Source organism: Prunus avium, chromosome 2 (assembly GCF_965620075.1).
Source record: "Prunus avium chromosome 2, drPruAviu1.hap1.1, whole genome shotgun sequence".
NCBI classification, from domain to species: Eukaryota; Viridiplantae; Streptophyta; class Magnoliopsida; order Rosales; family Rosaceae; genus Prunus; species Prunus avium.
The window spans coordinates 9500723-9561670 of NC_142285.1; the positions used below are offsets into that span (position 1 = coordinate 9500723).

Here is a 60948-nt window from a genome sequence, read left to right on the forward strand (position 1 = left end):
GTTCATCATACGTACGCCAATTGCTGCTGTGTACCAGATACCGAAAGTGTGAGGACCGTAGGCCACTCTTGAAGGCGCCGTAGGCTGCCCTGTCGTCGGTATCCGGATATCTCGAGTACTCGTGGCTGAATCGTGCGGCATACTCGCGCAATGGTTCGTCATCCCTCTGCCGGATGGTATACAGATCATCGGCAGAGTACAGTCTGTCTGTCTGAATCATGAAGTGGTTCAGGAAGATTTGCTTCAGCTCGTCGAAGGAGTCGACCGTCCCTGGTTCCAGACGGTAGAACCAATTCAGAGCTGCTTCTGTGAGTGAGGAAGGGAACAGAAGGCAAAGGCCTTCGTCGCTTAGCCCTCGGCACCCTACTGCCGATTGAAAAGAATGAAGGTGCGTCAGTGGATCCTCCACCCCCGTGTAGGGGGTGATGCGGAGGGGCTGCACATCCCTATCCTGCCGTGAGTGCCTTATGCGCTCGGTGAAGGGTCCTGGCCGAAGCCTTCCCCAGTCTGGCTCCTGTGAACGAGTCCGATCGTCCTCCATCTTCTGTACCCTTTGAAGGAGGAGGCGGATGACTGGGTCTCTGTCCGGTATCTCCTCCGCCGTTTGATGCTCCGATCGCGGCTGGGACCTGGCAGGGTTAACCTCCGAGAACTTCGTCGGGGTTGCCGAACGGTAGGGAGATGACCGGTTGGTGGAAGGAGTGTACTCATGGTCAGACTCTGCCGTGGATTCTAGGACTTGTATCCTCCGTATCGGAGACTTCCTTCCCATGTTCTTCAGTCGGGGGTCGTCCAAGCGGGCGTTGATCCTGATCGGCGATTGCTGCCGTTCGGTCTGCCGTTCGACTTCTCGCTCCAGCAGCCTGTGTCGGCAATCGGAATAGACCTTCTTCGGTACATGGGGCTTGTTTTTGGGTGCCGGGACCACCAATTGTTTAGACGGCGCAGGCGTTGCCTTTGCCACCTTCTTGCCCTTCTTCTGCCGACGAGGAGTCTGTAGGCTTTCGGACGATCGGTCTGTCGGCATGTTCTGCGTTTGCTGCTGGTTTAACAGCAGTTGCGTTTCTTCCACTCTTGTCGAGAGAAGATTATTGTGTTCTTGCATCCTAGCCATGTCCTGCCGAAGGGACACGACTTGGGCTAAAAGCTCCGCGTTTTCGGCCGATTGGATCACAAGGGGATTAGTTGCCGGTGTGTATGGGGCTGGCGCAGGGCTCACCCCGCTTGGCATGCCGAACGGCATCCCCTCTCGTGGTACGAACGTAGTTTTTTCAGTGGTCCCCATATGTTCGGGATAAAGGGTCGATTTTATCGAGTTCCCACAGACGGCGCCAAACTGTTGACGCCAAAAAGTGGTCCTTTGACTTAGAGGGTCAACTTAGTAAATTTGTGTCTTCGGTAGACTTGATGCTTCGGTAGACTGTGCAATCTGCAATAAAAGCCAGCGCACGGTAAGACCTAGGGCACCGGTGTGGTACCGGCCGAAGGCTCTCCGATGCTTAAGTAAGTTCGGGAATAGAAAGTTCAACTGACAGATCAATAGGCTTGTATGCCGTAAGTTCTGATTACCTCTATTTTGGGATAGTTGGCCTCCTTTTATAGCTCTTGGGAGGTGTGCATTTTGTTGATTATTTCGATGTGGGACTCTGGGCGTCGCTTGGGAGCGCGCCACGTGTCCCAGGAGAGGGCGTTGCCCTAATGGAGAGATCGGTAGGTAGGGTGCCGAGGGTGCCTCTGAACAAGCCCAGTTTCCTCCACGTGTCTTGTCCTTATTGGCTGTTTAATTTGGGTGTAAACAGTTTATTCTTTCAAGGTTGTTCTTTTCCTGACTCTTGTTGGAAATCCTTGTGGAGTTTAAATGTTCCTCCTAAGCTACAATACTTTATGTGGCTGGCTTCTCAAGGCAAAATTTTATCTAATGATCAGCGGGTTCAAAGGCAGTTAACTTCTGACCCTTCATGTGGCCTTTGTTCTTGGCCTACTGAAACTGTTCTTCACATTCTTCGTGATTGTGAGCGAGCTCGATCTACGTGGAATGCTATCCTCCCTGCCTATGCTCATAATTTTTTCCTTTTAGATGCTCAGCCTTGGATGAAGGTCAATGTGCTTTCTACGGAGAAATGGAATGGTGATGTTCCTTGGAGTACTATTTTCGGGTTTACTTGCTGGCATTTATGGTGTTGGAGAAATAAGTATATTTTCCAGAATGAGGATACAGTCCTCTCTAGTCCTAGACAAGTTATTTGGGGGGCAGCCCAAGAGTGGATTAAGTCAGCTTCTAATCGCACTAAAGGGGTAAATAAAGTTCAAATTCATGTTGCCTGGGAGCCTTCTAGGCTTGGACAGTTCAAACTGAATGTGGATGGCTCAAGGAGAAGTGTTACTGGTTGCATTGGTGCTGGGGGAGTCATTCGTGACTCTTCTGGTGACTGGGTAAGTGGTTTTGCTGTTAATCTGGGAAAAGGTCAAGTTCTTGAGGCTGAGATATGGGGTCTTTTCTTTGGTTTGAAGTTAGCAATTGAGGAAGGCATCAATTGTCTCATCATTGAAATGGACTCAGCTACTGCAATCAATCTCTGTCAGAATTCTTCTATGCTTACTGTGCATCCTTTAGCTACTCTAGTTAGGAGCTGTTGTGACCTTATGCAGCAGGTTCCCAGTTGTGCTCTTCAGCATGTTTTTCGTGAGAAGAATGGTGTTGCTGACCAATTGGCTAATTGGAGTTATCAAGTGGATCTTGGGCTGTGCGTGTTTGAGCATGCCCCTAGTTGGTTAAGTGCTTATCTTGTTGATGATTTGCTTGGAATTGTTCATTCTAGATTGGTCTGTTTAGACCTGTGTGTGTAGTCTGTTTCCTGGGGCTTTGCCCCCCTTCTTAATAAAAAAAAAAGCTCATTATTTCAATTCCTCTATCATGCCAAAAACTTCCCACATTAATAAAGGGCGCCGGCAACTGAAGGTAATCGTGGGTCTTTGGCAACCTGCGCTCGGCGACCTGTTGGAGAATGCTGACAAAGCTGACCACCAAATCCTTATAAGACTTCACATCGACGGTAATGAGATCGAACAAGGGGCAGAGCGTGGCACCCATGACTCCCGGATCGTTACCACAAAGCCGCTTCCGGAATTCAAGACCAGATGCGAAACCGATGACGGACTGGAGATTCTGACAAAAGCGGTGAAGCGCCATGATGGCCTTCTTTCTGGGGCAAAAAGGCGGGCACAGTCTCGTCGTTGATGAGCTTCTAAACGACAAGGTAATTGTCCGACTTGAGATCCTTCTGGATGGTGTTGACGATCAAGATGATCAAATCGTGATCGTCGCTGAGGAAGGGCGGAACGCGAGGTAACCGGTGCGTTTGAGAGCAAGAGATTGTCGTCATGGGTCATCTTGACGGCGTGGATGTAGGCGAAGGAGCCGTCATGGCCGAGCATTTCGACGTAGACGAGGCGTATGATGTACTCCTTCATCTTGCGCATGGGGATTTCGGGGCTCGGAGAGACGTGGTTTTAGGGTTTCGATCGCGAGGAGGACGATGCGCTCTTCTTCAGCCTTGGATTGAGCTTCGCCGATGGACTTGACGAGGTCCATGAACTCCTTGGATTGGCCGAAGCCGCCTTGAGAGCCCATCGCAAGCTCTCGCCCTATGGTCTTCAGCTGCTCCATTGCTCCTGATGATTAGTGGAGTTAGGATTTTGCAGTTGCCAATGCGATGGAGATTAGGGTTCTGAATTTGGGGCATTAATTGGTGAGTAATTGGACTGAGTTCAGTTGCATGAAACAGCAGAAGATAGGAGAGCAGAGAGAAGAAGGGGCTATTAGTTTTGGGTTTTTTATTTATTTTTATTTTATCAAAATGAGAACTTTAATTCATATAGAAGCAACATCAAATACAACTGAGGTCCTCACTTTTCTAGGAGCTACAAAGTGGCTTCATTAAAACATTACCATAAAAACCCCCAATGGAGGAAATCTAGTTAAAGAAAAAGAGTACCACATCACTATCTTTTCCTAGTAAAGGTTGAATCCATATCGGACACACCTCAAATTGATTGCCTTCTCTTCCCCTACGTCACATAAATTGCACAACCGCAAAGCAATCCGATAGTCTGTTTTCACAAAATACGTACTATTCTTCTCAAAAAATAAAAACTATCTATCACTTCTCTGAACCATGGAAGAAAGGGGTATATTCAAGATAGCCTCCTTATCCTTGTCACAAAAAACTTGATCAATTAGAGACGTATCCCATCCCCCAGTAGGTGTTATCAAATTCGATATAGTTGCATGTTGAGGAAGCCCTTTGTTGAGAACAGGTTTGAAGGTAAAAGGTTTAGGGATCCATTGATCTAGGAACACCCAAATAGACTGCCCACTACTAACTCGCCACACCTAGGCCTCATCATTTGGCCTGCGAGCTCATGGGCCAATGGGGGCCGGGCCCATCGAAAAAAAGCCCGGCCCGGCCCGGCCTGTTATGGGCTTTGAGATGACCCGGCCTGCCTTGGGCTGGGCTAGGCTTGGGCTTGGGTGTTTGAAGCCCAGCCCGGTTAAGCCCAAGAAAGCCTGGCCCGGCCCTCCCACAAAAGCCTAGCCCGTTAGGCCCGTATACATATATAATTATGTAATAACCTCAAAAATAATACTTGATTTTATTATTTTTGTGGAAAATCTTATTAAGTTGTGTGACTTTATTGGGTGTTTTATGAATTTGGTTTGATGTGAAAATATTGGAATTAAGTGAGTTTAATCTCAAATTTGGACTAAAATGCCCTTATGATTAAGTTTATGATTTTTTTCGATTGAAGTAGGCCCGTTTCGCCCCGACCCATTGGGCTTAACTCAGCCCGGCCCAATCTATCATGAAAACCCAATCTGTGACCTGAAGATACAACCCATGTCAAGCAATAATAATGATAATTGAGAATATCACAATTGGGACCTGAAGATTATTATCTTCACATTGATCCATGCATGCATACACACATGAGAATGATAAAACAAGGGAAAGCAATAATTTAAAACCTGTGCAGTTGATAACTGTAGCACATTTTCAAATTTACTAAATAAAATATTGAAAGGTCAATAACAGCATTAACCAAACAGTACATGACATCTTTCTACTTAAACAGAGTAAGGTATCTAGTCAGATTATTTTTCAGTCAACATTTACAATGGCCTTTTTCTTTTGGACCAAAAAAAGTCCCTCATTTAATGATTTGCTTGTGTGCCAGGTAGCCAAAGCCAGTGCTAGGAAGTAACCAGAGCCAGTGCTTTCGTGCCAGGTAGCATTCACGGTTAGGATACATATTCTGGATCTATACATATTTAAAAATATTTGATGTTGCGTCATGATTCATAATAACGTCATGATTCATAATAATTCATAATAACGTATCTGTGTGTTGAGAATGAGAACAAGAAAGCAAAGAACTCACACGCAAGAACTGGATTGAATGACTTATTATTGAACAGCAACCTTTGGCTATTATATAGCCTTACAAGAACTAACAAAAAGCTGAAATACAGCCCACGATTCACACTAACAGAAACGTGGTAACGTGCATAAGGAAAGAGTCAAAACAGTAAACAAGTCTCCCTACATAGTAGGGACTTATTCAAAACAGAAAACAAACCTAAATATCTAAGAATCCTATAGTGATAAGGACTCCCAAACCCGTCATTCCCTCTCTTCAACTAACTGCCATCAAGCATTTAGTTGACGTCAGCAGTCTCACAAACTCCCAACAGACTCCAAAGCTTCTGGAAAGCATCAACCTTTAGTGGTTTGGTCATTACATCTGCCACTTGATCATCACTCCCACAATGAACCAAAGCAATCGAACCCTCCTTTGAAAGATTCCTCAAGAAGTGGTACCTTACATCGATATGTTTGCTGCGACCATGCATCACAGGATTCTTTGAAAGCTTAATGGTTGAGCTATTATCACACTTGATAATAGTACAGACCTCATCAATGTGCCTGAGCTCCTTCAATATCCTTTTCATCCAAATTGCTTGACACACACACACACTGCAGCTGCTACAAACTCGGCTTCCGTAGTAGATAGTGTAACAATTGGCTGTTTTTTTGAACTCCATGACACAGCACCCGAACTTAGCAAGAACACATAGCCACTTGTACTCTTACTATCTTCCATATCTCCTGCATAATCGCTATCCGTGAAAGCAAGCAATTTACCATCTCCACCTCTCTTGTAATGAATGCCGTAATTCACAGTCCCCTTTAGATATCGAAGAGCTCTCTTCGCAGCTTGTAGATGAAGCTCAGTTGGTTTCGCCATATACCTGCTTATGAGGCTGGTGACAAACATCATGTCTGGTCTCGTGGCGGTAAGATACATCAAGCTTCCCACCAATTGCTTGAAGTACGTCTCATCCACAGTGATCCCATCTTCATCTTTACTGATCTTGAAACCTGGAACAATCGGACTATTGACCTCATTGCTGTCCAACATCCCAAATCTTTTCAGAACTTCCAGTGCATACCTTTTTTGACATATAAAGATACCATCTGCTCTTTGAAGTACTTCGATGCCAAGGAAAAATCTCATGCTTCTGTTGCTTCGATTCAGCTGCACCAAAATGGTTTGAACTGCATCCTCAACTTGTGATACTCGCAAGTGCACGAGCCGTTTGGTAGTATAGCATATGTAAGTGCGAGGTCGATCCCACGAGGATTGGTGATTGAATGATCCAATTTGTTTCCCCTACACAAAATAGAAATGAAAAAAGAAAATAAATAAAACAAGAAAGGAAGAAAAGAAAATAACTCAAGCAGATAAGTTCCCAAGTTCAATTAGATTAACGGATTGATTCTAGCTAAAGTATGATTAAGCCATGGTGTTTGGTCATAACCTTGTGTTCCTAATTCCCTAATTTGATCATTTGTTGTCTAACCTAAAATTAAGCATTAGGAACCCATTAAGCATAGAAGAACAATTTAAACAACCAAGCATGTATCTAATCCCTGTTGTCGAATGTCCATACATACTCTTCCTATTCATAGTTCAATTCGAATTAAAGCATGGTGTCTACTCTTAATTCAAACCAAGATAGCTAACATGCAAGCCTAAATGGTGATCAATCATTCAAACTAGCATATTAACTTATAAGCATAATGAATAAGAACAAAAACCATAATTGAAACTTGGAAACTAATCAAACTTGAAACTAAAGAAAAGAATTTACATAACAATGAAAAGTAAAGTGGAACAAAGAAAAACTTAAGTAGAATTTCAGCACAAATATATCATTACAACAATTGAAAACTAGAAAGAGAAACTAAGAGAATTTGAGGGAGAGAAGGGAGGGGAGCTCTAGAGAAGTGTTTGAGAGCTCCCCCCTTGGGGTCTATTTTGAAGCTTGAAGGCTTCTCTATTTATAGGGCTAAGAGGGAGGAACAACATGATGAAATCCAACACCACCATTCCTCTTTTAATACAACCCATAACTCACACTTCATCTTGTCTACGTTAGTGTGGTTGGAATCAATCTCATCCCATACTTCTTTTGTTGCACCTCAAGCTTTCTTCACATGGGTTCAAAGGTGTTCAATTGTGGCTGCCTTTTGCTGCCAACCCATGTGGTCTTCTTTTGGTTGTTGAACAAAAACGAGTTTTCTGAACCAGTCTTGGTGTAGAACGGCCAGAGGTTTCAAAATGTATCCAATGGGGCTCAAATTTGGATATGTTATACTAGACACCCATTGGAACAAATTCTATGAAGAAAGTATTCCCCTCGGAGCAGTAGAAGTATGCGTTTTGGGCCTTGCAAGTTGGCTGCCGAACAGAGACTGGAATTGACTTCATTTCATTTCATTTCTGTCTTTTGCTTCACATGCATGTACATGCTTTCTCTTTAATAGCTCCATCATGTACCAACTTGCTCCTTTAGAATTTCATAGCTGGAATGCCTCCCTACTTCACTCATTATGTTGGGTACAAAGTCAGTTATAGCTAGGGTAAGGCACATGGCAAAAAAGCTGGCAGCTGCAAATCCTGCTGAGCAAGGTTGAGTGTTGGACGGGCTAAGCACTCCACATATGTCCAATTGGGCTGCAATTTGGATATGTTGTACTAGACACCCATTGGAACAAGTTTCATGAAAAGCGTCACCTCATTCGAGCCCCATAGCATGCTCATCCAAGGCCAAGAAGTTGACCTACGAAACTGGGCTGGCAAGGAGTTGTAGCCAAATTGAGTTTGTCTTTAAGCTCTTCTTCCATTCACCCAAATAAGGCCTTAACATGCATGGATTGCATCATTTCCTATCCAAAGTCATCATTGTTACCTAAAGCTCAATGAACTGAAACATAAACACAAAAAGGATTAAAAGCACAAGTTTAACTAAAAAACATAACCAAATCATAAGCTAGAAGGGTACGAAATGATATACAATTATGAACCGATCAGCTTCCCAAATCAGACATATCAAATTCTCTTAACATAGAACTCTTGAATTCAGACATCATATCCTCATCATCACCAGTAAAAATTAAATCATCAACATAGATACTTACAATGATAATCTTTCCTTCTCTGTTCCTCTTTGTAAACAAAGTTTGCTCACTGTCACACCTCTGGAAGCCTTCATTGATGAAATGTGCTTCGATTCGACTAAACCAAGCTCGTGGAGCTTGTTTTAATCCGTACAACGCCTTGTGTAGCTTGTAGACCAAATGCTCCTTGCCTTTCTTCTCGTAACCCCTTGGTTGCTCAACGTAAACATTTTCACTTAGCTCTCCATGAAGGAATGCTGACTTGACATCCAACTGAAAAATCTTCCAACCATTTTGTGCTGCCAAAGCAATGATTGTTCTCACCGTATCCATTCTTGCCACTAGTGCAAAGACCTCTGTGTGGTCTATGCCATGCTTCTGTGAGTAGCCTTTGGCTACCAAGCGTGCCTTATGCTTGTCAATCTCCCCATGCTCATTGTACTTGGTCTTGTAAACCCACTTGACACCGATCTTTTTAGCTCCAGCAGGCAGCTCAGTTAATGTCCATGTCTTGTTCTTTTCAATGGAGTTGATCTCACTGTCCATAGCTTGTCTCCACTTCACATTCCTCACTGCTTCTTCAAAATGAAAAGGATCTTCAGTTGCCACAACTTGTGCCATGTGTGCTTCATCTTCACTCAAGCCTTCTCCACTAACATAATCGTTCAAATAAGGAGGAGGACGTCTCACTCTCCCTTCATTCTCACCAGGCCCATTAGAATTCCCTGCTTCTCTACCCCGTGCGTCTTCACTGCCCTCACTCTCACTTCTTTCCCCTCCATCACCATTACCATCTTCACCTCTATTTTCACTCACCCTTTCTTCACCCTCATTGTTTTCTTCATTCTCTCCCCACTCCATATTTAACAAGATTTGCGCCTCAAAATTCACTCCCCAATCCCACTGTTTTTCTTCCTCAAAAATAACATCTCTACTCACAACAATTCTTCTAGCTATAGGATCAAACAATCTATACCCCTTGGACTCCTCACTAACTCCCAGTAAAACACAAGGAAAACTTTTATTATCTAATTTACCTCTTCTTACATCTGGAATGTGAACATGAGCTAGGCATCCAAAAACACGAAAATGCTCAACTGAGGGCTTTACTCCACTCCACGCTTCTTGTGGTGTGACATTCTTCACGGCCAATGTCGGGCACCTATTCAGAACATAGAAGGTCCAATTCACAGCTTCCGACCAAAATGTTTTTGGAATCTTCTTATCAAATAGCATGGAACGGACCATATTCATCACGGTTCGATTTTTCCTCTCCGCTACGCCATTTTGTTGTGGTGTATATGCTGTGGTTAATTGTCTCTTGATTCCACTTCGTTTGCAAAAATCATCGAAGTCATGTGAAGTGAATTCGCCCCCTCTATCTGTCCGCAGGCATTTGACAAACAGTCCTATCTCTTTCTCCACCATCTTTTTGAAAAGCTTGAAGCAATCCAGTGCCTCACACTTTGCTGTCAACAGATACACCCATGATTTACGACTATAATCATCAATAAAACATAATGTGTACCTTTTGCCACTATTGGATATAGGAGAAATAGGTCCACAAATGTCTGCATGAATGAGCTCCAGCGGCTGATTTGCTCTCCATGTACTTATCTTCGGTATGTCGTCTCAGTGCTGTTTACCATAAATGCAATCCGTGCATGTTGTGTTCGAAGCTTGAAACTGAGGAAGCCCACGAACCATCTTCTTGTATTGCAAGGTTCTTAAACCTCTGTAACTCAAGTGCCCATATCGTCGATGCCAAAGGTAAGAGAGATCTTGAGCGCTTGTATAAAGACACCTTTCTGACTGAGCATTTGTATGGACTGGAGTCTGAGCTAGCAGTATAAACATTCTGTTTACACTCATCACAGTCTGAATAATCTAGCCCTTCGTCAGATGAAAGATTTTACAGACTCCCCCTTTAATCAATATTGCCAAGCCTCTTTCTTGAAGTTGTCCTATGCTCAAGAGATTATTTTTGAGTTCTGGAACATAATACACTTAATGTACAACATGATTAACTCCATTCAATAGCAGCTTCACATTTCCCTTTCCAACCACATGCATCCTACTATTATTTCCCAATTTAACTGAATGTAGAAAGCTCTCATCTAAATCTGTGAACTTACCTCGATTTCCACACATATGATTGGAACACCCCGAGTCAAGGAACCATGCATCAGTCCATTTTACCTCATGTGATTCAACATATGGCATCAAAAGCATCTCATCCTCTTCATTCACTTCTGTGTAATTGGCCTCTTTATCCCACTTTGGACACTCATACTGGAAGTGTCCAAGATTGTGACACTTGTAGCATTCCACCTCAGCTTTGTTGAACGCCTGACCTCCTCTTCCACGACCTCTTCCTCTGTAATTGCTTCTTCCACGACCTCTGCCTCCAACTCTTTCATCAGTTGTCACCTTCAGAGCTTGCTCAACCTTCAAAGCTTGCTCAACGCCACTGCTCCTGTGAAACTTTTGCTCATGCACAATGAGCGAGCTTTGAAGCTCATCAATGGTGAGTGCATCCATATCCCTAGACTCCTCAATCGAACAAACTATATAATTAAATTTGTCGGTGAGGGATCTAAGAATCTTCTCACAAATCGTAACATCAGTCATAGCCTCCCCATACACTCTCATCTTGTTTGCTACAGACATGACTCTAGCAAAATAATCAGTAATTGTTTCACCAACCTTCATTTCAAGAGTCTCAAAGTCTCTTCTCAAGGCTTGAAGAGTTGAACGCTTCACTCTAGCATTGCCTTCATATTTCTTTTTCATGGATTCCCAAATCTTCTTTGATGTATCCTTCTCCAAGATCGTCTCCAAAATAGTTCTATCTATCACTTGGAAAAGATAGTTCTTGGCCTTGAGGTCCTTGAGCTTCAATGCTTCTAACTCTTTCTGCTGCCCTTCTGATAGAGGTCGTGTTCCTGTTGCCGGCTCTTCGTAACCGGTTTCAATCAGACTCCAATACTCTTTGCTCCGAAGAAAATTTTCCATGAGCATGCTCCAATGGTCATAATGACCATCAAAACGTGGAATGGCTGGTTGCACATAATTTCCTTCGGTGGTCATCTTTCTCTCTATGTGTTTTGAAATCACTCAAAAGCTGCGGCTTCCTTTTCTCAGGCCCAGTGGGAGCTCTGATACCAGTTTGTTGAGAATGAGAACAAGAAAGCAAAGAACTCACACGCAAGAACTGGATTGAATGACTTATTATTGAACAGCAACCTTTGGCTATTATATAGCCTTACAAGAACTAACAAAAAGCTGAAATACAGCCCACGATTCACACTAACAGAAACGTGGTAACGTGCATAAGGAAAGAGTCAAAATAGTAAACAAGTCTCCCTACATAGTAGGGACTTATTCAAAACAGAAAACAAACCTAAATATCTAAGAATCCTATAGTGATAAGGACTCCCAAACCCGTCACTGTGAAACATACACAATCACTATCTGAAAAAGTAAATTATGTTGCATCAAGATAATGTATCCATATGAGAAAGGTACATTATCACGATGTCGCATTAGAACAATCTACAGGGCAACTACATTTTTTAATTTTTTAATGAGACATACATTAGTTCACTTTCCTTAAACCTATAATTTATATTCTTCAAGGATTCTATTTGATATATCTCAACAAATGCTTTTCAAAATATACTTTTTTGTAAAAAAAAACCAAAGAAAATGAAAATTACAGTATATTTCAAATTTGCCTTAGAAAGCATAAGTCCATCACATGGAAATATATATATCGTTTGGCATATAACAAAGTTAAACAACCATTAGACTTTACCATTAGAAAAAAGGAGATTCAGACAATAAGCCGACAACCACCAAATATAGCAAGGAAAAGAGAAATGCAGAACTACTAGTTGTTAATACTTTAAAGGAGAAGTAAAAGAATGATATTAGAAAATGCAATTAAATATGACCTCAATGTCTTCACAACTTGCGTCCGACGACATAATACTATCAACTGCAGGAGCATCTAAGCTAATGATTGCAATTCATATGCACGCTGCTGCAGTATGTTATTTCTAGCAACAAGTCCTTTTTCCCCAAACTACTAGGGATTTCAACATAAATTATGCACTACCACTCATCTATCAAAATCCATGTTAATCATTACATCTTTTTATTAAACATCTTATTCAAATTTAGCTATGGTCTTTAGGGAAATTGAACCCACTACTAAAAGCATATATACATAAAATGCAATTTCCATCATTTGGGAAGAATAAATTCATATAAGTAATGACACATGATAATCTATAAAGAGATGCCTCTTCAATCCAGTGTGCGAACTGTGTGATGAAATTTTAACTTTCAATCTTTCAACTTAATTTTCGGTTAAAGTGTTTGGGCTTAAATTTGGCACGCCCAGTTCAAAAGCAAAGGCCCACATCATTTCTTCTAAAGTCGCCTATTTTGGCCCAAAATTGGCACCCTCAATCCATCAAAAGCGCCCAGCCCGTTAAACGAATAAACAGGCCAAAACAAAGAACTCGGCCCAAAACGTCGAAGGCCCAGAAACAGTGGAAATCAGAAAAAAGACTTGGGCCTCGGAAGAACTAGAATTGGGCTCAGAGCAAACTAAACCCAACTGGTCTTTTTAAAACAATCCCACGTGATCCCTGACTTAGAGAAGTCAACAAAATCGGCTGAAATAAAAGATTGAACAGGGGCAGGTGTAAAAGAAGAACGTCTCTGAAAAAACTCAGCTGCCTGGAGATCAAATCCCGTTTTAATTATTCAAAAGATATTTCATGTTCCGGAGAAAACACCATTTTCAAGGAATAAGCAGACTCTGCCTCTGTGAAAAGGGGATAAGCGGGAAACAGGGATCAAAAAATTGAGAACTTACTATCTCAAAAGACTCTCAGACTCTCATAAAGAAGTTGAAATGAAAGAGGGGCATGGCACCCCATCAAAAGAAAACAGAGAAGTAGTCATTTCAGGAACTGATCGTTGAGTGTTTACTTGCCAGAAAATGGATGGAACCCCTGTTTATTTCAATTAAAAATTAAAAAAGATCTTTTTACTTGCCGCCCACTCTCAAAGAACATTTCTTATATATACAAGAGAGGGTGAACAGAGACAATGACAATCAATCAACACAACCAAAAAACTCAGTCAAAGGAAAAACATTCAAATGATCACTTAATCACAAAAACTTCAAACTAAGTCCAGCAGACTTAGAGTCTGAAGCACTTCAATTCCAAAGCTTCTCAACAAGCTTGCAGAATCATCCTTTTTTCTCCCAGCAAAGACAGTTAGAATACTGTTTCGGATTTGAATCTCAGTTCACAAGTCAACAATAACGAGATTTCTCTCGTTACAAATTTGGTTCAGCAAAAGCCAGGACAAGCAGAATTTGAGTTTTCTCAAAACGAAAAACTCAACAAATTTATGGAGAGCCCTGACTAAGCAGCACAGGTACCACAGTACGCCTCCAGCTCAAGTCCAGCCACTTCTGTCCCTTTCAGACTGGAGAAGTCCCAGTTCTGCCCATCCAAAAGCCTTCCAGGGTTTGAAATGAATTAAAGCTCTACCAAAATCAAGCTTTGGTATCGATTTGCAGCCGGAGTCCAGCACCTGAAGTTGTTTAACATCCAGTCCAGTCCAGAACAGAGGCAACTACCAGCCAGAAATGGAAGTACAGCCCTCTTTTTGTCTTTGTATAGTCAGTTTTCCCTTTTTGAGTCTTGAAAAGGGGAGTTTTGCCTGGAATTAGTTCAGTCTGTTATCAGTTATTCTGGCCAAAACTACCGGTTTTATATTGAGGAAAATTATAAAGTCCTTACCAGTCTAAGGCATAGAAAAGAACTTACTTGGGAGATATTCCTCACCCAAATTCACAATCGTTTGTTCAAAGTCAATAGCTTGGGGCGCAAGTTATTTTTACTCTCGAGTCTGTTAGAATTGAAAAAGTTGCTAACAGTGGCACGCTCAACACATAAAGAAAGTTAATTTATTGACCAAACAATGGTCTTTGAATTAATGGGGAACTTTACCCTATTATTACCGGAAACAAATCAAAACGGGTAAACATAAAGATCTGCAAGTTAATAAATCTTATATTTTCTCATGGAAAGCAAAATAAAGTGGCATAATTACTAGTAATAATGCATTATTTTTAGCAGGAAACTAAAAGAAAAAAGGGGAATTGGCTCGTATAGTCACTTTGGCAAAGCCCTATTCTCATATAATTAAGGGAAATATACAGATATAATCACTTTTTACAAATTGTATTAAAAAATGATCACGTTACAAATTCTATTCAGATATAATCACTTGGGGACGTGAAATTACCTAAATGCCCTCCCTATAAAAACATATCTATTATGGAGTTATTGGCCGTTGATTGCCGACCTAACACTTCTCTGTCTCAGCTCTCTCTCACGGTTCTCGCTTCCTCTCTCAGCGCTTTCTCTCTCCATCGACCACCACCACTCTCTTTCTCCCTCTGTCGCGAAAACCTAAGCAGCACTCTCTCGTTCTCTCTCTGCAGTCAATGTTAGGGTTTGTTGAGGGGGTTCTTGAAGGTGGAAGAGTGGGTTTCTTCGTTAAATGCTCTCTCCCTTTAACAATCTCTCAGTTCCCTCTCTTTTCATGTCTTCAATCGACGTCTTTCTCTTCTCCTCTGCTCCTTTGCGGGATTGTTCCTCCTTTTCCGGCTAGCGGGAGGTGGTCCCGGAGGACCTGGTGGGCTTGGTGGGCCTATGGACTTCGGAAGGTCCAAATCCAAATTCCAAGAAGTTCCAGAGACGGGGGTGAGTTCTCTGATTTAGCTGGATGCAAATTGGTATGTCTTAAGGTTTTCGTAAGAGTTGGCAGAACGTCGTTACTAAGTTTTATGCTGAAAAGAATTAAGAAGATTGAGAATCATGTAATTGGAAGATTTTTTAAAATTCCATGCCAATAAATACATAATTGAAACTACTATTATGATATTTATTTATTTATGTGGCGTTAACATATTAGTGTACTCATCAATAACTGAGTTTGATGTTTCTGTAGTATGTAAGGTTTTTGATTGTGTTAGCAGACATAAGGCTGTTTTTAAATAAAAATAGTAATGTGAGATACCTTGAGATGGTAAACTGAACACATAGTGAGGCAATGAGTAAGACTATTGGAAGCAGGTAAGCCTTGGTCTTTGTTTTGAAAGTTTTGTGAAATGCCCTTGCTAGTTTGTGTAAGAATTATTTTTCTCCATAACATGATATAATGTGATAATTTTCACCGCATGGAGATTATGTTTTATGAAGAGTCCTTCTTGGCTTTATGAATTACTTTGACTTCCCTACCAACTATATGTGTATGCTGCAGGAAGGGTGACTCCGGAAAGTGTTATCTTCAGCTTTGGGACTATCCTTTTGGATCTTCTCAGTGGGAAACACATCCCTCCTACTAATGTGAGTATTTTAACATGTCATGCCCTTGTTCTCCACTCAGTCAGTTTGGAATGGACCCATGGTCTGTAAAAATTAAAGTGCAGTGCTTCTGCCAATGAGTTATGCGGAAGTCCATACACTGTATGGTAAATTGGTAATAGAGGAGTTGTTTGTTCAAATGCCTCTTACTCGGAAGTCTTTAGTACTCGGCAATAAGGGGCCCTTTGGATGCATGATCTTTTAGTTTTTAATAAATAATTATGTAGGCTGATTTTGGATTACAGAATCTCCTTTATAATTTATGTTTGTGTTGCAGGCTCTTGATATGATTCGTGGAAAAAAAACATTATTCTCTTAATGGATTCACACCCGGAGGGAAATTTTTCCACTGAACAAGCGACTGTGGTTTTTGATCTTGCCTCACGATGTTTGCAATATGAACCCAGGGAGCGGCCAAATACCAAAGACCTTGTTGCAACAGTTGCCCCACGCAAAATAAATCTGATGTAAGTCTTCCATGCCTTTTCTCCTCATGGATGCAATTACATGTTGTTTTCGTTCTGTTCGTTTCTTAAACATTGCCTTTTTTTAAATATTATCACCACCAACATTCTGAACCAAAAGTAGTGCAACTATGCTCCCTAAATAAATGCAGTTTATTTTCTTTATACTTTTAACGACCTTGTATGTTTCCTGTTCTATCATTCTCTGTCATGCATAATCTCACTCCTTCCCAGTCTGATTTTGTTCCCTCAAAGCAATTTTAACTACCTCTACATTTTCTGAAACATGCTTAGTCAGAAATTTTTAATGATGACGATGCTTTGTAGGTTCCATCTTTTGCACCGTTCTAGTCTTAATGGTTAATTATGTGATTTTGAAATACTAATGTTAATTGGCGTGGGATTTTTCTCTTCGCTGTGCTATAAAACCTGCTAAATTTTGTTGTTATTCCTTGTTTGCAGCTTATCGTTTTTGGGTCATTCTCTGAAGACAAGACCAGGTCATTGCTGCAAAAGCAATCACCTGGGAAGACTGAAAAGCCTGTGGAAAAGAATGTATTGCAGTTTGGGTCTATATATTTTGGTACTAAAATATCTTCAGGTGAATGTAATGGTGAATCAAGCAGACCACAAAATTCTGTGAAGGGGCTCAGCAAAGTTCAGCCTTTAAGTTCACGTAATAAACAGAATGAAGTGGAGGCTGTAAAAGCAGCAAATGATAGTTTACCAGCATCTTTAACTACTCCTACAGAGAATGGATGTACTGATAATTATAAAAATGGTTATGCCCATAGTAATGGCGTGAAAGAGGCGACAACGGATAATATTGATGCAGCTTCATTACCTTTATTCAATAACGAAGGTGGTCTCTCCAATCAATTTCCAAGTCTGGAATTGCAGAACAGAGAGCAGAATGGTCGTGTTGATGATTTATCAGCTTCTAAGGTAAAGGGGGAACTACAGAAGTGTTTGAATGGGCCTGTTACAGTTTCTACGGTCTTGTTGCCTCGTGGTTTAATCAATTCAGGGAATCTGTGCTTTCTCAATGCAACGCTACAGGCTCTTCTATCCTATTCTCCTTTTGTTCAGCTTCTGCAGGAATTGAGAACTCGCAAAGTGCCTAAGGTTTCGTTTGTTTACTCGATTACTTTGCATTTACGTGGTTTTAGTAGAATTGCTATTTGCAAATAACAAAATTTAAGGTGCTGAGATAGAGTTAGGCCTAATCTACGAAGGACAATTATGTTGGTGATTTATCTGAGTTCTCTGGCATTCATAATGTACTCAAGTGTCACTGGTTATGCCTATGTATCTCTGACTCTGTTTTTTCCCTCAGGCTGGATTAGCTCTTGGAGAGTTGCGAAAGGAAAATAATTTCCTAAGAAGCCTTTGGCCAGTAACTAATCCACCTTCAAGTCAAGAACATCTTTTACATCCTCAATTTTTACAGAAGCCTCTCCACCCATTCCTTGCTCGAGGGTATTTTGATGATGTAGGAGTGTAAAACATGATTCCATTAAGGACGTCGTGTCCTTTTTGTAATATGTTGTAGATTATGAATATATAGTGGGAATGTGGAATGAAATTATAGTGGGAATGTGGAGTTTTTGTATTGCCATTGTATTGCTCCCCTATTGCATTTGTATTGTCATCGTATTGCCATTTTAGTGTTGTGGTATTGCCTGGTTATTGCACTTATATTTGTTTCTTATCACCTGTTTTTTCAAGTCTGTCTTGTGAAGGAACACTAGCGTAAGGATATTTTGTAAAAGAAAACACTAGCGTAAGTTTATTTTGTAAAGGAAAATGCCAGATCATTATTCATTATCATATAAATAAGGTACAATAAGCACCGTATATGTATCTCTTCAACATGATTGATTTGTGTTCAGCTATTGGTGTAAGAATGTGATTCCATTATTGCTTTTTTATTGATTATTGATTATTGTAAGAATGTGATTCCATTAAGGACGTTACGTCCTTTTTATAAATCAAACTTAAAGTTGCTTTCCCTGCAACAAATTATATTAATTAAGAAAACCAACCAAAAAGCAATACAAAAGCAATATGAAAGTAATGGAACATAGATTATGAAGTGGTAGTAGACATGCAATACAAAAACAATACAATAGCAATAAACAAGCAATAAAGTGACAATAGACAAGCAATAAAAATACAATTATGAAGTGGTAGCAAACATGCAATACAAAAACAATACAATAGCAATAAACAAGCAATAAAGTGACAATAGACAAGCAAGAAAAAAGCAATAAAAATACAATAAACAAGTTGAGCGCGACTTTTCTTTTTCTTGTGCAATTTGAAAAAAAAGGGAAAGAAACAGAAATTGTCAAGACAAAACTGCAGAAAGAAACAGAAAGTGATTATATCAGACATTTCCCCTTACATTTTTCTTGCCAATGATATACATACCCTACGAAATTGGAGACATTGTTGACACTGAAAGTAGATGAGGCATGCATCATTTTGCAAACACAATGATGAGATTAAGATATGATGCACATTTCACATTTTCCACCTTATTATAATGGAATTTTAAATTATAAATACAAAATTCTATACTGATAATGATAACCCAAGCTAAGGACGGCTCGGCATAAATTAATACAACTTCAGTCAGACTATGGCATTATATATATCCCTTGAAATACAATATACAAATTGCTGGCTCAAAGAAGAGTAATAAAATTTTGATTTCAAATCCAGCATTTCAGTACAATGCTGGAGGAAGTTGCAACAAATTGATGACTATAAGTCTGCGTCCATCTTGAAGATGAAATTCTTTCCACCATCTTGGAGGCCTGACATAATGCTCTTTGATAGTCACCCACCCTTCTCTAAAAAAAGTTCGTCTTTCCTCTGCAAGAAAAAAGAAAGAAAAACCAAGATCAAGATCAATTGTCCTCCAAAAATATCGCTTAATTCTGAAGGAACAAAACTCTGTGTCCTGGTTACTACAGATGTATTCTTAGGGCCAACCGTCTCCCATTCATCTTCTTCTGCAGAAGATACTAGAGATGATTTGAGCCCATTAATACTCGAGGGCTGTCCTTCAAGCTTAAGTAATTCATCATGCATCTGATCCATAATGAAGCTAAGGAACTCCTGAGCATCTTCTTGTTTGAAAAACAAAAATAGTTTCACTAGGCAACTTAAAATAGAAAGTAGAATATAGACATGCTGACATAAATATTTACATTAGACAGAGAAGAAACTAAACAATGCAAATTTAACCCTTTGGTAATTACTCCTGAGGTGTTCTAGGTTTCTTCTTTCCTTGGTCCATGAAAATATTGGCGAACTCAGAATAATACAGAAGATTGTTAACCTATTTGTTACAACATTTTACCGATCAGAAGTTAACTTCTAAAATATCTCAGTCTAACTTATTTCACATTAAATGGGTTGCAACAGGTGTAATAAACCACAAACATATAAATAAACTGGAAAAAAGTGTAACGTGTTTTCAGAAAATAAGATCAGACCTTAGAAAATAACTCCACATCCTTGTAGACACTTCCCAAATGTGATTGACACAAATTAAACTCCAAGGATTGAACTTCAAAAAGATTATTTTGCAAAACCCGCAGAACACATTCTGCCCGAACTGTCTGTACTAAAACGGCCACAACTCTCTCCACACACGTCCGAATCACGAACCGTAAAATTCTACAGAAAGCTAACATCCGTATCTTTCCAAAGATATAAGGTTCAACATCTGGTTCGCTCTGAGGAAGTACAGTATATTCTGTCAAGTTGACTGTTCTGCACAGCACATTCTGCTCCCAGGATTGCACATCATATTTCAATCAAGTTTAAGTATTGCCTTCTTATTGCCCTTATATTGCTTTCCTATTGTACCTCTATTGTTGTCTTAACTCTTTTTTCACCTCTGTCTTGACAATTATAAAGCTGAAGTTGGACTTCCAGGTTTACGTATTGCCTTCTTATTGCCCTTTTATTGTGTTCCTATCGCTGCTCTATTGCAGTCTTAGCACTTCTTCTTTTTTTCTTCATGTCTGTCTTGACAAACAAATTGTAGCTAAGACTATGAATTCTTAGTATTGCCTCTTTATTCCACTGCCCTTGTATAGCACCACAATTCAATTTAAGTTTCTAGCCACCTACTTTACGTTTCTACACCAATCATGCACATAACATCATAAATGCACATTCAATAAATGTTACAAATAGCTGCATCATGATCTATACAATTGGGTACCTATAAGGATACCTATTTCCAAAAACAAAAACAGCGACATGTTAGGATCACAAATTGTACATAAAGTTAGGTAGCAAAGATCCCTACTTAATGGAATGAGACATACAAACTAAACAATTGTAACATCTAAATGATCTTCTTCTTGTTAGTGACGGGGATAGCTTCTTTGCATGTACTTCGATAGTGGCCCTTCACACCGCACCTTGAGCATTTTCTTTCTCGTGAGTCCTCTCCTTTAGAAGATATTTTTTGTGTCTTACGACGACCCGGCATAACCTTTGAAATAGGAGGGAGGAGATTTACATTTTGGACATTTTCGGGAATAACCCATGTCCCTTGAGGTGGTACAGGATAAATGGATTCAGCATATGCAGCTGCCCATGTAGCTCGAGTGTAATACGAAGAGGCAAATGAGTATGGGTTCAATTTCAAGTGTCGACATACCGCAATAGCATGCTTGCACGGGAGTTGCTCTAAGTCAAACTTTCTACACGTACAACTATGGTTTTGCAAGTGCACGAGACCGTTCATATCACCATCAAGCACATTATACTCCACATCATTGATTTTAACCACATTCATCCTTGAAGCAGCGTCTAATCTCTTCCTCAACTTCTTTTCCCCTAAATCGGGGCACAACATAGATTTACATTTCATTGATAAATCTCGACGTTGATAAAACCAATTCTGAAGCATATTCCTAATTTCTTCGATCAAATGTACCACCGGAAGCATCCTTGAAAAACGAAGAACTGAATTAATGGACTCTGCAATATTAGTTGTCATGACATTATATCGTCGTCCGTCACAATGGGCTCGAGACCACTTATGGAGCCCTGCACGTACTAGATAAGTTTGCACTCGCTCATTGTTTATCATGGAGAAATACCGATTGAACTCTGCTAGACGGTAAGACTTGGCTGCCCGCACAAAAAACCCCAATATCGGATCCCGCTTCTTCAACTTAAATGAGGCTTTCATATTGCCTTTCAAGTGATAAAAGCAAATACCATGTGCTGCCTCAGGAAAAACTCTTTTCAACCCATTTTCTATGCTAAAATTTCGATCAGATATGACAACGAGATTCGAGCAATCACCAATTGCACAATGTAGTTTTGTGAAAAACCACTCCCAAGCTGCATCCGTCTCCAAATCTCCAATTCCAAAGGCAAGAGGATATATATTACGATTTCCGTCAAATGCAGTGGCAACAAACAAAACACCTTTGTACTTGCACTTCAAATGGGTAGCATCAACAGCAATCACAGGACGCATTGAGGACTTAAATCCTCTTATGCATGCACCAATTGACATAAAAAAATATAAAAAGTGGTTGGCTGCATCAGTCTCAATGTATGTCAAAGTTCCAGGATTTGTACGCTCCAATTCATAACAATAGGAAGGGAGAATAGCATATGACTCTTCTGCAGACCCTCTAATTATCTTTAAAGCTAACTCTCGGCTTCTCCAAGCTTTGGAGTAGCTTATGGTCACACCAAAATTTTCTCGCACATCTTTGATGATATCACCTGCAGTATAAATGGTGCGGGAATCCTTAAATCTGCGTTTCACAGAGTCGGACAACAATCCAGTACTAGCTTGACGATGGTGACTACTAAGATACCTTAGATCACATTCATGAAATGGATCGTATTTAACAACCCTAAACTCATGTAATCCAACTTTATATGCCCGAAGTTGCCAAGGGCAAGGAAGTTGCCAACAACGAACACACAATCTACGTTTCCCAGATTGGACTATTCTAAATCGAAAGTGGCCTCTGACTGCTGCTAAACATAAGGTTTTTATAAGGGCAAGCTTATTTGGAAAAACTCGTCCAACCTTAAAATTTGCTTCCCAATTTATGCAAGAAAGACCTCCACCATAATCAATATCTTCCACACTCTTACCATGTACCAAATGAACCCGACTTGTATGCATTTCAGTCCAACTTGATCGTTGCGGAGTTTTAGATTGCACTTGTGTAACCTGCACTGTGGAGGCTTGGAAATTGCTTTCTCGATGTGGATGCACGTTTGGCGTAGAGTACGCTTCCTCTTCATTGCTAGGTACACAAAAATCTGCGACTATGTTTTCAGCACATTCAAAATTAACATCTTCAACCCAATCTTTCCAATTAAAACCAGTTACACCATTTTCAGTTCCGCTATCCCCAATTACCTCATTCCTATCTCTCACAACAACTGCGGGGGGAGCATTGCTACTCCCAATGCTTACAATGCCATTGCAGCCTTGAATACCATGTCCTTCTATAATTTTGAGGGTTGCTAATAAAGGGGTTACTTTAGAGCTCATAACATCCGTGTTGTACCTCAGAAAATATTGAACGTCATCATTGTCTTCAACCTTTAGGTGCTTATAGGCAGATGATGATAGAGGAACAGAAAACTTCAGTGTGACAATGTATTTATTGTGATCTGCATTCGTGATCTTATAAATGCGGTCAACAAGCTCAGAAAAGGTTATGTTTCGTGATACTATTATGCCTTTAGCCTCGCCACCTTCATAACTTTCAATGTTATCATTGTGAACCCAGCTTCCGTTGTAGAATACCAATATTCCAACAGTATCCATTTCTGCAAATAACATCAATAAATCAATCTATTTGCATCCTCATCATAAAGTATACTCATTTCTTTACATTTCCAAATTGGAAATCAAAACAGAAAACTAAAGTTCTTAGAAAAACTAACCTAACCCAGAATGTCAATCAAATCCAATTCAAAGACTTAAAATTTCACACTTAAGCATCTAAATTGAGGGGAAAACTGACCTAACTAACCAATTTATAGGCTAGACAAAATTAAGATATGATTTTTATGTTTCGTGTTATTTTGGGCACAATGCTTTATGGGTATTGAAGAATGAGACAAATAGCTTAAAACTCAAAATTACAAACAAGGGTTGCATACCATCAAATTTATTGGCATATATATTGGCAATTACAAAACAAAGCCACGCACTAGTCTTGAAGCAACCTATAAAATTCTTCATCACCCTTACTAGTGCACTCTCAGGAGTGTTCAAAAAGCCAAAAGCAATGAAACTGATACAGAACTAGTGAACTTGTATGGTGTATAACATGAGATATGAAACCTATTTCAAAATTCAAAACAAAATGAACTACATAAAAAACTGTCCTTTTACTCTCATATTGCAAATTATTTGTTCGTGAAATTTTTTCCAGAAACTTATCTCCTTTCCTTTCAAACAAACAGGATTAGAAGCCAAACCCCTACAATTCAAAATTGAAGCAAAAACTTACATAACTAACCTATTTCTATCTAGAGAATCAAGATTTGATTTTTATTTTTTGTGTTATTTTGCAAAATGATTCCTGAGTATTGAAGAAGGGGAAAAATATCTTAGAACTCAAAATTACAAAAACAAAGTGACAATGGATCAGAAGAGAGCACCTGGTGGCAATGGGTCTGGCGGGTTGCTGTTGTTGATGCGCCCTTTTCTATTCCTTTTGTTTCTCCTTTGTGTAGGCTTTTGAGAGGTGGGCGTGGTCTCCTCTTGAATTAAGGTGCTGGTCTCAGATGCTCTACGTGCGACAGAGGAGAGAAGAGCTAGAGAGTTGGGTTTAGATCAGAAATGAATTTTTGAGAGGAGATAAAAGGTAAATATTAAGTATTTATATGGAGGGTAACTTGGTACTTTCAAGTTAGAAAGTGAGTATATGTGGTTAAGTTTTATAAAGTGATTATTTTTTATTAAGGTTTATCTTTAGTGACTATCTATGTCAATTTCCCTATAATTAATTACTTTACAAACTTTAATCTTATATAATCACTTTGAAACTTGAAAGTACCAAGCTACCCTTCATATAAATAGATATTTATTGCCGACTTATTGCCCACTGATTGCCCTCACTCTTCTCTCTCTCGCGCAGCTCTCTCTTCACGCTTTCTTCCTTTCTCAGCGCTTTCTCTCTCCATCGTCCACCACCACTCTCTTTCTCCCTCTGTCGAGAAAACCTAAGCATCATTCTCTCTCTCTCTCTCTCTCTCTCTCTCTCTCTCTCTCTCTCTCTCTCTCTCTCTCTCTCTCTGCAGTCGATGTTAGGGTTTGTTGAGGGGGTTCTTGAAGGCCAATCTCTGCGTCCTTCAGCTGCCCGGCCAAGGCTGTTCCTTCCACAGCTTCCGCACCAATACCTACAAGCTTACTTTCATGGAATCCCCTTCTGGCATTAAGGTTAGCTTTTTCAGTTTTCTACGTCTCTTTTTTTTATTTTTTTATTTTTTTATTTTTACTTTCAGATCTTGAAATTAAGAATTATGGTTTGATTGAATATGAATATGAATATGAAATATTTGCTGCTTCTGTTGGCAAATTTCTAGAATTAGATCTAGCGATTTAGGATCGGAAAGAAAGGCCTCTCCTCTCACTCAATTACATTCTTGAACTTGAATTTGTGCTTTGCTTAGAAATTTGGACATGTGTGGTTGTGTTTGTGTATACCAAATTGTCATACAATCAGATTCATTCTTAATGTGCTGCTGCTTTCTTACTCTTTGTTTTGTGTTTGTGCGTGCAGATTATCTTAATTACTCATCCCAGGACCAGCGACTTGCGTGAATCTTTAAAGTACATTTACAACTTGTATGTGGAATATGTCGTGAAGAACCCGCTCTACACTTCTGGAACTCCAATCAGGTAACTAGTTCAGTTTCGGAGCAAAAAACAAAAACAAAAACGAAACTAGCAACAAAAACAAAAATTAATTTTATAGAAGCAAAAATTGCATTGCAGAGTATGGGAAACTGCGGAGTCGGGGCACAAATGCACCTACTAATAAGTGAGGAAGTAAAAGTCAAAACCATGATGAAAGTAATAATACAAAAATCTCTAACCAAATAGCACCTCAAACTCAAATATGATAAAATAAAATAAAAAAAGCCAAAGTAAAGAATAAAAATTACATCAAAGAGTTGAAAAGTCAACTTATAAAAAGCAAAAAATAACCAGAAAATTCAAATAAGAATTTGATCAAGAATATACATACCAAATTATGCATCAATTCCTTCTCTACTAATTTCTCAACAACCAATCTATAGAGAATGAAAGAGAGAGAGAGAAAGAGAGAGAGAGAGAGAGAGGAGCAAAAACTTACAAGGATGATGTTGAAGGCCAAGGAAAGAGCAAAAATCCAACTGTAATGCAGTTTCTGAAAGTCCAATTTTGAGTTCCCTTGCTCTTGGGTAGTTCTACTCTTCTCTTGCCCACCCAATTCCTCATCTGGGTAGCCTTTTTTTTTTTTTTTTGGTCAAGGTAATTCATTCCATAAATATGAAAGGGATTACACAGTCAGAAAAGGAAAAATAAAAACCAGCCCAACACTAATAGTACAAGGCCTCAGCCCAACAGAAATAAAAAAAACCACATAAAAGAAAACCCTAAACATACATCTAGCCCAATACAAACACAAAGGAAGAACCCTAAATTTGAGAAGCTACAGTCGCCACTCTCCTCATGCCATGCTGCTGTCGCAAATCCACAACCACCAGAGATGGGTAACCAGTAACCAGACAAACCATTGCTTAGAACGGAGAATGGTGGTGGACAAACCACCCACGCAAAGAGCGCTACCATAATCCTAGAAGCTAGTGCAAAGAGCACTTTTGAAGCATCCTCAACCATGGAGCCGAGGAGTAGTGGCTGGTGGTTGAGATATCGGGTCGGGACACAGCCGGAGGGAATGTGTGGAGGACACCATAACAGAGAAGGGGCAAGGGATGTAGAGGTGAGAAGTGTAGACTGAAGAACAACATTTATGGATGGGGAAGACAGAGGGTTTTCCAAATTTGGGTAAAATTTAGGGAAATTTAAGATGAGGGTGAACATGAAAAGATAAAGAAAGTCAAACACGGGAAAAGGGGAAGAGGAGAACTTGGGGGAGATCAGAGGGATGGGAAGGAGTTGGAGAGAAGATTCAGATAGGTAAGGAGCAAAAACAAGCAAACAGAAAAATAACATAAACTCTCACAGAGGAGAGGAAAAACTCTCACAGAGGAGAGAGAGGACTCTCACAGAAGAGAGAGAGAGAGAGAGAGAGAAAAAAAGGAGAAGGAAGAAGTGGGAAGGAGGAGAGGAGAGGGGAGGAGGAACAAAGGCCTCCTCCCCCAAAGCGGCGCTGCAAAAGTTTTCAGAAGAGGGGCTAAGAATATAGATTAGGTGAATTGGGTGGGTCATCCCCATCTGGGTAGCCTTTACTCTTCAAATTGGTGAGGTTGAAGGCCAAGGAAAGAGCAAAAATCCAATTGTAATTAAATGAAAACTGCAATGCAGTTTCCACGAGTCCAATTTTGAGTTCCCTTGCTCTTGGGTAGTTCTACTTTTCTCTTGCCCACCCAATTCCTCATTTGGGTGGCCTTTACTCTTCAAATTGGTGAGGTTGAAGGCCAAGGAAAGAGCGAAAATCCAATTGTAATTAAATGAAAAAAATTGCAATGCAGTTTCCAAAAGTCCAATTTTGAGTTCCCTTGCTCTTGGCTAGTTCTACTCTTCTCTTGCTCACCCAATTCCTCATCTGGGTAGCCTATACTCTTCAAATTGGTGAGGTTGAAGGCCAAGGAAATTATAAAATGCAATGCAATGCAAAACCAAAACCAATAAAATCAAAAAATCAAATTATGAAATGCAATGCAACACCTAGTAAACAACATCCCAAAACAATTAAAAACCAAAAACTACATTACTGCAACTAGTAAGATTTTCAACAATTTGAATCACATAAAGACCTTGCAAAATAGGAAAATTGACATGATACTTGACCACATTGTCAAAGAGCATAAAGCCCGCAAGGAGGAAGCCGAGACTACAGGCAAGGACACATCAAATGATATATTAGGTGTCTTTTTGAATCTGCAGGAGCATGGTGAGCTTGAAGTTTTTTTAACAATGAAGAATATCAAAGCGGTTCTCCTAGTTAGTATTTTTATGTATATGCATTTCTCATCAAGTTTTTCATACTTACACTAGCAAAGTTTACTTAGGCATCCATAATTAACTAGAAGGTTAATCTTATTGAAACAGAAATCTCTCTTATGACTTCTCTATGTATTCTTCACTTAATCTACTATATACACATATTCCCCTAAGTTGCTGTTGAAAGAAACCTAAGCATCACTCTCTCTCTCTCTCTCTCTCTGCAGTCGATAGCATAAGACAAACTGCGTTGAGGTATAAAAAAATACCATTATAGTCAATGGGAATAAGGGATAGGGAGACATAGAAGACCCCATTGAGATTACAATATCTATATACAAAATTTTAACCTCACAAATCTTGATAATATTAATATATATATGGTGAGGGCTGGTAAACCAAAAAAAGAGTTCCAACTAGTCTATGACAATATGAATATACATTTTCTCAAGTTTCCACAAACTTTGACACTTTTGGGTTCTTATCTTCATCAGGAAAGCAGAGGTCAAGGCAAGGGTTAAAATCCATGGCAAACTTTGTTATTTTAAAAATATTATTTGGACTTAACAGTGTTAAGGGAGAATAACATTTATTTGGAGTTTGACATGTCATATTATAGGTCTTTATATTATTAGAAAGATTTAAATGTAACGAAATGCGGGTAAATGCATGATTATTATGCACATGCTCAAAATCTTGAACAAGATACCTATTTATCATGTAGTGAAAGAAAACGAGTCACCGTTAAAGATAAGAAGTTAACCTGAAGGTTCGTACCCTTTAAGGTGGAAGCAAGCTAGGAAAAGTGAGTTCCCACTTGGGGTTTGAAAATGAAGATGAAAAAGACCGTGTTAATGTTGCTGAGATAATATGGTTTCTTCTGTTGTTGAGATAAACAACTCAGAAAATACATATGAATGTCCAGATGAAGCACATGCGGGTCAGAACCCACATGACATGAAAGCAACTCTGTAATTATTATTTTTTTATATAGCAGTTTATATCAATTGCAAATAATAGTAAAACTCCACCCAATTTTGAGTTCCCTTGCTCTTGGGTAGTTCTACTTTTCTCTTGCCCACCCAATTCCTCATTTGGGTGGCCTTTACTCTTCAAATTGGTGAGGTTGAAGGCCAAGGAAAGAGCAAAAATCCAATTCTAATTAAATGAAAAAAATTGCAATGCAGCTTCCAAAAGTCCAATTTTGAGTTCCCTTGCTCTTGGCTAGTTCTACGCTTCTCTTGCCCACCCAATTCCTCATCTGGGTAGCCTCTACTCTTCAAATTGGTGAGGTTGAAGGCCAAGGAAATTATAAAATGCAATGCAATTCAAAACCAAAACCAATAAAATCAAAAAATCAAATTATGAAATGCAATGCAACACCTAGTAAACAACATCCCAAAACAATTAAAAACCAAAAACTACATTACTGCAACTAGTAAGATTTTCAACAATTTGAATCACATAAAGACCTTGCAAAATAGGAAAATTGACATGATACTTGACCACATTGTCAAAGAGCATAAAGCCCGCAAGGAGGAAGCCGAGACTACAGGCAAGGACACATCAAATGATCTATTAGGTGTCTTTTTGAATCTGCAGGAGCATGGTGAGCTTGAAGTTTTTTTAACAATGAAGAATATCAAAGCGGTTCTCCTAGTTAGTATTTTTATGTATATGCATTTCTCATCAAGTTTTTCATACTTACACTAGCAAAGTTTACTTAGGCATCCATAATTAACTAGAAGGTTAATCTTATTGAAACAGAAATCTCTCTTCTGACTTCTCTATGTATTCTTCACTTAATCTACTATATACACATATTCCCCTAAGTTGCTGTTGAAAGAATGCACATGATATTGGTTTAGAAATAACCTAACAACCAGGAACTGGTTTAAACTAAAATTTTGTTTGCAACATTTCAAGACATGTTATTTGGTCATCCTACTGAAGTTCATGTATTCTATTTCAGGACATTTTCGCAGCTGGGAGTGAAACATCATCATTGACAATGGAATAGGCAATGTCAGAAATGCTGAAAACATAACGTATCACACAATGTATATAAATATAAAATTGATAACAGTACCATTTCTCACACCAAAAAAAACTAGCACACCCAAACACCAAACAATTACTCTACACACTCATAACAACCTGCCAGCACATGCACATTGCTAATGATCACACCGTTCATTCCATCATATACAAACCTAGCACCTTTTTTTTTTTGTAATTTTACGAGAATTCTAAAATAATATCTGATAAGTGTACATATACTTACTATGTAAAAAACAGTAATTCAATGAGAAAGCTGGGGCGTAAAGGGCACCAACCTGGGCCAATCAATTATAATTCATGTACACAACTAAAATGGCATCTTTGACATATTTCCTCTCAGTGCTAAATTGCGTCAAGGAGAAAAAATGGGAAAGCATGAACCTATTAAGGCCCTATCCTGATGCCCTTCGGCAAATTTTAGAAAGAGACAGGAGCATCAAGCAGACAACAATGCAATATCTATTATCATCAAAATAATGCAACCAGGTTTTCAGCTAAAGAGAAGCTATCACTCTAATACATTCATAAACGAACTCAAAACACAATAAAGTAGCCACAGTTTAAATCTCAAAACAACACCACCGAAATTGAACAAAAAAAATATCAAGAAAAGTCCATTTCTAAGTAATTCAATTGCATAACATAAAAACCAGACCACACCAAATTAAAAAATATCAAGAAAAGTCCATTTCTAAGTAATTCATTGACACACACGCACACATTTTACATACACCTCAAAGCAGGGGCTGCTGAACGGATGAAAAAGCAAAAATAACATCCACGCACATTCCAACTTGAGTGAATTAAACAGCCGCAATGCAGATGTCCATGTTACAAGTCCTTTTTCCCATGCTACTAGGGATTTCAACATAAATTCTGCATTGCCACTCATCTATCAAAATCCATGTTAATCATTACATCTTTTGATTAAACATCTTATTCAAATTTAGCTCTGGTCTTCAGAGAAATTAAACCCACAACTAAAAGCGTATATACATAAAATGCAAAATTCATACCAGTAATGACACATGATAATCTATAAAGAGATGCCTCTTCAATCTAATGTGCGAACTGTGTGATGAAATTTTAACTTTCAATCTTTCAACTTAATTTTCAATTAAAGATCTGTAAGTTAATAAATCTTATCTTCTCTCATTGAAAGCAAAATAAAGTGGCATAAATGGCAGTAGACCTCTTACAATTATGAGCATAATTACTAATAATAATGCATTATTTTTAGCAGGAAACTAAAAGAAAAAAGGGAAATTGGCTCATATAGTCACTTGGCAAAGCCCTATTCTCATATAATCACTTTACAAACTTTAGTCTGATATAATCACTTTGATACTTGAAAGTACCAAGCTACCCTTCATCTAAATAGATGCTTATTGCCCACTGATTGCCCTCACTCTTCTCTCTACCCCGCAGCTCTCTCTTCGCGCTCTCTTCCTCTCTCAGCGCTTTCTCTCTCCATTGCCGCTCCATGACCACCACCCCTCTCCTTCTCCCTCTGTCGAGAAAACCTAAGCATCTCTCTCTCTCTCTCTCTGCAGTCGATGTTAGGGTTTGTTGAGGGGGTTCTTGTAGGCCAATCTCTGCGTCCCTCAGCTGCCCGGCCAAGGCTGTTCCTTCCACAGCTTCCGCACCAATACCTACAAGCTTACTTTCATGGAATCCCCTTCTGGCATTAAGGTTAGCTTTTTCAGTTTTCTACTTCTTTTATTTTTTATTTTTTATTTTTTATATTTTTATTTTCAGATCTTGAAATTAAGAATCATGGTTTGATTGAATATGAATATGAATATGAAATATTTGCTGCTTCTGTTGGCAATTTTCTAGTATTAGATCTAGCGATTTAGGATCGGAAAGAAAGGCCTCTCCTCTCACTCAATTACATTCTTGAACTTGAATTTGTGCTTAGCTTAGAAATTTGGACATGCGTGGTTGTGTTTGTGTATACCAAATTGTCATACAATTAGATTCATTCTTAATGAGCTGCTGCTTTCTTACAATTAGATTCATTATCTTGGTTACTCATCCCGGGACTGGCGACTTGCGTGAATCTTTGAAGTGCATTTACAACTTGTATGTGGAATATGTCGTGAAGAACCCGCTCTACACTTCTGGAACTCCAATCAGGTAACTGGTTCAGTTTCGATTATCGTAATGTAGTAAATGATCAATCTTCATAGTAACAAGTTGCATCTCATAGGTCATAAATAGATAGTCATGCCTACTACATGGATTAATATTATCAGTTTTATAATTCTCTGCTCACACTGCGCCCCATTGGGATGCTCAAGTAAAGAAACTTAATATTGCAATTTGTGATAAACAAACTGTCTCCTTTCATGTTTTTTGGCGCTATAACAAGACTAATATTTGAACTAGGTTATCTCTTGGTTTAGAAGGTATGTTTGATGCATGTCATCTTGTTGTTATTGTTAGTATTTTGTAAACTCTGTTTGTTAGAACCTACCTACTTTTCTTTTCCTTGTATATATAGCTCTATTGAATTAGTTTATCCGTCTTTGATTAGAGTTAAATATATAGCGAGTGGAGCTATTGAAGAGTGTAGGATGTGGAAGGGTTTGAGACCAGGGGTAGTATTCAAGAGGCTACCTGCTCTGTCCCTCAAGATCTCAACCAATTGCAACTTAATACCTCAGGTTCGCTTCTCTTAGCTTTCTGGGATTCTTCTTTTATTTTATTTTATTTTATTTTTTTTCATGTTTTGCTTTGCGTTTGTGGGTTGTAGTCTATATGTAACATAAAACTCATGATAAACCTTTGAGGAAAAACTTTGATTTCCCTTCAAAGTGAGGTATATTACCAAGGATTGACATGGATGAGCCTTTCTTAATTGTTCATTATTTGCAGGGGTAGCTTCTGAAGTTTGATGTAGTTGGTATATCTTGTGAATGAGCTCAAGTTTAATATTCGTGTTTATACATCTGTTAGTGGTTGTGTTTTGTGGAAATATATATTTAGGAAAAGGTAAATGTAAAACTCGTGTATTTGGCTTAATGTTTCTTCTTTTTCCTTCATTGTTACAGAGTTCCTTGCATATCTGGCTTAATGTTTCTTCTTTTTCCTTCATTCTTCCCAATTGATTGCAAGTGATCTTTTCATGTTCCTGTTGTAAAAGCCCTTCTCTTCCCAGGAGCTGTTGCAAATGGTGCACCACGAAATTACCAGATCTTCTAAGCTTAATGTCCATATATAGAAGGAACCTAGCCTAGGGAGACAACATTGCACGTTTAACAGAATTGAAACACAATTAAATTACTCACGCTTGTGACTATCTGTTTTGATAAACATCAAATTTTATCTTCCTTCTTTGAAATGTGTGTGTTTGAATATTTCTCTGTTCCTGACATGAACACATAAGACATCCAAAAAAAGGGACAGGTATTGTATTTAGCCATGTGTAAAGGATGCGCTCCAAGGATTTCTGGATTTGGGCTTGATTTCTGAAAAGTTCAATGCTTTAATCAGCACAAACCTCAAGCTTAATTGGAGGCCTGCTTTCATTGTCCTGTGTCATGGCTAGTCCCTATTTTTGAGAAACGCAGAGTTCAGAGTCTTTATATAAATTTCATGAACACTATAAATTTGTATGACTTCACCATGAGTATTGTTTGGAAATGGTTAAACAGGGAACAAATCAAAGATGCAGACGAAGAACATAAAAATGAAAATGGGTTTCAGAATCAGTATGCAATGGATACCAAAAGATGAAATTTCTTCACCAAAACTCATGTAGACTATCTAATTGCAAAGCTAATTTTCTGTCATTTTTTTATCATAAGGGCCTTTGCAAAGAATCTTTTCAACATTTTTCCCCGTGTGGATTCGGTGTGTATATTTTCATGTGAATTTTCACATAATTTATTGTCAGGGTGGTTTTTGTTTTCTTTTTTCCTTGAAAAAACGGATGGGTGAAAAGAAAAGCAATTGACTTGTGAAAGACTACTAAGTTGCCCTTTTTCTTTTGATGTAAAGGTAGAGGTGTCAAACGGGCCGTGCCGGGCCAGCCCATCCCATTTAAACTCGTGCTTTTAATATTTAGATTATTATAAATAAACCCAATCCTAGGCATGTATTTATAAAAAAACCCACACACTATTTAAACATAGAAACACACCCAAAATCAACAATTGTATATTTTTTGGGTGTGTTTATAAATGGGTTTTGAGTGTGTGTAATGATGGGTTTTGGGTGTGTTTCTATGTTTAAATAGTGTGTGGGTTTTTTTATAAATACATGCCTAGGATTGGGTGTTTTAGTGAAACCCCCTTTAATATTTTCGTGTCGTGTCGGGCCGGTCCATTTAGTTTATCGGGCCGTGCCGTGCCGGCTCATTTAATAAAATCATTTATCCTGGCCCGGCCCAAAGCCCATGTCCACATTGAAACAGGCCGGGTCGGGCTCGTGCCGTGCCCGTGCTCGTGCCATACTCGAGCCCAAGAACCAACCCATTTAATTTGAATTTTTTTCACTTGGATTTTTTTTTTCCACTAGATAATTCAAATTATAAACATTAAAAATATAATTAGAGGCAAGAAATGATGAACTATTTGAAAATATTAATCAATCAAACATCCAAAAAATATGAAGGGTCGGAGGGCAAAAAGTTTCCAACTCCACAAAGTTCACTTCAACTTTTCATCTTTGAACAACTTATTATTTTATATGTGAAGAAATATCCGTCCCGTTTGACACCTCTATGTAAAGGATTCCCTTACTTCTTGAAAACAAATTAATAATATAGGAATAATGTACTAATTGAAGGATCACCCAGCAAAATATTGCTACGTCCCAATATCATCAATAGATCGAGAGACTTATGCGAGAGCATGGGACATGGAGCCCCATAATCCAAAAAGGGCATAAAACTGGATTGTGGATGCATAGGTGGGGGACCACCAGTGGATCGAGTACTGGCTCCATGGACCCACCCATCAGATCAATACATCCATTAATGATCATCCATGAGAGATGAGACCATGCATGCATGCATGCAATGCACATGTACACATGGAGAGCAGGGAGTCGTGTTTTCAGGGATGTGATGGATCATAAAGCCATGCTACATTGCTACATGGAAGACGGGGTCCACTAAATTTACAGCAATAATAAAAAAGCAGCCACTGACAATCAATCGTCATCTCTTATCTCATAAGAAGGAGAAAAAGAAAACTTTAAAACAATGAATTGATATATATAAATAAATATTTCTCAAGTTCGTTGTGTCGAATCGCATGCAGTCAATCTCACAATCAGAGGTAACCCGTAAAGCACGCCAACCCCAAACCCTCCTTATATATATATATATTTCTCTTACAAAGACACCTCCTTTTATATATATATATAAATTTTTTTTTTTGGTTTTTTTGGTTTGTTTTTGTTTTCTGAGTACCTACTTTTTCATAATGTACCTATTTATTATGTAGCCAAAAGCGTGTCACTCTCAAACACAAAAAGTTATCAACTCCTTGCGTTTGAAGGTGCAAACGAAATTTCTCTTGATGAGATGAATCCAGTCAACTAAGGCTAAACAATTGAAGCTGCTTTAGACAAACATGGTGCAGCAAAGGTACAGTCTAGTTTGTATTTGGCCTGTTTTGTAGGTAAAAGAAAAGGGTCAATGGGGGGCAGTTGACACCAACTCCCCGAGTAGGTATCACCGTCCAAGAGGAGAAGTTTCCTTGAATGTTCCTTACCATTTACTTCAACACATTCACACTGTAGTGTGGGTACGTAGCATAAGACAGAAACTGCGTTGAGGTATAAAAAAAAATACCATTATAGTCAATGGGAATAAGGGATAGGGAGACATAGAAGACCCCATTGAGATTACAATATCTATATACAAAATTTTAACCTCACAAATCTTGATAATATTAATATATATATATGGTGAGGGCTGGTAAACAAAAGAAAGAGTTCTAACTAGTCTATGACAATATGAATATACATTTTCTCAAGTTTCCACAAACTTTGACACTTTTGGGTTCTTATCTTCATCCGGAAAGCAGAAGTCAAGGCAAGGGTTAAAATCCATGGCAAACTTTGTTATTTAAAAAATATTATTTGGACTTAACAGTGTTAAGGGAGAATAACATTTATTTGGAGTTTGACGTGTCATATTATAGGTCTTTATATTATTAGAAAGATTTAAATGTAACAAAATGCGGGTAAATGCATGATTATTATGCACATGCTCAAAATCTTGAACAAGATACCTATTTATCATGTAGTGAAAGAAAACGAGTCACCGTTAAAGATAAGAAGTTACCCTAAACCCTATAAATAAATATTTCGCAAGTTCGTTTTGTCGTATCGCATGCAGTCAATGGACTGGATGATCTGTCTCTCCTCTCAACTCAATCCCACAATCAGAGGTAACCCGTAAAGCACGCCAACCCCAAACCCCCTTATATATATATTTCTCTTACAAAGACACCTCCTTTTATATATATATATAATTATTTTTTTTGGTTTTTTTTGTTTGTTTTTTTTTTTTTTCTGAGTACCTACTTTTTCGTAATGTACCTATTTATCATGTAGCAAAAAGCGTGTCACTCTCAAAGACAAAAAGTTACCGACTCCTTACGTTTGAAGGTGCAAACGAAATTTCTCTTGATGAGGTGAATCCAGTCAACGAAGGCTAAACAATTGAAGCTGCTTTAGACAACCATGGTGCAGCAAAGGTACAGTGTGGTTTGTATTTGGCCTGTTTTGTAGGTAAAAGAAAAGTGTCAATGGGGGGCAATTGACTATAGTGTAGGTATGTAGCATAAGACAGAAACTGTGTTGAGGTATAAAAAAATACCATTAAAGTCAATGGGAAAAAGGGATAGAGAGACATAGAAGACCCCACTAAGATTACAATATCTATATAGAAAATTTTAACCTCACAAATCTTGATAATATTAATATATATGGTGACAGCTGGTAAACAAAAGAAAGAGTTCCAACTAGTCTATGAGGCCTTCTCCAATTTATTTGTGGCTAAGCTTATATTTTCACCCTTCAAAATACAATTATTCATGTATTACCCGAACTCAAACAGTTTTTTTCTCCAACCTTGCAGACTCAAAATTTGACCCCATAGCTTTATTAAATTGTTAAAAAATGGTTTAAGTGTCAATCTCTATCTGTTCAGTTTTAAGTGCCAACAGATTGGTGCCGTATGTGGGAAACGATTGTCAATCAACCCATATCTCAAAACCTTAAAAAACCAAGAAAATGAATTTGTCTTCATCCCTTCCTAACGACGGTCCCATCATCGGCCTCGGTAGTGAGCCAAGCCCCGCTCCACTGCCTAACACGCCCCAAACAGAAACACATGTTCAGCAAAGTACTCTGGAAGCTCGCATGGAGACTTTACAGCGAGAAATGGCAAAAATGCAGGAACACAACAATATCCTCTCTTCTAAACTTGATGACACCCAGAGGCAGCTTCATGATCAGCAAATGCACTCAGCCCAGCTACAGGACGGTCTTGAACGGACCATACAGCTTCGGCAGGAGAAGTCATTCAAAAGTGTGCCGAAGCCCAACGCTCGGGATAGAGGAAAGCAGCAAACTACAGGCAAACCATCTGCCTCTCGAAGGCTGTTCGTACCCTCCCCAGAGGATTGTCGCCCAGAATACCAAGTCTACTCCGATTGTTGGGATAGGATCAACGACCAGCGTAAGGAACGACAGTCTTCACCCATCCAGATCCGAGCGAAACTCGACGATCGGCGTCTAGAAGTAACAGACGAATCGGCTTGGAAGAAACAGACGAATGGGATTACGTCCCAACGTCGCCAGGAACAACCAACTCCTATCGATCGCCGGACCAGGCCCCTCAAGAAAGGAGCACAATAGCCATCGACCGAACGAAGAATGCCGAACAGCAGAACCCTTCGGTGACAATCTCCCCTCCACCGATCCCACCATCCGTCTTCTCCTCCAGAAGATGAACCGTATCGAGGAAGAGCAGAACCAAGCTCGGACACCAACATGGGGAAAGGTACAGCCAGGACCATTCACCAATCGCATCTGAATGTTCAGACACGAAAAGGAGGTCCAAGCACTCCGAATATCATTCTACACAGGGGTGGAAGATCCAGTGACTCACATCCATACCTTTCAATCGGCTCTGGGTTGCAAAGGGCTCACTGACGAAGGCCAATGCAAACTGTTTCCCTCTACCCTGGCCGGAGCCGCCTTGAATTGGTTCTACCGATTGGAGCCAGGTACGGTTGACTCTTTTGATCAGTTGAAAGAAACCTTCCTCAACCATTTTATGATTCAGACCGATCACCTGTATTCTGCCGATGACCTTTACACCATTCGGCAACAAGACGATGAGCCCCTGAGGGAATATGCGGCTAGGTTTAGCCACGAATATTCTCGGTGTCCTGAAAACGACAATAGGGCTGCCTTCGGTGCTTTCAAGAGTGGTCTACGGTCATCTCAATTTCACTATCTGGTCCACAGCAGCAACTGGACCACCTACGCCGAACTAATGAAACAGGCAGCTATCCACGCCAAAGCCGAACATTTCAACTCCAAAGGGTCGACTTCGGCGCCACCTTACAAGACGACATCCGTCGATCGGCCGTTGTTGCGTAGATTCAGCTGCACCAAAATGGATTCAGCTGCATCCTCAACTTGTGATACTCGCAAGTGCACGAGCCGTTCGGTAGTATAGCGTATATAAGTGCGAGGTCGATTCCACAGGGATTGGTGATTGAATGATCCAATTCAGTTTTCCTACACAAAACATAAACAAAAACAAAGAACATGAAAGAAGGAAAAAAGAAAATAAGAAAGTAACTCAAGCAAATAAGTTCCCAAGTTCAATTTAGATTAATGGATTGATTCTAGCTAAAGTATGATTAAGCCATGGTGTTTGGTCCTAACCTTGTATTCCTAATTTGATTTATTTGTTTTCTAACCTAAGCATTAGGAATCCATTAAGCATAGAAGAACATTTTAAACAACCAAGTATGTATCTAATCCAGATTGTCGAATTCATACATACTCTTCCTATTCATAGTTCAATTCGAATTAAAGCATGGTGTCTACTCTTAATTCAAACCAAGATAGCTAACATGCAAGCTTTAATGGTGATCAATCATTCAAACTAGCATATTAACTTATAAGCATAATGAATAAGAACAAAAATCATAATTGAAACTTGGAAACTAATTAAACTTGAATACTTAAGAAAGAATGTACATTACAAGAAAAATATAATTACAACTAAGAAAACATTAAAGAGAGAATTTGAGGAAGAAGGGAAAGTGTTTGAGAGCTTTAGAGAGGGGAGAAGTGTTTGAGAGATTTGGAGAATTTTGGAAGAGTAAGGAAAGTGGTGTTTGGGAACTTTGTGGATTTTGGAAGAGAGTGTTTGAGAACATGGGGAATTTGGAAGAGAAAGTGTTTGAAGACTTTGAGAATTTTGGAAAAGAAGAGAGATGTGTTTGAGAAAGAGAAGGAAGGAGTGTTTGGGAAGTTTGGAGAAGGAGGAGAAAGTGTTTGAGGAATTTAGAAGAAGAGAATTTAGTAGAAGGATCTTATTACAACAATTGAGAACTACAAAGGGAAACTAAGAGAATTTGAGGGAGAGAAGGGAAGGGAGCTCTAGAGAAGTGCTTGAGAGCTCCCCCCCTTGGGGTGTGATTACAAGCTTAGAGAACTTCCCTATTTATAGGCCTAGGGGAAGTGAAAATCTGAATTATACAATTGAATTTTCTAAACACACTAACTTCACCTAACACACAACACTTAATTCACCAACTTAACCTAACACACAATTGCATTTGAAACAATTCCTCTTGTCTTTAGGCTTAGTGTTCAGCTCCCACTTCATCATCTTTTGGCTGCTGCAAAATTCCACTCAAAAATAGGTATTGAATATGCTTCACCAAACTTTCCCACAATCAACAACACTTCATCATGCATATGTCATGCATGACAATGCATTGCAGCCAGCTTGTGGGCTCGTTTTGGGCTTGTGGCTTCAATCTGAAAAATCTGGAAAAATATGGATCTTGAAGCTCTTTGTCTTATCTTTCCAAGCATATGCAGCCCAACTCAAGGAAAAATCGGGAAGGCCCTCAAATGTGATATTTGGCCCAGTAACGCAGATGCTGCTGAATTTGACCTTAAGTTGCCAAAACATGTATAACTTTCTCTAGAAGACTCGGAATCATGAACCGTAAAATTATACAGAAACTAGACTTCCGTATCTTTCCAATGATGTGTGGCTCATTATCTGATTCTTCTTGAGTAAGTACAGTCCAATCCGTGAAGTTGACTGATCTGCAGACACCATTTTGAGCTAACTTGTCTCCAAAATGCAATTAGTGAGTCCTTAAGTTTATTACACTGAAACAAACACAAAACTTATTAAAAGCACAAGTTTAACTAAAAAACATAACCAAATCATAAATTAGAAGGGTACAAAATGATATGTAAATATGCACCGATCAGCCGTCGGCGCAAATCTACAACCGATTCCCAGCGAATCGGACGACAAATCAGGCCCCCTACCGAACGACACCCCTTGTCTTCGCTCCTTACGAAGCAAGAAACAAGCGGAAGGACAACTTCTAGGATCGGCAGGACAGTAATAAACGGGGCTAAGACTCCAACAAACGAAGCAACTTCAGAGATCCAAAGAAGAACCGGTCGGAAGAAACCTTCACTTTGCTCAACACCACCTACGAGCACGTCCTCATGACAGAAAATCAGATGATTCCGATGCCGAACAACTGCAAGCTCCCTCGGCAGAACGAGGACATCGGCATCTTCTGCCGTTACCACCAACACAATGGCCACGATACGGAATCGTGCATCGCGCTTCGCAAAATCGTCGAACGCCTCATCAACAAAGGGAAACTGGATCAGTACCTAAGCACAAAAATGGCATCGGACCAACAACCAAATCGGCAGATTAACATGATCAGCGGAGGGGCGCCCATAGCCGAAGCCAGCAATCATTCCGTAAAAAATTACGTTCGTGCCGTTCGGCACCCCCAGATCCTCAATGTAGCGGGAGAACGCAACGACAAGATCCGGCGAATCGGCTGGGAACCTATCACTTTTTCTGAAGAGGAAGAAAGGGGCATCATCTTCCCCCACTCCGATCCCATGATCATACGAGCCGATATTTCTGACTTCGATGTGAGCCGAATCCTCATAGACATCGGCAGTTTGGCCAATGTACTGTTTGCTGACGCTTTCAATGCCCTCGGCATAGACCCTCAGCACCTAAATAAGGATATCATGCTCCCTCCTGAGTTTCTCGGGCGACGTGGTTGAACCAATCGGTAGTGTCCAACTCCCGTTCGTCATCGGCACTACCCCCAGACGAACGGTCATCTACACTCACTTCCTGGTAGTCGATTGCCCAGCGGCATACAATGCCATCATTGGCAGGACAGCTCTCACCAAAATGAAGGCCATGCTGTCACCACAAATTCTTCTCCTCAAGTTCCCCACACATGCTGGCGTCGGTCAAGTGCGAGGGGACCAGTTGAGTGCACGGACATGTTACGTTTCGGCAACAAAGGAATCGGCAAGGGCAGTGCTTCGCGAAGCATACTCAGTTTCCACCAAGAGTACTGTACCGAAAGGCAGGGGGACGGACAAACCAGATGATCCCAGGGATGAGGCCGTCACCCCACAGGCGCAGCCCATTGAAGATCTAGAATCAGTAGCTCTCTCCGAGACACAGCCCGACCGACAGGTCCGAATCGGTACAACCTTAAGTTCGGCACTGCGAGCCAAGTTCATTGCCTTTCTGCGCGCCAATACGGAAGTCTTCGCCTGGTCTTATAATGACATGCTCGGCATCGCCCCCAACGTCATCAGTCAGAAGCTCAGCATCTGTCCCACCTTCAAGCCCATCCGACAGAAACGGTGAGCCTATGATTCCGAACGGTACGAAGCAATGAGGCTCAAAGTGGATAAACTGCGGACAATCGGCTTCATCCAGGAAGTGACCTACCCAATTTGGTTGGCGAATTCGGTTTTGGTAAAGAAATCGAACGGCGCCTGGTGAATGTGTCAGGATTATACCGATTTAAACAAGGCTAGCCATAAAGACAGTTTCCCTTTGCCGAGGATCGATCAGCTGGTAGACGCCACGGTAGGCCATGAACTTCTCAGCTTTATGGATGCATACTTAGGCTACAACCAGATATTCATGAGCCCTGCCGACCGTGAACATACGGCATTCATCACTGACAAAAGACTCTACTGCTACAATGTCATGCCGTTCGGCTTGAAGAACACCGGAGCAACTTACCAACGACTGGTCAACAAAAATTTTTTCGAACTCATTGGCACTTCAATGGAAGTTTATGTGGATGACATGCTCGTCAAAAGCAAAACGGCCGATTGTCATCTCCACAACCTTTCCTTCATGTTCGGCGTCTTGAAGAAGTATAACATGCGCCTCAACCCAAACAAATGCGCCTTCGGCGTCTCCTATGGCAAATTTCTTGGCTTCATGATCAGCCAACGAGGCATAGAGGCCAACCCTGAAAAAATCAAGGCATTGCTTGACATGCAGATACCGAGGACACAGAAAGATATCCAAAGTCTCACCGGGCGTGTCGCCGCTCTGGCCCGATTCATATCAAAAGCCACCGATCGGTGTGCCCCATTCTTTAAAGCCCTCAAAGGAAGCAAACGGCAGATTGTCTGGACTGCCGAATGCGATCGAGCTTTCCAAGACCTTAAGGCCTACATGAGCAGAGCACCCCTATTATCTAAACCTCTCCCCGAAGAAAAACTCATTCTCTACCTTTCAATTTCTACAATGGCACTCAGTTCCGTACTCATCCGCAAGCCGAACGGCACAGAACTCCCAATCTTCTATACTAGTCATGCCCTGCAAGATGCCGAGATTCGGTACCCCCAGCTGGAAAAACTCACCTACGCTCTCGTCCTCTCAGCACGTAAGCTTCGGCCCTACTTTCAAGCTCACACCGTTGCTGTTCTCACCAATCAGCCTCTACGCCAAATACTGTAGAGGCCGGAGACGTCGGGAAGGCTAGTGAAATGGGCCATCGAGCTCAGCGAATTCGACATCCACTATCACCCTCGACCTGCCTAGAAGGGGCAAGTCATAGCTGATTTCATCTTCGAAATGACAACTACATCACAAGCTGCAGATTCGGCAGCTCCGGTCGCCCACCTGACCGAAGGAATATTTAACCCAGCAATTCCCCTCTGGACTCTCTATGTGGACGGTTCGTCCAACCGACAGGGCAGCAGGGCCGGCTTAGTACTAAAAGCCCCTGACCAAACGGCAATCGAATAACTCAAAATCGAAGCCGAGTACGAAGCCCTCTTGGCAGGCCTTCGGCTTGCTAAAGATATGGGAGCCGAACAACTCAAAATTTGCAGATACTCTCAACTTGTCGTTAACCAAGTGCTTATCGAATTCGAAGCTAAGGACACTTCAATGGCTGCCTACTTGCTACACGCCCGCCGATTGCTCCACCACTTTAGAGCGTATCAAGTTCGGCACGTTACCAAATGACAAGGCCAAGGCCAAAACTCTCCGCCGTTGATCGGCACGATACCTCCTTTTGAATCAGATTCTCTATCGACGTGGTCATTCCTTGCTGTTGCTTCGATGCATGACCCCACAACAAGGCGACTACGTCTTACGAGAGATTCACGAGGGAGCCTGCGGGGACCATTCTAGCGCCCGGTCCTTGGCCTTCAAGACCGTTCGGCAGGGGTATTATTGGCCAACTCTCCATACCGATGCCACTAAGCTCGTCCAGAAATGTGACCACTGCCAGCATTTTGGCTCCGTTCCAAAACTGCTCGCCAAACCACTCACTCCAATTGTCAGCTCGTGGCCCTTCGCTCAATGGGGTTTGGATCTCATTGGCCCCATGCCACAAGGAAAGGGACAGCTTAAATTCGCCATCGTCGCTGTCGACTACTTTCCAAAGTGGACCGAAGCCGAAGCATTGGCAACCATCACCGCAGCTAAGGTCGAGCGTTTTGTGTGGAAGAACATCATTTGCCGGTTCGGCCTCCCGAATGCAATCATCACCGACAACGGTAAACAATTCGACTCCTCCCAATTCCGACACCTATGCCACCGATTCAACATCAACTTGTTCTTCGCTTCTCCAGCGCACCCACAATCAAACGACCAGGTAGAAGCCATCAACCAGATCATAAAGAAGATGTTAAAAAAGAAGCTCGGAGCAACTAAAGACGCTTGGCCCGATCTGCTCCCAGAGGCATTATGGGCCATCAACACTTCCTACCGACGGTCGACTAGCGAAACACCATTTTCCCTCGCTTTCGGTACCGAAGCTGTTGTCCCAGTCGAAATCAACGCACCCACGTGCCAAATGGTATCTTATGCCCCTGAGCAAAACGAAAAGCTGCTCACCCTGAACCTTGATCTCATTGAGGAACACCGTTCACAAGCTCAGCTTCAGAATGCGGCATACAAACAACGAACTTCCCGATACTACGATTCGCGCGTCAAACGCCGATCGTTCAAAGTGGGGGACTGGGTCTTGCGCAAAGTTTCTCTTGCCACCAAGGACCCCGAGGAAGGGACCCTCGGCCCTTCATGGGAAGGTCCTGATGAAGTCGTCACCATCTGCCGACCTGGCACCTACCGATTACGCGATACCGATGGACAGACCCTCGGTCACCCTTGGAACATAGAACACTTGAAGTATTATTACAAGTAACTAAACCTACGGCCAACACACTATGTAAACCCACTACGGTTATTTTCGTTATAAAAGTACTTTCGGCATTGATGTTCGTATTCCTATTCTACACATTCAGTAACGTCGTAACGGCAGTATGGTACCTATAACATATTACATACGGCATGCATACTTGTATTAGAATATGAAACTTCAACACATTAACCGAATCAAAACAAACTTGGATAAAAAAAGCCACAAAAGGGCTATATGTCTTAGCAAAAATTGCCATTCGGCATGGTCCAAACATTTACACAAAGACAAAAGAAGTTAAATAAACCAAAAAGCTAAGCTACGGGAGGTTCGGCACCAGTCGGAAGGAATGCTGGCTGAAGTCGGTACGCTCAGCATTCGGGAGCTCGGCACCGGCATCAGCATCCAGGAGCTCGGCTAAGCGGCGGTAGGAACGCTGGCTGAAGTCGATACGGGATGTCCATTTTCCTCTTCACTGCTGGAGTCGGTCTCGTCGGCAAATTCAGCATCAGCATCTTCTCCCTTATAGGCCTCCACCATCTCCTCGGTGACACCCTTAGGGAACGGAGGCGGATCCCGGAGGAAGTTCAGATTCAGCCTCCTGTCGGCGTTGTACCGCTTGAAACGGTAGACAAGGTCGTCACATTGTTCCATGACTTCCTTGTCCACCAACAGCGTGAACTCCTCTGTGGTTCAGTAGTCAGCCACAGCTTTCGCCTTGGCCTCTTCCACCTCTTTGACACGGGACCTCTCGGCCGCATCCATTGCCACCTCCACCGCCACCTTAGCCTCTTGGGCCCCCACCACCCCCAATTCGGCCGCCGCAAGGTTCGACGAGAGTTCTGTGATCTTTGCCGCATTCTCCTCTGCAGGCCGATCAGCCTCCTGGATAAGCTTACCGGCTTCAGCAATTTTTGCTCGCCTCTCTTCTAACTTCTTCTGATACCGTTCGTCATTGTTTATGGCTCACAAACACTTGAAAAACAACGCTAGTTTAGTACATGCCGAAACCACAAACACTTGAAAATGCAAAAACACTACAACACTTACCGCAGCCTGAAGCCGGAAAGCTCGACCGGCTTGATTACGCACTGTCTTCGCCGCCAGCTGGTCCAGCTCCGTGAGCTCCATCTGCGCCCCATCGATCATACAGTTTAAGAACAGCACGACCTTCCAGGGAACGGCAACGTTAACTGGCTCGGCATCCGGCCCTTCCTCATCGCCAGTGATCAGCCTCATCCCTATCACCTGCAGGTGGACCTCTCGAACATCATCGGCCTCCGCTGCCCGCTTCTCCCTGCGGCGGTCAGCTATAGTCACCTCATCCCCCGAAGCCCCCTCGGCCGAACAGGGAGTCTTCATCTTCGTCCGAGAAGATTCACCCTTCTTCTTCTTCTGCTTTGGCGCACGAGTCTCCAGCCGCCTCCTCGTAGCTTTGTTCATAGGCCTTCCTCCTGCCACTGCACAAACAAACAAGTCATTAAGGAAACGGCATACATAAAGAAAGAAAGAGAGCACGCATACTGCCGAACGGCATCACTTACTCTTTTTTCTCTCCTCTTCTTCCTGTTCTTCTTTCTCTCTTCGGTCGTACTTGGCCTTGCAGATCAAGCCTGCCTTGTACAGATTCCGAAAACCTAACAAGGTTTTGAAGAACCGATTCTCTTCAGCAATCTTCCCTCGGACTCGGTCGATTGCTTCCACCTCCCTCCTCAGCGCAGTCGGCCGTTTCAGCGACACTGAAAAGATCCAACAACGTTATTAAAAAAAAATTATAAAAAAAATTAAAATTAAAATTAAAATTATAAAAAAAACCGAACGGCATCCTACAACCTACCGACTGTTTGAAAGGTGGTAGGAATATGCCTCTCAACTATAACACCTGGTGCCGATTCCCAAGCACCCGACGCTTGCGCCAAGTCTTTTGGGAGCTCGACACCCCAACCACGAAGTGTCCACGCTACCCTGCCGAAAGACAGTTGGACTGAACCCACCCCCTTTGATTAGCACTCTTCGCCCTTGTCACACTGTACAGATGGGCGAATTGCTCATAACTTGGTTCCCCCTCATCAGCTATGCCGAACGCAGCAATTGTCCCGAGCAATGTAATCCAAAAGTTTGGATTATATTGCTCCGGCGCATATCCAATCTGCACCAGGACCTTCTGCATCGAATGCCTTAACGGCAGCCGAAGCCCATGCTTGAAGACATCGGTAAAAAAGCAAACCTCATTCTCTGGATTGCTCAAAGACTCCAACGGCGTCGGAATCCGCATCACCACAGAATCCGGTATGTTGTACATCGCCCGAATTTTGGCTAGCTCACCCACTGTCAGCACATTCGGCAATAGATGGTCTACTCCGAAGACCGGACCCTTCGGCTTGGCAATCGGCACTCGCTGCCTGCCCTTGACAACGCTCAGTACCCCCTCTCCTGGCGCAGCAATTGACACATCGCCTGCGTCGACCCCACGACCTGATGTCGAGGGCTCATCATCTTGAGGCAGTCTACAAGAAGTGCCACCAGCCTCGATGCGCACCTCTGCCCCCTCTAGTATCTCAACACTCGAAGAGCTCCCAGAATCGGCACTCTCACTCTCCTCGGTAGAGCTCCCAGAGGACGATTCGTCCTCGTATGCCCTCAGACTACGCCTACTCTCGGATTCGGTGTCTGACATCTACAAACACAAATGAAGGGAAATTAAATGCCATGCTAGAATCAAACTCCCATCCTACACCCTAAAAGTTCATATTCATCTATATTCATACATGTTCATGCAACAAACTCAACATTTTGACTCATCATCAAAGGAAACACGGCAACGGTTAGTTGCCGGAAATCGCCTTCGCCACGAATCTATTGGCGGTCGCAAATCTCACGGCTTAGTGCTCCGGGCTGAGGGGATATGCGTCGACCCGTGACGTCCTTCTTTTGGATGCGGTGCAGTTGTGCGTGGGCGTGCCAGCACGGTCTACCATGCGTTGAGAGAGTGATGTGTTTAGGTAAATGGTCAAGTGGTGCGCCTGTTTGAGTTCGACTTCTAATCAAACGATTGTGGCCGAGAGAGGAACTGATCTCGGCCGTCAGGTTCACGGCCTGAGCTACAAGGCCGTTTAGTGGTGGTGTTGATGGTGGGTTTTAGGTGGTGCTCCGGCGCGTTGCTCAGAGAGCGACGGTCGTATGATATATGGGGTGGATGAGAGAGTAACAGAGATGGTGCTCCGGCGCCTTGAAGATCAAGGGTCGTATGATATATTGATGAATGGATTTTCCTTACAATCTATCACTACTCTTAGGAAAGCAAATAAAGGTATTGAAAGTGCATTACAAGAAATAAATGATAGGAAAATATAATTTGCTCCGTGGGAGGCTTTTGGTTTGGTGTTTGAACCCTTTGAATGTAGCTTGAACTTGGTTTTTATAGGAGAGGTCCTGGAGGGACAATCGAGGTTGAAAGATCTGCGTGGTGGAGCCTGATCAAAGCAAGTGGGTAGTCAAATCGGCATTTGGGATCGTGAAGCATGGTGGTGTGACCCCCATAAATCCTAGTAAATCTCGGCCACCGCCCTGATCGTGGGTTCTGCGCCTTTGGCTGTGGGAACGCATTTAATGCCCTGGTCTGGTGGTTGGTGACTTGACCTCTCAAGTTGCAAGAATATTTGTGAGAATGTTTGCGCCTAACCACTCTGATATCCATCACCAAACCCTGACTTCAATCACTTCCCATCTTCCCTCGTGCATTAAATGCTTTTTTGCGGCTAGTGGGTTTGCTGCAATAGTCAGAGACGTTACTTCATTAAATGAAGTGTGGGACCTTGTTGCCACGTGGCGATTTTAACCTTAATATCTTCGGCCATGTCTCTTACGCCCTTCGGCCTCGACCTATAATACCGCGGTCGCGAGGCCGAGAAGATTCCTCCTTCGCAGCTTTTTCTTTTGTTTTTAGGAAGGCAAATGCCTAATGAACTGCCACATTTCAGTTTATGGGCTGGTGCGAGGGCTGAGAGGAAGCCCTTTCGGTCAGTTTACAACCGAGATTTATTAGGCACAAATAGAATCCTTCGCTGGAAATTCGCCTACAACGCATTCGCACAGTCGCCGGAAATCGCCTCTCACAAGCTCTGATTGCTGTAAAAAACTTCCAAATATTCCAACTATCGTCCCTTCCTCACATTTATAGGACGAACCTAGCATCGGGATACGAAACGACGCGACCCTTCGCAGCCCAGCCGACACGTGGCACGCATGCACAAGGAAGTCGAACCGTCAAAACTCGAAACGTTTAAACTTCTCATATGTTGCAACTCTTACCCTGTTTTCGAGCGCAACTCCACCAGCGAATGGCAGACGCACATTGATGAGTTTTCACTCACCTCTCGTGCCGAACGACAGGCGCACATTAATGAGTTTTCACTCACCTCTCGTGCCGAACGGCAGGCGCACATTGATGAGTTTCCACTCACCTCTCGTGCCGAATGGCAGGCGCACATTGATTAGTTTCCACTCACCTCTCATGTCGAATGACAGGCGCACATTGTTGAGTTTTCATTCACCTCTCATGCCGAACGGCAGTCGTTCAAAAACCAAGTCTACACTCGCCTCTCGGGACATTCGGCATCCCCTGCTATCTCTTTTCCAAGCTCCCTCGCTTGGGCACTTGGGGGACTACATGACCACCATCGGCAAGCCACGAAGGCAGGAACGAGACCATCGTGTCCGGGTCAGAATGCCGAAGACACATTCAAGTCCCCAACCAAGACGTCGCTTCTCAATCGGTAACTTGGGGGACTACTGTTTGTACCATATCTGACCCTCCACTCACACGGTGACATGTGGAATGGTTAGCTCTCCCAATCGCCTAAGACAAGCGAATAATCGGCATCAGCTACCGATGACTCCTAGCAGAGTCCATAATCGGTACGGGTGGACGATTCTGCGGAACAAACCTCGAAGGCCCCGCCCTAAATATCCAAAGACTCGTGTCAACCTCGTAGGACCTTCCCACGAGTCCCACATCGAAATTAAGTACTAAGAGCATACCAAATGCCCTCTATAAATAGGCCCCTTACTACAACACAAGAGGTAAGACTTTTCAGCTTGACTTTATACTAAATACATTGTCAGTAGTAAAAGCTCTTAAAAAGAAACTTACTTCGGCATCGGAGGGTCTTAGGCTGGTTCCGCACCGGTGCCATAGACCTCACAAGCCTCGGCATCCTTTGATTCAGGATCGGCATCCCAGGACGGGAAGAACCTGCGTCAAACACTCAATCGATCCTTGATCGTCCACATCACCTGTAAGTTGCACCTATCTCTATCTGTTTAGTTTTAAGTGCCAACAGCCCTTATAGTCAAATTTCAATTAAAACTAGGGCTTTGACTTCTGCCGAAAATTCAGCAGAGTCTTCCCCATATTTAGACTAATCCCAACATTACACCTGTCAGACAAGCACAAGAATATAAACACCAACTGCCAGCATGCAAATAATTACATTCTAACAGTTGAATATACTTCAAGGGCAATATCAGAGCTCTATACAGAAGATTACAAGTATAATTTAATTATACAAATCCCTACGTTGGTACAAAGAGGTGGCAGAAGGTGGGCTCGACCCGGTGGTGGCGAACTGAAGCACGTCTACTGCCTGGGGGCGCAAAACATTAAAAGGGTGAGTGGACCAAAAACAAAGTTTAGAAAATAGCATATGAACATACTAACCCCTCTGTAAAAAAAGTTAAGAAACTATAACATTTCCTTATTTATAATCGTACTGAAATCAATGCAATCATATATATATATATATATATATATATATATATATATCTCAATCTTATACTTGATCAAACATTAAGTCTTTGAAAACATTGAAAACACTTTAATCTACCACCTAGGTGTACCCATTTATTATTCCGTCAATTCCTTATAATCCGTCAATTCCACTAGTTTTCGTCAATTCCGAGACTCGTGGGGCTGTGTCAAGCATGCTGACCTACCCAAAGGCAACTGGATGTCCGTCGACAGCATTATAACCGAAGGCAACTGGATGTCCGTAGACATCGTTATAACCGAAGGCAACCATTTAAATCTGAAGGCAACATTTGTTATACTGAAGGCAACCTTGGGTACCTAAGTGGTTTCTGAAATATATAAATATATTTATACGTATATATACCTTTTCTAAAAACAACTAGAATTTATAAAACTAGGTCTTAATAAACCTTAAAGCCTGCTGCCACTCAATCTGATAACTATCCTAGTTTTACTTTTCCTATCCTTTAAGGATTCTCAACTCGGCAGCAAATAAGTAAATATACTTAAAGCCAGCAAAATCATCCTAGGAAAATATCAATTATTAAATACTTATTCAAGATCAAATAATGGAATTTAATTGTATAAACTCATTTATAAAACAAATAGTCCACTCACAGGTGATCTGAGCTAGCTGGATCCTTTGAAGGTCCCTCCTGCAGGTCAACTGGTGCTTGGGTGCCTAATTCGTCCGATTTGGTGGCCGGAGGAGGGAGGACGAGAGGCTTGAAATTCGAAGAAAAACTAGCCAAATCCGAGCTGTTTCCGGTGGCTGGAGTTGTCGACGGAGGCGGCATAGGTCTGGGGGGTGGCGGCGGGGTTGGGCTGGTCCGGTTGGCGTCTATTTCGTGGCCGGCGGAGGAGTGTGGTGGTGGCTATGGAGGAAGGAAGGTGGCTGGAAAAAAAACTGAAAGGGAAGGTGTGTTCGCGAGGAGGAAGGGAATGAGGGGAGAGAAGGGGTAATCGGAATTGAGCCCACTACGTGTCCACGGACTCGTTTCGTCGCGCTGTACGCAATGGTACAAACGAAAACTCCAAATTCTTTCCCGGTCAACAAGTCAATTTTAAACCTAATTAAATAATCCAAGGGTAAGTGAGTCTTTTCCTCTATTAAATTAATAGTTAAATATTAATTAAGGTCTGGGTTGTTACAATCTACCCCCCTTATGAAAATTTCGTCCTCAAAATTTAAGTTTCCTGTCTCTCGAAGAGGTAAGGATACTGGGCCCGCATCTGTTCTTCGGGTCCCCAAGTGGCCTCTTCGTCGTGTCTCCTTCACTAATGGAATCTCTCTGGATCGAAGCACTTGCATCTTCCAATCCAGAATCTAAACAGGCTGCTCCACATAACTCAAAGTCATCCTTCAATTCTATGAGCTGCTCTTCCAAGACATGGGATGGGTATGAAATATACTTCTGGAGCATGGACACATGGAATACATCGTGTAGACGGGAGAGATATGCTGGCAAGTCCAGTCTGTAAGCTACTGGGCCCACACGTTCTGTTTGTGCCTAATAAATCATGGCCATGAACTGACCGAAGGAGCCCTTCCTCTCGGCCTTTGCATTTGCTCGAACGCTGTGTTTCGCCAGGATGCTTGGCCTTCCAGAGAAACGAGGAAAAATTGCTAAGGCATGATCATCTCGGCCTCGATTCCAGGCCGAGGCCGAGGCCGAACAGAGCCACGGCCGAAGCCATCAAAGTCAGATCATCAAGTGGCAGTAGGGTCCCACGCTTCATTTAATGAAGCAAGGCCTCTGTCTATTGCAGCAAGCCCACTGGCCAAGAATGAGCATTTAATGCACGAGGGAATGTGGGAAGTGACTGGAGTCAGGATTTGGTGACAGGGATCAGAGTGATTAGACGCCAACATTCTCACAAAGCTCTTTGTAGCTTGAAAGATTAGGTGACCAGCCATCAGAGCAATAAATGCGTCTCCACGGCCAGAAGCGCAGAACCCACGAGCAGAACGGCGGCCGAGATTCACCGGGATTTATGGGGTCACACCACCATGCTTCACGATCCCAAATGTCGATTGGACTACCCACTTGCGCTAATCAGGCTCCACCATGCAGATTTTCAGCCTCGATTACTCCTCCAGGAACTCTCCCTATAAATACAAGACTCAGGACCACATTCAAAGAGTTCAAACACCAAACCAAAGCCTCCCACAGAGCAACTTATATTTTCCTGTAATGCACTTTCAATATTTTACTTGCTTTTCTAGGAGTAGTGTTAGTTTGTAAGGAAAATCCATTCATCAATATATCATACGACCCTTGATTTTCAAGGCGCCGGAGCACCATCCTTGTTATTCGCTCACTCACCCCATATATCATACGACCGTCGCTCACTGAGCAACGCGCCGGAGCATCGCCCTAAAACCACCATCAACACCACCGCTAAACGACCTTGTAGCTCAGGCCGTGAACCTTACGGCCGAGATTAGTTCCTCTCTCGGCCACAATCGTTTGATTTAAAAGTCAAGTCCACATAGGCGCACCACTTCATCACTTCCATTCAAGCAACATCTCGACGCACGGTAGACCGTGCTGGCACGCCCTCGCACAACCGTACCGCACCCAAAAGCAGGAAGCCGCGTGTCAACGTATATCCCCGAACTCCAGGCCGTGAGATTTGCGGCAGACACTTTTGGCACGCCCGGTGGGATACTTGTCAAAAACTTATGGTGGAAACAAGGGCACAGGCAAAGCTAAAAAACAAAGCAGTCGAAATGACTTCTGAGACTCCTGAGTCCACTTCACCAATCACCGAGATCGAACGTTCGGTCGGGATTTCGGCTAGCGTCCCAGTAATGATGGATCGCACGGCCGAATCCACCCAAGAGCGAGCAGTAGTAGAGGAGTTAATGTCCAAGCAGGCCTATAGGATAGAAACATCTTTCATGGCCGCAATGGACAGATTCTCCTCGGAGCTACGAACGCTTTTTCAGGAGAGGAAGCCAGCAACCTCCCCCTCAACATCTCCTAGAATCGGACAGAGAAGCCAAGAGCACGAAAGGGTCGGCCCTTGCGGCGGAAGCAGTAGCTTCGGCGTCTCTGACCGCACCGAAGAGTCAGGATACGGTCGGCATTCTCTGCGGCCGACCAATAGCTGGGGGCAGCCCCATCCCGCGAGGGCGAGTCCCGGACCAACCCATCCGGCAAAGGCAACATGCGGCCCGCTCCGCGCTTTAGCCAAAGCATTAGGACGGAGTAGCCCTGCAGGGTCTACGGTCCAGCATCTCGGCCCAGCCCATACGTTGGCCGACCAGGCGCAGTCCGACCAAAACAGCGTAACCGAAGCATCGTTACGGCAACATGATCAGAATGGCCCGACCGCCGCATCACCAAAACAAATACACGGTCCGGCCTTTCTAACAAAAACACGGACGCACTTAGATTCCCATCATGTTGCAACCCAACAGAACCAGGTGGCCATACCTCGACGGCCGACGGACCAAGCGTACCTCGGTCAAATCCACAGCATTCCCCTAAAACTACCCGGCTCGGTCGCAGCGACCGATCCCTGTGCTCAAATAGCCCAGCAGGAATGGCCGCGAAACGTTGTGCAGCGAAGTAGGCCGTTTCGAGGTTTTCAGTTCGAAGACATCCGGCCTATCTTAAAAGACGATTTGATACTGGGGCACCAGGTTACACAGAGCCGTGCCTATCAAGGGAACCCAGAGTTTGGCTCAATTTATTTCCTAAGGCTTTTTGGGCTCACCGCGCCTCAAAAAGCTCGGCCGTGGGCACTCCTCCTCATAGTTTGACCAACGGCCATGACACTAATAAACTACTCAAGCTGAGGGCCCAATCTCCTCAGGATATCAAGCAACATGGCCTAAAGAAGGACTACTCGCAGATAAGGCTCAAGGGTTTAGGAAATCCAAAACCGTCGAAACTAGACGCCTACAACTTGGCGCAAGTACAGAAGAAAATGGCACCGAGAACCTACGATAAAAAAGTCAAAAAGAAGAAAAGAGGAAGGTAGGCGAGCAAGTTAGACAAACGGCGAGGTCAATTTAAAGCAAAAGTGTACATTCAGTCTTTCAGAAAAGAAGGCCCTTGCCTTACATTTAGAAAAGGGGCATTACTTATAAAGGAAAACGGCCAGTCACGGCCGAAATAACATATACATATCTGTCTGGGTATAAAAACAAAAGATAAACTATGTGTAGATAAAATAAAATGTATATGGTTATTTATTACATTCCAAAAGAGAAAACAAAAATAGTTAAAAAGACTGCTCATCGCCTGCCTAGACCCCCTCGCTGAACATCCCCCAGATCAGGCAAGTGATTCTCCTCCAGGCAATATCCCCGCCGTCGATGTCCGCCTGCCACCTCGCTCGGATCAACTTCCGCTCGGCCAGGGCCTTCTTCGTCTCGGTCGCGGCCTTGAGGATTCGTTTGGCCGAGGACTTCAGTTCGTTCCCGGTCGCGACCGCACCATCTCAGCGCTGGAGTATGAGGGTTCGACGGGCCTGGAGCTCGGCAATCTGGGCCTCAACCTGCGCCAGCTCTTCATTCTCCCGTTGGATGACGAGGTCGTTCTCTTTCAATTGGGCCATTGCAGGTTCGACTTGTCCTTTGATCACCTCCAGATCCTGCTCGAGCGAGCTTCCTTCGGCCATCCTCATAACGGCTTCAGCATATCGGCCGATCATCTCCTCGCCTTCGGCCAGACGAGATTGCAGTTCATCCAGCTGAGCCGAGTCGAGCAGACCGAGAGCCATAGCCGTATCCAGGCAGGATCTAAACTCCATAAGCGCCCCGGCGGCGGTCGTCTGTTGAACACCAAGGAGAAGGAATTCTCGTAGCCATTCAACGACGGTCTTAGAATCCTCGTCCAGGGGATCCGGGGCCGAGCTACCTCCTTCCTCATGGAGGCTAGCGTATAATTCCTCGAGATCATCAGACGAGGTGGCCTCCTGGGCAAGAGGGAGAGTTTGGGTGAGGAACAAATAGTTAGGACATGAAGGAATAAAAAAAAGGGGACAGAATACTCACGGCAAGCGAAAGATCGTTTCTGACCGCCGAAGTAGTCCGCATGAGACTCGGCACCCTCACGACCGTGGCCCCAGTTACCACCGGCTCGGCCACGACGATCGAATCTTGAGACAACGGCGCAGGGGGCATGGTCATAGCGACCGTGGATAGCGGCAACGACGGCTGAGGAGGCTGGAAACAAAAATTGGGTTAAGGGTATACAGCAAAGTTCTAGAAAGAGAACAATGAACCTAAAGTATAGGAAAAGCGAACTCTTACCGAGCGGAAGGAAATACCACTTGGACGACGAGGAGTGGACCGCAACGGCTCAACAGGCACGTCTGCAATAGCCTCTTCTGCGGCTTCTTCAGTGGCCTCTTCGGCAGCCTCCTCGGTGGCCTCTTCGGCAACTTCTTCGGTGGCCTCGTCAATCACCACCTCATCAGCGGCCGCCTCTTCAATCACCATTTCGGCCACGGCTTCCTCTTCGACCACCATCTCAGTAGCCGTTGTTTCCTCGACCGGCTCCTCAGCGGTAGCTTCCTCCTCAACCGCCGTTTCTGCAGTTCCTACCTCCTCGACCACCATCTGGACGGTGGCCGTTTCCTCTACGTGCGGCACCTCGGCCGCGGCCTCCTCCTCGACAATCACCACATCCTGAGGAAAGAACCAGATTACCCAAAGTACATAACAGGGGAAGGGGGGACCAAGAAAACAAAGAAAAAGAGAAATAAGGCCAGGGAAAAATACTTACGGCCACAGGGGGAGCTTCCCTTACGATCACAGGAGGGACTTCCTCCTCACTTCCGCCCTCCGAAAAAGTGAAGAGGGTCCTCTTTCTCGGTCGCTCCACCGTCGCCGTCTCTACCATGGCAACTCTGGCCGGCGTAGCCTCAACCGTTGCGGCCTCAGTGCTTGGCACCTCTCGGCTTCTCTTGCGACCCGGGGCTGCACATACGAAGAGAAGTGAAAAAAGGGTGAGGTGACCAAGGACAAAAGTAGTTAAGAGAGGTCGGCAAAGAATAAATGATAAGGAAGTAAAATGAGCAAAGCTTACCAGCGGCAGTGATCGGTCAAGCCGACGTGGAGGACGGCACGGTCCTGGGCGCCGCCCTGGGAGCCGCGGCTGCAGACAAGGTTGGGGCCGCGGTCGAAGCCGCGACCGTTGCTCCAGCCGAAAAAGGGGCCGTGACCCTGAGAGAGGCCACGGCTGGGGTACTTGGTCGAGGAGGTCCGGCTGATACCTTCTTCACTTTGGTGCCCTTGGGGGTAAGAGGGTTCCAATCAGCATTTTTCAAGGCCACCCTCGCGGCCTCTTCAACAGGCCGGATAAATCTGGCCGAGATGCATTCTTCATACCAGACCCTTCCATCTTCGTCATACGCATTACGGCGTGACCAAGGCGTCAGATTCAGGAAATTCATCCCCTGTTGAAGCTGGAAGGTTATGCCAGCCACTCCGTGCTGCTGAGAGACATATGCCCTCCAGGACGAGAGCCGGTTGGTTGACAGAGGAGGGAGTGGGGCCGTCTGGATTAGGCCGAACTGTCGCGCCACAAAGTTTGGCAGATAAACCTCGGCCCCGGCCTTGGACAAGCCGAAGTGAAGGTCGCGCGAAACCAGGAAGCAGCCCCAGATCTCCTTCAGATCGTTCTCCGTCTCGACATCAGGAATGACGGAGAGGTCGTGAGTGAGGAACAGGGGAAACGACCGAGTAAGGCAGACGCAGAACTGCGTGCCAATTCTCTCGGCCAGGCCATAGAAAAATTTGTAGCAGAAGGCCGTGGTGTTGTGCTTTCTGGGGGCTCGGTGTCTTTGAGATCGGCCCTCCCCCTCAACTCTGGGAAATAGGCCTGCAGCCAGAACTGGAAGGCCCACAGTGGACCGCCGTGCTTCGGCTTCATTCCATCAGTGACAATGTCATGAAGCGTGCGGTAGATGTGGCCGAGCAGGAACGGGCCGAGTGCTAACCTTCTGCCCTGAGCGAGATAATCGGCCAAATGGGCGAACTCCAGAGTGACCTTGTTCGCCTGGGTGCAGAAAACGAACTTGCACAGCCAGTACATCAGAAATGCGGCGTGCTCGACTTCGCCGAGGGGAGCGATGGCGTCATCTTCAGCACTGTCCTCTACGCCGAAATTGTTGTAGAAACTGGAATAGTTGAGCATATTCTTCGCCTTGTTCCCGGCGAGTTTTGTGTGAGTAGGCCACATGGTTTTAAAACTCCCTTCCACCTCAGGAGCAACAAGGGCGGTGTTTACTTCCACGCCGAGAGGAGAAAGGCCGAACAAGGCGGCCATGTCTAGCACGGTCGGCGTCATCATGCCGAACCGAAAGTTCATGGTATTGGTGGCCGACGACCAAAAGCACAAGGCCGCAGCCAGAAGCGACCGATCCATGACGAGCGGCCGATCGAACAGCTTGATCAAGTGGTAGATGCCTTGATCTTTCCATTGCTGGCCGAAGAAGTGCTCCATCCTCGGCAGCCACTTTTCCCAGTCCGGAGTCACGGTTGGCCACTACTGCTGCGGCCTGATGACGTTCCAATCTTGGAAGTCCCCCCCGTCAAAGGCCGAGTGGTCTACCAAGTTGTTCTTCAAGTGGGCCACAAGCCTCTCTGGCATTCCACCATCAATGGAGGGGCCGAGGACACAGGAATCAGTAGGGGCACCATCGTCGTCGGTCCAGGGCGCGATGATGTTAGGGACAACCGAGTCTTGGATGTCCCGGCAAATTGCCTGGAACTCAGTGTGGAAGGTTTGGGACCGAGCTTCGACAGATGTGGAGGTACTGGAGGCCATTGAAGCATATTTAGAATGAGTGTCTAGAGGGGAGTGCGAAAGAAGGTGATGAACGAGAGGAACACTGGAACGAGGTCTAGGAAAGGGCGAGAGTTCGTAGATGCTGGAAAGGGCGAAAATTAAGAAGAAATCGTGGTCTCAGGCGAGAGTTTTTTGGGTAAGTTTGAAGGTTTGAGGGAAGAATTTTGACAAAGCTTGGGCGTCTGAGAATTCTGAGAGCGTAAGGAGAAAGCAAGGAAGTCTGGGTTTTTATATTGGCGCTAGAATTCGAAACGAAAGGACGTGTCTCTCTCGAGAGACGTAACGTTCTGTCAGCACACTCAACAGGCTCAATGACGTGTCAACGGCCCAGAGGCCGTCGTTTCCTCTGACAAAACGAAGCGACGCCTCGCGCAAGCCGGGGCAATAATGGCCTTCGCGACGTGCTCGAAGCATTAAATGCGCCGACATACTTGCGCATTTAATGCCCCAGTTGTCAATCACTTCAAAAGGAATGCAAAGGGTCCATCCCTTGGAATCCATTCGGCCCCTACCCATGCCGAGGCCGAAGAATCCAGGGATGTGGGGGCAATGTTTGTGCCTAATAAATCACGGCCATGAACTGACCGAAGGAGCCCTTCCTCTCGGCCTTTGCATTTGCTCAAACGCTGCGTTTCGCCAGGATGCTTGGCCTTCCAGAGAAACGAGGAAAAATTGCTAAGGCATGATCATCTCGGCCTCGATTCCAGGCCAAGGCCGAGGCCGAACAGAGCCATGGCCAAAGCCATCAAAGTCAGATCATCAAGTGGCAGCAGGGTCCCACGCTTCATTTAATGAAGCAAGGCCTCTGTCTATTGCAGCAAGCCCACTGGCCAAGAATGAGCATTTAATGCACGAGGGAATGTGGGAAGTGACTGGAGTCAGGATTTGGTGACAGGGATCATAGTGATTAGACGCCAACATTCTCACAAAGCTCTTTGCAGCTTGAGAGATTAGGTGACCAGCCATCAGAGCAATAAATGCGTCTCCACGGCCAGAAGCGTAGAACCCACGAGCAGAACGGCGGCCGAGATTCACCGGGATTTATGGGGTCACACCACCATGCTTCACGATCCCAAATGTCGATTGGACTACCCACTTGTGCTAATCAGGCTCCACCATGCAGATTTTCAGCCTCGATTACTCCTCCAGGAACTCTCCCTATAAATACAAGACTCAGGACCACATTCAAAGAGTTCAAACACCAAACCAAAGCCTCCCACGGAGCAACTTATATTTTCCTGTAATGCACTTTCAATATTTTACTTGCTTTTCTAGGAGTAGTGTTAGTTTGTAAGGAAAATCCATTCATCAATATATCATACGACCCTTGATTTTCAAGGCGCCGGAGCACCATCCTTGTTATTCGCTCACTCACCCCATATATCATACGACCGTCGCTCACTGAGCAACGCGCCGGAGCATCGCCCTAAAACCACCATCAACACCACCGCTAAACGGCCTTGTAGCTCAGGCCGTGAACCTTACGGCCGAGATTAGTTCCTCTCTCGGCCACAATCGTTTGATTTAAAAGTCAAGTCCACATAGGCGCACCACTTCATCACTTCCATTCAAGCAACATCTCGACGCACGGTAGACCGTGCTGGCACGCCCGCGCACAACCGCACAACACCCAAAAGCAGGAAGCTGCTTGTCAACGCATATCCCCTCGGCCCGGAACTCCAGGCCGTGAGATTTGCGCGGCAGACACGTTCTATAACCTCATATGGCCCAAAATAGCAAGGGCTTAGTTTTCCCCGCTTCCCAAATCTCACTACGCCTTTCCAAGGTGACAATTTTAGAAATACTCAATCACCTACTTCGAACTGAAGATTCTTTCTCTTGTTATCTGCATAACTCTTTTGTCGATCCTGGGCTGCCTTGAGCCTTTCTCTAATTATTTCTACATGTTTCTTTGTCCTTTCAACATCCTCAGATACCTGTAACCTGTGCTCGCCCACTTCATCCCAAAACAGAGGCGTTCTACACTGTTTCCCGTACAAGGCATCAAATGGTGACATTCCTATACTCTCCTGAAAACTGTTATTATAGGCAAACTCCATGAGTAGCAATTTCTCATCCCAGTTACCCCGAAACTGCAATGCACATGCTCTCAACATTTCTTCTAAAGTCTAAATCATCCTTTCAGACTGACCATCCGTCTGGGGGTGGAATGCAATTCTGAACTGCAGCTGGGTTTCAATGCCTCATGCAACTTCGTCCAAAAACGGGACGTGAACCGAGGATCTCAATCAAAAACAATGGATATTGGTACCCCATGAAGTCTCACAATCTCATCTATAAAAATATTGGCCAACTTATTCAAAGTATTGTTCGCTCTCACCGGCAGAAAGTGAGCTGACTTAGCGAGTCAATCCACAATTACCCCCACTCCATCATATTTGTCCTTTGTCCGAGGAAGTTTTAACACAAAATCCATAGTAATGTACTCCCACTTCCACTCAAGAATCGAAAGTGGTTGCAACAATCCGAATGGTTTCTGCCACTCTGCCTTGACTGGCCGACAATTTAAACACCTACTGACGTACTCTGCTATCTGTTTCTTCATGAAAGGCCACCAACAATGTTCCCTCATAGTACAATACATCTTAGTGCTACTTGGGTGCGTGGCAAAAGTTGAACAATGGGCCTTCTCGAGAATTCCCCTTTTTAATGTCTCATCCTCAGGAACATACAATCTTGTTCCTACCCTCAATGCCCCATCCTTCCTCACTGAGTAATTTGTCCTATCGCCATTCTCAACCTCTAATCTTAGTGTACATACTAACGGATCTTTAAACTGGGCTTCAATTAATCACTCCACTAGCACTGGTCTCACGTAGAGAGTAACTAACCGTGCTCCCTGATCATCCATACCTAGCCCAACTCTCA

The 60948-nt window shown here is 42.9% G+C and overlaps 2 protein-coding genes and 1 pseudogene across 5 annotated transcripts; all 3 read left to right on the plus strand.

Annotated features, from left to right (window-relative positions):
* Positions 1–16884: 16884 nt before the first annotated feature.
* LOC110765107 (ubiquitin carboxyl-terminal hydrolase 24-like) lies at positions 16885–17570 on the plus strand (annotated as a pseudogene).
* Positions 17571–27876: 10306 nt separating this feature from the next.
* On the plus strand, positions 27877–33026 carry LOC110744842 (uncharacterized). Of its 4 annotated transcripts, XM_088247942.1 has the most exons (5): positions 27877–29299; positions 31255–31393; positions 31722–31840; positions 32241–32370; positions 32758–33026. In XM_088247942.1, exons 2-5 carry the CDS (start codon positions 31370–31372, stop codon positions 32812–32814), a joined length of 330 nt encoding a protein of 109 aa, XP_088104068.1. In that variant the 5' UTR covers positions 27877–29299; positions 31255–31369; the 3' UTR covers positions 32815–33026. The 4 variants fall into 4 exon arrangements, 3 of the variants coding, with proteins under 3 accessions (XP_088104068.1, XP_088104069.1, XP_088104067.1); XM_088247943.1 differs by lacking the exon at positions 27877–29299 and having other exon boundaries at positions 31089–31393; positions 32582–33026; XM_088247941.1 differs by lacking the exon at positions 27877–29299 and having other exon boundaries at positions 31089–31393.
* Positions 33027–40468: 7442 nt separating this feature from the next.
* LOC148296430 (uncharacterized) lies at positions 40469–41029 on the plus strand. Its single transcript, XM_088248525.1, has one exon. The coding sequence runs from the start codon at positions 40469–40471 to the stop codon at positions 41027–41029; it is 561 nt and encodes a 186-aa protein (XP_088104651.1).
* Positions 41030–60948: the final 19919 nt, after the last annotated feature.

Bases quoted from the DNA above. Each gene is read 5' to 3' on its own strand.
- LOC110744842 (XM_088247942.1), top strand. From the start codon at position 31,370: ATGGAATCCCCTTCTGGCATTAAG. The intron at 31,841-32,240 runs GTAACTGGTTCA...GTCTTTGATTAG, and splicing joins ACTTCTGGAACTCCAATCAG to AGTTAAATATATAGCGAGTG. The intron at 32,371-32,757 runs GTTCGCTTCTCT...TCATTGTTACAG, and splicing joins ATTGCAACTTAATACCTCAG to AGTTCCTTGCATATCTGGCT.
- LOC148296430 (XM_088248525.1), top strand. From the start codon at position 40,469: ATGCCGAACAACTGCAAGCTCCCTCGGCAGAACGAGGACATCGGCATC.